The sequence below is a fragment of the Drosophila subobscura genome, chromosome O, assembly GCF_008121235.1.
Source record: "Drosophila subobscura isolate 14011-0131.10 chromosome O, UCBerk_Dsub_1.0, whole genome shotgun sequence".
NCBI lineage: Eukaryota > Metazoa > Arthropoda > Insecta > Diptera > Drosophilidae > Drosophila > Drosophila subobscura.
This window is the reverse complement of record NC_048533.1, coordinates 280,426-341,672: the sequence shown is the minus strand read 5'-3', so window position 1 is coordinate 341,672 and position 61,247 is coordinate 280,426. Positions and strand designations below refer to the sequence as shown.

The 61,247-nt window shown below is 43.3% G+C and overlaps 15 protein-coding genes and 1 long non-coding RNA gene across 19 annotated transcripts; 7 read left to right on the top strand and 9 right to left on the bottom strand.

Annotated features, from left to right (window-relative positions):
- Positions 1–5,903: 5,903 nt before the first annotated feature.
- LOC117896945 (enhancer of split m5 protein) lies at positions 5,904–6,844 on the bottom strand. Its single transcript, XM_034805488.1, has one exon. It carries the CDS (start codon positions 6,743–6,745, stop codon positions 6,215–6,217), a length of 531 nt encoding a protein of 176 aa, XP_034661379.1. The 5' UTR covers positions 6,746–6,844; the 3' UTR covers positions 5,904–6,214.
- A 5,356-nt stretch (positions 6,845–12,200) lies between these two features.
- Positions 12,201–13,411, top strand: LOC117898757 (enhancer of split m6 protein). The gene has a single exon (XM_034808382.1). The coding sequence runs from the start codon at positions 12,414–12,416 to the stop codon at positions 12,633–12,635; it is 222 nt and encodes a 73-aa protein (XP_034664273.1). The 5' UTR covers positions 12,201–12,413; the 3' UTR covers positions 12,636–13,411.
- A 2,778-nt stretch (positions 13,412–16,189) lies between these two features.
- Positions 16,190–17,028, top strand: LOC117898754 (enhancer of split m7 protein). The gene has a single exon (XM_034808380.1). It carries the CDS (start codon positions 16,329–16,331, stop codon positions 16,965–16,967), a length of 639 nt encoding a protein of 212 aa, XP_034664271.1. The 5' UTR covers positions 16,190–16,328; the 3' UTR covers positions 16,968–17,028.
- Positions 17,029–19,628: 2,600 nt separating this feature from the next.
- Positions 19,629–20,362, top strand: LOC117898755 (enhancer of split m8 protein). The gene has a single exon (XM_034808381.1). The coding sequence runs from the start codon at positions 19,709–19,711 to the stop codon at positions 20,270–20,272; it is 564 nt and encodes a 187-aa protein (XP_034664272.1). The 5' UTR covers positions 19,629–19,708; the 3' UTR covers positions 20,273–20,362.
- An 883-nt stretch (positions 20,363–21,245) lies between these two features.
- LOC117898753 (protein groucho) lies at positions 21,246–28,796 on the top strand. 4 transcript variants are annotated; one of them, XM_034808376.1, is made up of 14 exons: positions 21,246–21,262; positions 22,466–22,979; positions 23,176–23,270; positions 23,731–23,794; positions 23,884–24,066; positions 24,329–24,361; positions 24,743–24,937; positions 25,006–25,110; positions 25,603–25,659; positions 25,804–25,974; positions 26,042–26,316; positions 27,274–27,947; positions 28,012–28,211; positions 28,277–28,796. In XM_034808376.1, exons 2-14 carry the CDS (start codon positions 22,944–22,946, stop codon positions 28,382–28,384), a joined length of 2,196 nt encoding a protein of 731 aa, XP_034664267.1. In that variant the 5' UTR covers positions 21,246–21,262; positions 22,466–22,943; the 3' UTR covers positions 28,385–28,796. The 4 variants fall into 4 exon arrangements, with proteins under 4 accessions (XP_034664267.1, XP_034664266.1, XP_034664270.1 ...); XM_034808375.1 differs by lacking the exon at positions 21,246–21,262 and adding an exon at positions 21,328–21,693; XM_034808379.1 differs by lacking the exons at positions 21,246–21,262; positions 24,329–24,361 and adding an exon at positions 21,329–21,693.
- Positions 28,797–29,533: 737 nt separating this feature from the next.
- On the bottom strand, positions 29,534–32,219 carry LOC117898750 (exocyst complex component 8). Its single transcript, XM_034808371.1, is given in 7 exon segments — positions 29,534–29,995; positions 30,059–30,588; positions 30,653–31,375; positions 31,378–31,436; positions 31,496–31,826; positions 31,883–32,038; positions 32,099–32,219. Coding segments are annotated over 7 exon segments (2,052 nt in total). The 5' UTR covers positions 32,166–32,219; the 3' UTR covers positions 29,534–29,809.
- A 22-nt stretch (positions 32,220–32,241) lies between these two features.
- On the top strand, positions 32,242–33,312 carry LOC117898751 (charged multivesicular body protein 2a). The gene is made up of 2 exons (XM_034808373.1): positions 32,242–32,645; positions 32,710–33,312. The coding sequence occupies exons 1-2, from the start codon at positions 32,333–32,335 to the stop codon at positions 33,159–33,161; spliced, it is 765 nt and encodes a 254-aa protein (XP_034664264.1). The 5' UTR covers positions 32,242–32,332; the 3' UTR covers positions 33,162–33,312.
- Positions 33,313–33,320: 8 nt separating this feature from the next.
- LOC117898752 (UMP-CMP kinase) lies at positions 33,321–34,302 on the bottom strand. The gene has a single exon (XM_034808374.1). It carries the CDS (start codon positions 34,221–34,223, stop codon positions 33,471–33,473), a length of 753 nt encoding a protein of 250 aa, XP_034664265.1. The 5' UTR covers positions 34,224–34,302; the 3' UTR covers positions 33,321–33,470.
- A 152-nt stretch (positions 34,303–34,454) lies between these two features.
- Positions 34,455–35,386, bottom strand: LOC117898745 (DNA replication complex GINS protein SLD5). The gene is made up of 3 exons (XM_034808367.1): positions 35,177–35,386; positions 34,670–35,123; positions 34,455–34,610 (listed from the first exon to the last, which is right to left on the bottom strand). Exons 1-3 carry the CDS (start codon positions 35,294–35,296, stop codon positions 34,489–34,491), a joined length of 696 nt encoding a protein of 231 aa, XP_034664258.1. The 5' UTR covers positions 35,297–35,386; the 3' UTR covers positions 34,455–34,488.
- Positions 35,387–35,391: 5 nt separating this feature from the next.
- On the top strand, positions 35,392–36,129 carry LOC117898744. Its single transcript, XM_034808366.1, has 2 exons — positions 35,392–35,558; positions 35,620–36,129. Exons 1-2 carry the CDS (start codon positions 35,430–35,432, stop codon positions 36,079–36,081), a joined length of 591 nt encoding a protein of 196 aa, XP_034664257.1. The 5' UTR covers positions 35,392–35,429; the 3' UTR covers positions 36,082–36,129.
- LOC117898748 (phosphatidylinositol N-acetylglucosaminyltransferase subunit P) lies at positions 36,110–36,629 on the bottom strand. Its single transcript, XM_034808369.1, has one exon. It carries the CDS (start codon positions 36,591–36,593, stop codon positions 36,120–36,122), a length of 474 nt encoding a protein of 157 aa, XP_034664260.1. The 5' UTR covers positions 36,594–36,629; the 3' UTR covers positions 36,110–36,119.
- LOC117898749 lies at positions 36,526–37,071 on the bottom strand. Its single transcript, XM_034808370.1, has 2 exons — positions 36,922–37,071; positions 36,526–36,862 (listed from the first exon to the last, which is right to left on the bottom strand). The coding sequence occupies exons 1-2, from the start codon at positions 36,951–36,953 to the stop codon at positions 36,559–36,561; spliced, it is 336 nt and encodes a 111-aa protein (XP_034664261.1). The 5' UTR covers positions 36,954–37,071; the 3' UTR covers positions 36,526–36,558.
- Positions 37,072–37,297: 226 nt separating this feature from the next.
- Positions 37,298–37,928, bottom strand: LOC117898746 (60S ribosomal protein L34). The gene is made up of 2 exons (XM_034808368.1): positions 37,857–37,928; positions 37,298–37,792 (listed from the first exon to the last, which is right to left on the bottom strand). Exons 1-2 carry the CDS (start codon positions 37,919–37,921, stop codon positions 37,378–37,380), a joined length of 480 nt encoding a protein of 159 aa, XP_034664259.1. The 5' UTR covers positions 37,922–37,928; the 3' UTR covers positions 37,298–37,377.
- A 550-nt stretch (positions 37,929–38,478) lies between these two features.
- Positions 38,479–39,994, top strand: LOC117897970 (tRNA (adenine(58)-N(1))-methyltransferase catalytic subunit TRMT61A). Its single transcript, XM_034807081.1, has 3 exons — positions 38,479–38,726; positions 38,798–39,256; positions 39,644–39,994. The coding sequence occupies exons 1-3, from the start codon at positions 38,558–38,560 to the stop codon at positions 39,964–39,966; spliced, it is 951 nt and encodes a 316-aa protein (XP_034662972.1). The 5' UTR covers positions 38,479–38,557; the 3' UTR covers positions 39,967–39,994.
- LOC117897971 lies at positions 39,836–41,126 on the bottom strand. The gene is made up of 2 exons (XM_034807082.1): positions 40,405–41,126; positions 39,836–40,342 (listed from the first exon to the last, which is right to left on the bottom strand). Exons 1-2 carry the CDS (start codon positions 40,671–40,673, stop codon positions 40,012–40,014), a joined length of 600 nt encoding a protein of 199 aa, XP_034662973.1. The 5' UTR covers positions 40,674–41,126; the 3' UTR covers positions 39,836–40,011.
- A 10,158-nt stretch (positions 41,127–51,284) lies between these two features.
- Positions 51,285–57,760, bottom strand: LOC117896983. Its single transcript, XR_004649059.1, has 3 exons — positions 57,735–57,760; positions 55,033–55,034; positions 51,285–51,377 (listed from the first exon to the last, which is right to left on the bottom strand). It is a non-coding gene; the product is annotated as an uncharacterized LOC117896983 (long non-coding RNA).
- Positions 57,761–61,247: the final 3,487 nt, after the last annotated feature.

The following is a 61,247-nucleotide window of genomic DNA, read 5'->3' as shown; positions in this document are numbered from 1 at the left end:
TTGTGTTTGTGGATTCAGTTGAACAGATCTAAGATGTGTGGGGGGAATCGGATGGAATAAGAGAAATAATTATAGTTAAATTTTTTTTGGATAACTGGTAGTTTGTATAGCTGGTAAATACTTCAAAATTCAATTATTATTTTTAGTGTTAGTAATTCAGCTATTGGAATTCCTTTATCATACTAACTTCAGTACAACAGTCCCTCCGCCGAGCATATGTAAGTAGTGATCTGCTGTTTTTCTAGATTAGTAATTAGTAATTAGCAATGTATGTACATACATACATACATATGTACATATTAAGATTTCAGAAAGGACTAAGGAAAAAGAAGATACATATATGACATATATACATATGACATTCCATCTCACTTGTTGAGTATCCTCCAAGTTCCTTTGGTGGTAGGAATACCAATTAAGGGAGCGCCTCATCCTGCATATTATTAGCGGCATTAATTGCGGGGTACAATAGTATTGAAAACAAATAAATAAAGTTGCTAAACCATAAAAGCCACAATTTCTATGTTTCTATAACTGGAACTCCAATAGATCAGCGCATAAAAATATATCTAGGAATATATCAAATACATATCTGCAATAGATCAAATAGCCAACATCACATCGAACTCAATTCAATTCCATAATTGGATAATATAGAATATCTAATCCATAAATATGCCAGAGGACTGGCATCTATCATGGACCCTATCATTTCACCTCTCACATCTTCCATCTATCGACTATTAAGATATCTAAACAATATTTTTGAGATTGAGACTTTGACGCATAAAAGATGTATTGTCTTTTATTACAGTCAGATTTGGCTTCAATCTATTAAATGTTTTTTTCTGGATAAACTCTACCAAATTGTGGAATTGCTTCCAGGAATTTTTACCTCTGTATGGCCATAGCCACGACTCTGTTCTTCTGCCCATTTTTTCGGTCGACTCATTCTATCGCATTATGCGGACCGAATGCATGGATTGTGTTGATCTAATTGTGTTTTTGGTCCTTTTTTCTATCGACTCATTGCCCCTAGTTTTTCCTTTTGATGGATACTTTTTTTTGTTTTTTTTCCTCGGGTTTTTTGTGTGCCCACGTGCAGGGCCCAAAACAAACAAAAATTGGTAACCATTTTCAATGGGAAACCAAAGGCACCCTGGGGTTCCAATTCGAGACGGTGATAGTGTCGGCCTCTAGCTCTGCAGTGGTTTTGGCTGGATACTACTGTGGCGACCCTCTTCTGCGAAATGACCCCCTGCTCTCTCTCGCGCTTTCTGGTTGAGCACGTGCACGTGATTTCTTATCGCCTTCCGATCATTTAAGGTTCAAAAATAGTAGATTAGCTTGCAACCAACACACACACACACACAAACAAAATAAACAAAATCAACCTGACCATGGCAATCCATTATCTGTCTTCCAGCCAAAATGTACGAGACAAGTGTTCAGCGCGGGTGGAATGGGATGGCATGGAATGGAACGGGTGGAAAAAGCATGGAATGGGACTGGTTATGGTATGGGAACGTAGACGTTCATGTTTTTGCAGGTGACGACCTCGTTTTGGTCACAGCGGGGTGTTGTTTCGAAACTTCCCTGCACCGACACGTCGTCCCTCCCAGATACAGTTATCTGCCTAGCCATCCCATTTCATAACATCCTTGCCAATAGTAGCCGCAGCCCGAAGCGAAAACGAAAACGTGAGCTACTTGCCAAACGTGAAATTTTCACACATGTGCAGCGTGGATATGGATATGGAAATGCCCACCAAATATTGTAATTCCGTTCTCAGACTCGCTGTGAATTCTGCGCACAGTTTGTTAAGCGGGCCCAGTTACAGTCCGACTAAGAGCCGATGTGTTAAACACCCCGAAATCTGTTATGGTATTTCCGTTAACATTTTGCTTAAGATCGCAGGACCGTAAACTTCAAACGAGGAGTGCGCGAAAATTCCAACGAACGTAAGACGAGCTGCACTTAAGCGCTACATTCGTGCCTCACCAGGGCACGTACACGGCCATGTGTACTGCAGTTGCATATGATAACAACAGAACAGAGATTTATCTTTTCAGATGTACATATGTACATATGTACATACATATGTATGTACATACATATGTATATTTGCTGGAGGAGGAACGCTGTTGAGTGGGCACTAAAGGCGAAGTAGAGATACTCTTTATCGTGAGAAGAGATAGAAATTTCTTGGCTATATTGGCCGAGCCGTTTAAATAAAGTGTGGTGGAAGGTTCTTAAAGGTTTTCTATTCATAGTGCTGTTTTTGCTTTACAAATATCATACCATATCCATTTTTTAATCAAGAAACTTCTTTTTAAATCGACAAATAGTACATATATTAACAAAAAACGAGGAGGGACGTGTGAGACGCTCTTACGCGTCACAAATGAGCGGTTTTTATCATATTTTAAAATTTTTCTTCATCTGTCATCTACATCTACAACATTCCTCTCGCTCCTTTAGCTCGCCACCCTCCCCTAGAGCCACACACTGCAGAGTCATGGCAGAGGCAGAGGCCGCACACTGCGCGAAGCAGAGTGTGAATGAGAGAATGTGCAAAAAACAAATATAAGCTGCGGGACAAACAAGACGGACAGACGGACGGACAGACAGACATGGCTCTATCGACTCGGCTATTGACGCTGATCAAGAATATATGTATATACTTTATGGGGTCGGAAACGTTCCCTACTCTGCGTTACATACATCAACTTTGTGCACAAACTGCATGGTTCCTCTTTCCAAAACGGTCCTCTTCTTGAGCTTTCCTCTCCTTGAGCTCCTTTTAAATATTTTAAAATATACTTTATTAATCGTATATTCGGTTTTTTTTCAGGTCACGAATAACACCAATTGAACAACAACGAGAAGGGACGTGTGAGACGCTTCTTACGCGTCACAACTTTTATACCCGGCACTCAGTACTACATCTGCAACTTAGCGGTTATTTGTCAAATTTTACATTTTTTCTTCATCTGTCATCTACATCAACAACACTACTCACGCCAACACGCTCCTTTAGCTCGCCACCCTCCCCTAGAGACACACTATGCAGAGTCAGGGCAGAGTCAGGGCATAGTCGCGACAGAAGCAGCGGCAGAGACGTGTCAGGGGCAGAGGCCATAAACTGCGATAAGCAGAGTGAGCTGCTATTAGCTGCGGGACGGGGTGGGTTTGGCCACTGAAAATTATTTTCTTCAAATAAATTTCTTCATTGTCGCTATAATAATGATCCAATCGGATCCCAATTTGGTGCTCTGATAGATATGGTCATTCCCTACGGAATGGCGTTTTTAGTTTTAGTTATCTTCAAAATTGTAGATTTGGGAGGTTTTCGCCCTTTTGCGGGGGCGGAAGGGGGCGGGGCTCATTTTTGAAATACACTGGTTTCAGTGTGAGCATACATCAGTCTGGTGCCAAAATGGTGGCTCTAGCTCTTATAGTCTCTGAGAACTAGCCGACAAACAAGACGGACAGACGGACGGACGGACAGACGTACAGACAGACATGGCTCAATCGACTCGGCTATTGATGCTGATCAAGAATATATATACTTTATGGGGTCGGAAACGTTTCCTTCTGTGCGTTACATACAACCGTCATCCGCACAAATACAATATACCCTATTTACTCTTCGAGTACCGGGTATAAAAATATCCCCCACTCCCAAATGATCTACAAAAAACCCCACGACCCCTATCCTGTCTACAGAGTATAAGGCCTCGTGTTTTAGTAAAGTTAAATATAAACTCTGGGACCTCATGGCGGTTTCTTTGGTTTTGTAATGAAAAAATAACACAGACAATAATCTGTGTGTTGTGTGTGGTGATACAACAGAGACATGTGGGGTCCTTTTTGTCGTCGGGTTACAGCGACACTCGCGTGGTCTGGAAACAATGGGAGAGACCAGACTTGGACCGAGACCCACGCACTTGACACGAGACAGCGCAACACATGTTGGGCCATAGCTTTAAGTTGTTGTATTTTTCTTATTTTTTAATCTTTTTATACCCGGTACTCGAAGAGTAAATAGGGTATATTGTATTTTTGCGAATAACGGTTGTATGTAACGCTCAGAAGGAAACGTTTCCGACGCCATAAAGTATATATATTCTTGATCAGCATCAATAGCCGAGTCGATTGAGCCATGTCTGTCTGTCCGTCCGTCCGTCCGTCCGTCTTGTTTGTCGGCTAGTTCTCAGAGACTATAAGAGCTAGAGCCATCAAATTTTGCATCCAGACTGCTGTATGCTCACACTGAAACCAGTGTATTTCAAAAATGAGCCCCGACCCCTTCCGCCCCCGCAAAAGGGCGAAAACCTCCAAAATCTACAATTTTGAAGATATCTAAAACTAAAAACGCCATTCAGTAGGCAATGACCATATCTATCAGAGCACCAAATTGGGATCCGATTGGATCATTATTATAGCCACAATGAAGAAATTAATTTGCAGAGGCCAAACCCACCCCGTCCCGCAGCTTATATTTGTTATACACATTCTCTTATTCACAGTTTATGGCCTCTGCCCCTGACACGTCTCCGCTGCCTCTGCCACGACTCTGTCCTGACTCTGCAAAGCGTGTCTCTAGGGGAGGGTGGCGAGCTAAAGGAGCGTGTTGGCGTGAGTAGTGTTGTTGATGTAGATGACAGATGAAGAAAATATTTAAAATTTGACAAATAACCGCTAAGGTGCAGATGTAGTACTGAGTGCCGGGTATAAAATTTGTGACGCGTAAGAAGCGTCTCACACGTCCCTTCTCGTTTTGGTTTACAAATTAGTAGTATGTGTGTGTGTGTCGCAGATACAGGAGGCAGGTTCCAGGAATCCCCGAACTGGGCATTGTCAGTGCTGGTTTAGGACATCAAGAGTCCCGTTTGCAGCTCACTCAACACTTGCACGTGCACTGCACAAAAGGGGTTGTAATTGACGGTTTAACTCGATGGGATTGATGGATGGGCACAGAACCTCCCTAATCGACAACGATATATGATGCCTAGCCAGGGGTTCTAGTATGCAGATTCGGTAACACCATCCAGCCGGGCAGGCAACCGAGCTGTTGATCAGGGCGTAAACAGCTCTCGGTTTTTGGTTCGGCACTCTCAGGGGGCGTCGCCTGGCCAGTGTCTTCGCTTCTGTTATCTTCTCTTGTCTTGTTTTATGCTTATGGCCCTACTTGAAGGAAGGATAAACTAATGCGTGTGTAATTCACACGTTTTTTTAATTTATTGAGCAACTAGCAAAGGAATATACTATAGGTACTTACATAATCTTTGAAATTTTAAAAGTAAAGAATTCACGAAACTATTTCGAAATATATTCTTAGTAAATACAAAATGATATTTTGAATTGAATTGGATTTTAATTCATTAGATTATTATCTGTTAACTATGAATTAATAATAGTAAAGTTCATGCAAGTAATTTTTGTGGGAACGGACTATGACAATGGTTTCTATAAATGTGACACATTGGATTCTTCAAAATTTAAAGTTTGAACGTTTCCGACCCCCTAAAATATATATGTACATATACATATGTATTATTGATGAGCATCAATAGCCGAGTCGATAGAGCCATGTCTGTCTGTCTGTCCGTCCGTCCGTCTGTCCGTCCGTCTTGTTTAGCGCCTGTTGAGCGCCGGATATAAAAATATGGTAACCAAATTCATAAAATTAATACGCACATTCCTCCAACCACAAATACAACATACTCTATTTACTCTTAGAGTACCGGCCATAATATCAAAAATATCAGAATATTAGTATTCAAACAATATATTAAACAAATATATTTATTTTTTTCCCAAAAACTGTTGCCCAGTATGACTCATAAATAGTACCAATTAGTGCTCTGATTTTTTGTGGTTTCAATAATGCAGTAACCTTGAGTTTTTTTGTTTATTATATAACTTTTAAAGCTGTTGTTGTGGTTGTCTTATGAACTAAGTCTTCGCTGATTGTTTCTTTTTTCTTATCAATAGTAAAGCTTGCTGTTTATTTAATTTATAAGTAAAGCTTGGGTGTGTGCTTAAGTACTAAATAAAGCTTTTATCACAGTTTGAACACAACATTTGGAAGACATGATTCGTTGTTGTCGTTGTTTGGAAGACTCAGGATTCGTAGTCGTAGTCAAAGTCGTCGATGGGAAACCACAGGATTTGAAGTCGTAAACCTTAATGGGAAGTCGCTGCTGCTTTACCAGGGCCGCCACATGCTGTCTGTCTTGGGGCTGGCAGCCGCCTCGGACTCCTCCACATCGCTGTGATAACCCGAAGAGGCTGGGCTGGCAGGACGTATAGAGGATTCCAATTGGGTCTCATGATGCTGATCGGACTGCAGCATGCGCTGGAACTCAACGCCCAGATGTGTCATCACCGTCTTTCCAATGTCCACACTCATAGTCGAGTTGCAGGCCATAACACGGGAGATCTCACTGACGGCGTTCATGTAGCCATTCCGAAAGCTATTCATTGGTAGTGGTGACACGGGCGCCTGTTGCTGTACCACCTGTTTGCGCATGAAGACAAGTGCCGCCTCCAGCATCTCGGCCTTGTCCAGGCGCAGTATGGCATCGTCGCCCTGGAACTCGGCCACCAAAGTCTTAAGCGTGTCCAGGCACTTGTTCATGCGGGCACGACGCTGACGTTCCAGCAGTGGCTTCTTCACCTTCAGATAGTGTTGGGTCTTTGAGACGATTGTGGGTTCGATGTTTGCCTGTGGAGACATCTTTTGAGATCGCTTTTAGGTTTGCAGTCGAAGAGAAAAATGTGTGGCAGAGATGTGCAGCTGAGATGTGCTGTCTGTTCCGTGTGTGTTGCAGTATGCTGGTTGAATGATGCTGTTGTCGGCTTTTACACTGCCTTTTATACCCGCAGCTCGAGGTCCAGGTCCTGCGGAGAGGACCTGCCATTGCAGGTAGCCAGAAATCTCTAGAAACCTTTTTGCTGTGCTTGCGTGCGTGGGAAAGGAAATCTAAAGAAGGTTTCTTGGTTCCCTCTGTCTTTCTTTCATTCTTTCACGCTGCTCCGGCATTGTTTAGCAAAGGAGTGTTTGTCCTGAGGAACCCATAGTAACTGCAATTAAAACCGTAAAATTCTGACCAAGACGTGAGAACCGAGCGAACATAGCACAATTGTTTGCATCTAACTAATTTGGCTTTGGGGCGGCGCAATTGAAAATCAAACTCGGTAACATGGTAACATGTCCTTCTTTGGCTTATTGATTGCCCGTTCTGATACGAAGTGTGTACTGTGTAAGGGTCTTGGTCATAGATTCGTGTTTGAGCTATGGCATGCTTCAAAGTGCGTTCTTTCCTTAAGTGTAAATGCCATTCGAATAAGTAGCACCTCTGGATGAGATCGTTCTCCGTTTAAAATCTTCTTTAAGATCCTCTAAATATGATCTCCAACTCAATAATCTTCCCAAGTCTTCCTCAGTCATAAATCATTTTTATACCCGGTTCTCGAACGTGACAGGTTCTCGTGGTGACCTCTGTAACAGGCAGAAATAAACGTTTTCGACACTATAAAACACATTTATTATTGATCAGTATCAATAGCCGAGTCGATATAGCTATGTCTGTCTGTGCGTCTGTCTATCCTGATGAGCACCTAGTACTCAGAGACCATAAGAGATAGGGCATCCAAGTTTGATCCAGTCTTCTGTATGCTCACACTGTTCAAGTGAAGTTAAAAATTTCGACCCGCCCCCTTCCGCCACCTCAAAGGGCGAAAATCTCCCACATCCACAATTTTGAAGATAATCAAAGACTAACAAGAAGGGACGTGTGAGACGCTTCCTATAGTCACAACTTTTATACCCGGAACTCAGTACTACATCTGCACCTTAGCGGTTATTTGTGAAATTTTAAATTTTTTCTTCATCTGTCATCTACATCAACAACACTGCTCACGCCAACACGCTCCTTTAGCTCGCCACCCTCCCCTAGAGGGACACACTTTGCAGAGTCATGGCAGAGACGCGGCAGAGACAGAGGCAGAGACGTGCAGAGGTGAATGAGAGAATGTGCAAAAAACAAATATAAGCTGCGGGACGGGGTGGGTTTGGCCACTGCTAATTAATTTCTTCATTGTGGCTATAATAATAATCCAATCGGATCCCAATTTGGTGATCTGATAGATATGGTCATTCCATACGGAATGGGGTTTTTAGTTTTCTTTTATCTTCAAAATTGTAGATTTGGGAGGTTTTCGCCCTTTTGCGGGGGCGGAAGGGGGCCGGGCTCATTTTTTAAATACACTTGTAACAGTGTGAGCATACAGAAGTCTGGATGCAAAATTTGGTGGCTCTAGCTTTTATAGTCTCTGAGATCCAGGCGCTCAACAAGACGGTCTGACAGACGGACGGACGGACAGACAAACATGGCTCAATTGACTCGGCTATTAATGCTGATCAAGAATAGATATACTTTATAGGGTCGGAAACGTTTCCTTCTGTGCGTTACATACAACCATTATTCGCCCAAATACAATATACCCTATTTACTCTTCGAGTACCGGGTAAAAAAACGCAGTTCCGTAGGCAGTGGCCATATTTATCAGATCCTTGAATTAAGATCTGCTCAGATCGTTATTATAGCCAAAATGAAGAAACTCATTTACAGTGGCTTCACTCCACCCCTTCCAACAGCTTCGCTTATGTTTGTCTGTTGTTGTCATTCTTTCTCTCTCGCACACCCTGCCTCATTTAAAATCTAAAATGTAAAATGTTAAAAACCCCCAAAGGTTACATATGTACATATGAATGTACATAAATACAAATAAATATACTGACTGAGTAATGGGTATAGGAATTTCGTAGACTCACAAACGTTCCTACTCGTTTTAGTTGTGCTCCCCCAGAAAATCGTATACCATACTTTTGAGCACTTTAATGGCATCAAGGGACTAAAAGTGATTGTGGATTTTGTGTGTTCACAGTTCTCATCAAAATTCTCACTCTTAAAAAATTGTTTTCTTTATTTGTGGCTTATCTACACATTGGCGCTATTAATGGGGTCTCACTGTGCTACATGCCACAAGCAACCCTTAAGATGTATCCCCATCCCTTCGTTTCAAAATCAAATTCGAGTGCCTTGAAAGTGGCGAATGGTTGGCAGGTTGTATCCCGCTACCCCCTGCTCTTCATTTTAGTTTGCTCGATTTTCATATCGTGAGAACCGCTCGGGGCGCGTCGTGTGTTTCCCACGCGATGTGCACACCTGCCATTTAAGACGCTTATATGGTTACGATTACAGACACACACACATACACAAAGGCAGTGAAATACTTATACACAGAAGCGGAGCAGCAACAACACAAGCCTCAAAGATGAGGGTACTCTCCGCCGGCACACATTTATTGCGCCGGCGCGACGCTTATTATCGGCGTCCCTAGTCTCAAGTAGTCGCCCGTCGTTCGTGTGACTGACTGACTGACTGACAGACAGATGGAACTGACTAACTGCCAGGGAGACTAACTGAGGGATAGACTGGCCTGACAGACAGTCTCGACTGATTGCTGGATGCTTTACTTTAGTTTTTCACTCTTGTCGCCGTCATTGACGATTGTTTAATTTAAATTACCCGTCGAGGCAGCCAGCTACCAGCAATACCTTCCCCGTCCTGTCCCGTCTTGATTTGAGTTAATGATTATGGCCAAGTTCTTCGCTTGTTTTCCAAGGAACTGTACGCAATAGTTATTTGTACTTTACGACATGAGAGCTAATTGAACGCGCGGTCAGTTTCGAGCGCACCAGCAGACCCAGCGGAAGTTTAATGAGGGCCTCGAGTTGGCATTGATTAGACCTCAGCACCCGCTCCGTCTCGTGGGGAAGGTGAGGCGGAATCATCGACTGACTGACTGGATTGTCCATGGCGTTGACAGTCTGGGGCGCACCACATCAATGGGCCATCAAATCATTAACGGATCCACGCAGAAGACAGATCCAGCAGGCGGTGAGTGAGAGCCCACAGTAGTCGTGCTGACAGTTTGGATTGGTAAGTAGCTGGTCTAGTAGATCAATGATCCATTCGGCTGAATAGTTGCACTAGATCGGTGATCCATTCTACTTAGTGTGGACCTGGGCAATCCTTTGAGCCAATTATGGCTGACCACCTCGTAGCCAGTCCACTACCATGCGTTTGTTTTTTTGACAGCTTCAAAATTTTGTGTAAATATTTGCCCACCATTTATTTGACAAACGATAAGTGGAGGGCAATTGTTGTCGGACAGTAGCACCATGAGATGCATTTATGGGATTTGCAGAATAGTTTAGTTCTCTTGGAAAAATAGACTGAGACGGTGAAGTTGTATGTTTTTATACCCGGTACTCGAAGAGTAAATAGGGTATATTGTGTTTGTGCGGAAAAGATGTAACACATAGAAGGAAACGTTTCCGACCCCATAAAGTAGATATTTTTCTTCTTGATCAGCATCAATAGCCAAGTCGATTTAGCCAATGTCTGTCTGACTGTCCGTCTGGCCGTCCGACCGTCTGTCCGTCCTGATGAGCGCCTAGTACTTGGTTGCTAGAGCAACTTTTGTATAAAATTCGAAAAAATCATAAGGTTGCATGTACATACATATGTACATATTTACATACATATGTATGTACATATTTACATACATATGTATGTATGTACATATATAGTGAATGACATATAGACATAAAATCAATTATAATTGAACAATTTTAATGGTTGGTAGCTTATTTACTTAAGAATATAACCCATTAACAAGTTAACTTCTAACGAGGAGGAACGTTGTGAGACGCTTAGTACGCGTCACAACTTTTATACCTGGTACTCAGACATCTGTATGGAAGTACACATTTACAAATGTACATACATATGTATGTACATATGTGTGTATGCATGTACACTTAGTGTGGTACATACATACATATGTATGTATGAGATTTCTATAAATTTCAAGTAGCTTTTATAGTTCGTGTATTCTTTATTTCCTTCTTTTTATTATCTGCTTAGAACATAATCGTGTTGTAAAATACAGCAAAACTTTTAACAAACGTTTCCCATTTCCCTAAACACTTAAACAAAAACACTGTAACTTAATTAGTTACAACCCCGCCTAGCCACTTGTCTGACTACCCTCCCAAATTGAACCCAAATGCTTCACTCAATTGAAAGCTCCCCCAAAAAGTATCATTGTCTCTCTCCTCAAAAACAAAACTCAAAGCAAACTCAAATTAACCAAAGCCCAGCTTGTGCCTTTTTCACACCCACCCCCAAAACTGACCACCACCGCATAACACAAAACACTCCAAATTGTCATCGCAGCTAAATTCAATGAAAGAACTAACAGAAAGTACATTACAAAATGGAATGCACCTTGCACGCGGAAATGGCCCACACGTGGCCGACCCACGCTCAATCAAATGAGGAGCACGCGGAGGTGCACTTGTCCGCCACACGACGAGCGCAACGCTAAGCTTTCCAAGCGATATACCACTGAGACAATCAATCAGGAGGAAAGTGCCTGAGAAGCGACTGTGTAAGCAAATGGGAAGCATCTGGGAAGCGGCGAACGCGTGACCCGCGGGGCGAGTGATGCAATTAACCAAAGTTAAAGCAACTCTGCTTTCGCTTCGGCACGTCAGCAAGTGCAATATGTGTCAGGGAAGAGGCAGCAACAACCACCACTACTGGTAGTTCCACTGCCTCAGCCTCCGCACCATCCTCCACTACAAGGCAACGAAATGAGCGGGGCTGTGGCCTAAATTGCAAACAGCTGCCACTCGAACCGTGGGATTCTTTTTCCCCTATCCTGAAAAACGAGCGAGATACGAGATACGCCAGGATAGGGGAAGGGCCTTTACGTCTGTCCTCGGTTGCTGGCAAAACCTTATCCATGGGAACCACAACTGCTCGACGCTCTCAATATTTATTTAGTGCATTCGTTATATTGAAAAAAAAACAACAAAAAGGGAAGGAGACTAAATATAAAAAAAAAATGGGCCGGGCCGTGCCTTGTAGGGCGACACGCTTATCCTGCACGTGTTGAGCTTGCTTCGGGGGTCCCTCACGCTGAAAGCGTGGCAGGCGAACGTTGGGCTGCTGTTTGCTGATGAGGCTGCCACTGTTGCGCCACTGCTGCTGTTGCGCAGGGTTTTTGCACATGTGTCGGGCACATGTGGCACTTGTTGTTTTGGGTGGGTGCTACAGTTTTTGGTGGTGCTTTTCTTCTGCCCGCTATAAAACCACGGCACTTGTCAGCAGGCAACAACAGTTACAATTTGGCAGCCCACGCGACTAGAACAAAAAGTCTAGAAAGTGAAAATTCTACGTAGATATCTTAAAAGATAAAATTTAACGCAAAAATTTGACAGTACAACTTCAAAGTACAAATCTGCTTGCATTAATTTAACGCAAAAAATGTCGATAGTTAAGAATTTATTCGCCAAAATGCTGCAACGCTTTGGCAGGGGCAATAGCAGCAGCAACAACGACAGCCAGCTGTACGACAGTTTGGAGGAGATTGCCCAGAATCAGGCCAATGAGCTTATGTTGCTGGAGACGCTCAGTCACTACGAGCAGGAGCATTTGGTGATTTGCCTGGAGACGGAAGCGGGCAGCTTCTATTGGTGGTCACAGTAGCAGCAAAAGATGGAGACAATACGGCAGCAAGGAGCAAAAGAAGTAGATAAAGATGAAACTACATCAGGAGGTAAGGAAGTCGCTTAATCAGCAGACAAATCTCAGAGAGAAGTTCTGCAACAGCTGCAGGTGGAACAGAAGAAGCTACAGAAGCAGCATAAACAACAACAAACAGCAGCATCTGCTTGAGCAACATTAGCACGTACAACAGCAACATAAGAAGCGGCACCAATTAGAGCATCAACAGAAGCTTCAAAAGAAGGATCAGCCTCTGCCAAAACATCTCAAAGAACTTAAAACTCATCAGTAGAAGCTTTAACATTGTCAGCAATATCTGCAACAGTTGCCTCAACAACATTAGCATCTCCACATCCACAATAGTTTTATCGCCAACAGCAACCATAAACAAATGTAACAAAATGGCCATCAGCAGCAGCAGAAGCTTCTGATAAACAGCAGCAACATCTGGTAAGGCTAAAAGCCGTAACACATCGTACATTTGAGGAAGCATATAGATTCTAGAGACACAACAAAAGCAGCAGCAAAATCAACAACCATAACAGCAGCAGCAACAACATCTTAAGCAACAACAGACACTCCGACAGCAACATTATCAGTACCAGCATCAACCATTCGACGTGTGCGCAAATAAAACCGGTACTTAGAAGCTAAAATGAATGAATGAATGAGTAATACAAACACCGATAACAACCAAAAGCGCATTCCGTTCCATGAATGAATGAATGAATGAAGCTGTCGCAACATGCATATGTATCTACATATGTATGTATGTATTGTATGTATGTACATACGTTCGTGTGAAACAAGTTGAGTGATAGCAACAGCAATAATGCGCCACACCAAGAAGGGCACATAAGCAAACAGTCTCTCTATCTTACAGTTGGGGTGCTGCGATGGATATTAATTCTCAAGAACACTTCATAAATTTGTGATAATAATTCTCTTTAGCCATAAGAGTAGCATATATGTTATTAAATAATAAGAATAAAAAAATACTCAAACATTTCAATGAAATAATTGTGTGTTATTTTTTATGGTGGTGTTAATTACAGAGCTTCGATATTTACAGATCATTTACAGATATTTAAGCGTAAAACAGTCAATTGTTTTTTTGAAAAAAAGAAAGACACTTAAGAGTTTTAGTAAAGAAAGTAATTTACAATCGATTGTTTGTGGTTTATTTTATTTAATTGAATTTTATCTGTTGTTGAGCTTTGAAAAGTACCAGGAGATTGGCAATATATAGTTTTGGGTGTCAGTATATGCGCAGGGTAATCAACCCTCATCCTTATGGATACCAAAATCACGTCCCTAAAACTCACTTCAACTTTCTTTCGTCAGACCTTTGCATTCCGCACCAAAAACCAATTGGAATTGGATCTTCAGCATGCCCAACTAAATCTCCAATAGCTGATCCACTCTCTCTGTAACAAATTCGCAAAACACTTCACACAAATGACAATTTCCTGCTTACAAATTCAATTGTGTTGTTTTTTTAATTTCTTTCTGATGTTTGTTTTTATACCCGGTACTCGAAAAGTAAATATGGTATATAGTATTTGTGCTCGAAAGTGAATGTACCACCGAGTTGGGATTATTATTATGGGATTATTATTGGATCATTTGCAGTGGCTACCCCTACCCCGTCCAGCAGCTTTGCTTATGCATGCTAAGTGTAGTCATTCTCTCTCATTCTCTCTCTCTCTCTCTCTCTCTCTCTCTCTCTCTCTCTCTCTCTCTCTCTCTCTCTCTCTCTCTTCCTGTCAAGAGTTTTTAAACCGACCACGTATATTGTTTATATATGTATGTATGTATGTACATAAGTAGGTAACGAATGCTATACATTTCATCTTTAGTGTGTGTCAATTTGCCGTACAGTCATTTAGTTTGCATGTCCCTCGATTCATCCCTATCTGTATCCCTTTCCCACTGGGTCCCACGATGATGATGTCCCGACGTGCCCAGGCATGCCACTTAGCGTTCCCTACGCTGTGTTGTTGCCCCTGGGCCAAGCCGTTTGCCCAAGTCTTCAACAGAAGCTACAAATCCAGCATTAATAATTGACAGGTACCGACCTGCAGGAGCAGAGAGATGGCGGGACAGAGGCTCACGTCTGACAAAAAAAAAATTAAGTTGAATAAAGGGCAGGTGATAGTTTTTTTTTTCTCCTTCGCCACTTTCCATGACTCGCTCTCGGAGCACGGTCAGATTTACAGTGGTGCAAGGGAGGATAAACACGAAGCCAATTGTGGATGTAGCGAAATTGTAGCAATACAAAATATGGAGTAAATAAACTAAAATTTAAAATTATATTCATCCATTGAAGTTGACTAACCTTTTAAAAGAACAAGTCAAGACACAAATTCTGACACCATCCCGCCCAAACATCATTCCCGTTCAAATTCCTAAGCAACATATTTTATGGAAATAACGGAGTTCCTCAGAGAACACCCTTAGAGAACCTGCAAGGGGCACACAAAAATCCCACAAAACTCCCTAAACGTTGCCCAGAAAGTCCCTAAAACAGTGTCCGCGGCTTCAACCTTCCCAGACGCACCTTATATCCGCTACTCGCATTCCCACGCACCGTCACAGACTACGGAAATAAACGAAAGCAAGTAGATCTAACCGTCAAGGACTCCTTAAAATGTGTAGAATAAAATTCTAAATTATTCACAGGTCCCAAACAACACGTACATATGTACATACATATGTACCTATGTACATACATACATACATACATATGTACATATATATGTACATGAAATAGAAAAAAATCATTCAGTTGGTCATGGTGATCCAGAAATTCCGGCATGTGTGCAAAAACCTTCCAAGACCCAACAGAGTCAGGAGTTTAGGCAAAAGCAAGTAGGAAATCCGTAAAATACGTTGCCTGAAATATTCACAGGTCCACCAAAAAAAAAAACAAGCATAGGAAAACCTTCCATTCAGTCGGTTATAGAGTTCCGGAGACTCCCCGCATGTGTGCAATGGTTTGACCCACTATGCCATGTGCATAAGGGCTCGGACCTCGGGGACACGGATCAGACACGGACGCGGGGTACGTTTGCGCCCTACCCCCGATTAAAACTTATAACACCAACGAGCGAGAAAAATCTTGTGGGAAACTTGAGGGCAAAGTGTTTCCCACGATTCGAATGTCAGGCTAAAAGAAAACAGAGAAGAGCACACACAAACGTACACACGTGCAGCAGCCGCATGTGCAACCACCAACAGCAGCAGCAACAGCAGCAAGCAAGCAACAGACACAGGAGTCGAGGAGACACACCATCTTCATCCCCTGCCAAGACGACTTGTTTGTCGAGAAAAACCCACCACCGAAAAGCAGGCGAGGATCGAGGCCGAGTAACGATTCGTAACGACACTACCGAACCACTCGGCTCGACCCGACCCAGTGACTGACGGCAGGTGGTCGGTCGGTCGCTCGCTGTCTCTCTCGCGTTTTCGTTCTCTGCACATGCGCGCGTTGAGCACGAGACGACGCTGCCGGCACGTGCAGCTATAAAACCAGAGGTAACTGGAGACGAGAGCAACATTCTCAACAAAATCGACGTGCAGAACACACAACCGGAATCCAGAGCCGTGTCTGCCATCAAGTTTTCCACATTCACATTTTTACGCCAAGAAAACGCTCCAGCAACATACACGCAAATGGCCACCAAATACGAAGTTTCCAAGACGTACCAGTACCGCAAGGTGATGAAGCCACTGCTGGAACGCAGACGTCGTGCTCGCATCAACATGTGCCTAGACGAGCTTAAAGCTCTGATGGCCCAGTGCACAGTCCAGAGCGGCGATGGCAAGTTCGACCGCGCTGACATTCTGGAGGTCACTGTGGAGCATTTGCGCAAACTGAAGCAAGCGAGGATTCAGGCCGTCGCTGCCACAGCCAAAGTCACCAGCAACACCAAGGCCACGCAGAGTTTCCGCCACGGTTTTATCCGCGCTGCCGATGAAGTCTCTCGGGCGCTGGCTTCCTTGCCCAATGTGGATGTCGTCTTTGGCACCCATCTGATGACACATCTCGGCATGCGACTCAACCAATTGGAAATGCCCGTGGCAGCTCCAAGGCCAATGAATTTCCCGCTCTCCATAATCTGCGGAAAAAACAGCAACAACAGCATCGGCAGCAACGGCAACAGCAGCTCCTCTATGGCACCCAGCCGGGATTTCTGCAGCAGTCCCGTGTCCAGTGGCTACTGCAGCGACAGTGAGTGCAGCGTCAGCTCCATGCAAGAATCCCAGCTTCTGCTGCAGATCAGCACCGCTCAAATTTGGCGCCCCTGGTAAATACATTGATTGGCCAGACCATACTCAACGGGCAATCGCGCAATGGCACCTGCAGCTCTGTGCTTTACAATGATTATCTTAATCATCCTCAATAAGTGTTAAAAACTATTACCACGTTTTAGGGTTTTAAATTAATTCTGTGATAGGACAGCTTTATTAACTTTTGTGAAGATCAGTTGATCAGAAGATTGTTTTTTTTACCATATACCATTTAAACATTTATTTTGTTTACTATATAAGCGATCTCAACAATGCGCAAAACAAAAGATACAAAAACAAAAAATACAAAAAACAAAATAAGAACTGAAAATTTTTAAAATCTTTTTATTTTGGTCTTGAACATTTCTTATTCCGCATCTGGCAATAAGAAATTGAAGAGCGGAGGTTTTTAATATGGTATTTTCGTTCTGTGGAACATTTTTCTAATAGAAAAGTGACAAGACAATTGAAAGTCTATGGCCAATGGACTTAGAGATTTATTCTTAATGGAGTTCCCGGATAAGAGATAGGAGTCGCTAAATTAAAAAAAAAAAAAAAATATTTTAGTGACATGTTACATATTCCAATGGTTTTGGATACATACAATCGGGGGCAGTTGGTGATTATTATAATTATGGTATCAATTCAATCTATACAAAAGCGAGAAGATTCCAGGAAAAATAGAAGACGAGAATAGAGATAGAAGAAGAAATATAGATCTCTCAAACCTAGCGACTGAGAAACGTCGACATACGACGCTCGACACGTGCCGACAGATTGGTTACATTAAGGAATATATGAAATTAATTACGGAATAAATACATAGCTTTGGTTGAGTGCCTCAAAAAGATTAAAAATATTACATTTGTATACAATTTAATATTTATGTATGCATAAAATACAGTCTGCTATAAACATTAAAAAATTAATGAAGAAACGGTGGACAAATGTACAACATATAGAACCATTAATTTCTTAGGAGCGTTGTAAACAAGAATTAGTATAAATTTATTATTGAAAGAACACTTTAAAGACCTTTGAGGGGAAGTGACAATTTGCATTAGTAATTCATTCAGAATTGCATTGAATAATGAGCCTATTAGAAGGTTTCTTGAGCTGAATTCTTCTACCAGAGTGATTGGAATTTGACTACTGTTATTATTCTTTCCTTGAAGATACACAAAGTCTTTCGGAACTTTAATATAAAATGCATATTTTAAATTAATATTTAATACATTTGACTTAAGGTAGGCATAATCCATGCATACATACATATGTATGTGTGTACTCAAATATGTTTTTTAATCCCAAGAAAAAGCTCAACTGTGCTGTGGGCCTCAGCTCACAAGCTTGACTCTCCTTATATGCTACAGGGCTATACAAAAGGTGCTCCCAGAAACAATATGTTCGCTGTGCCTCAAGCTCATGTATCGAATTGGAGTACTGTCATACATCGCCATAAAACGCCCCAAAATACCCTCCCACCAATACCTCCCTCCTTCACCCATTAAAATTGAATACTGTCATTTATCAACAACCTCCCCTAGCCTCTCGACATATGTACATATGTATGTACGTACATGTGTACACACATACATACATATGTATGTATATGTACCCTCCTCACTCACAGGCCCGTGCCATCGATCGATCGATCATTAAATCCACTTATTACAGACCAATTAGTAGGGGGTTGCGGGTAGGGTTCGGCATGGGGAGGTACATACATACATATGGCAGCACATGCATCACCTCAGGTCAAAGTCTCACCTTATGCGGCGGCAGGAAGCACACTTCCAGCGCCCGTTTTGTCTGGCCTCCTCCCATCTGATGGATGAAACTCCCAACTGCTCAACCCGCGACCAGCACGACCCGACACGACCTGACATGCAGCCAATCTGCCACATCCCTAATTGTGTCCAATAAACACTCATCGGCCCAGAGGGCAGTGGCAGGGGCAGTGACAGTGTGGGAACGGAAAGCGGTGAGAGATCGTGAAAGCAACGGAAGGGGACAGGGGTATTATGCCATCATCATCTGCATGCATTGACGAAACAATAAGCAGAGCGGAGATGGCTAGTCAGGATAAAAGTGAGAGAGAGCGGTGCCCACGCACAACCTACAGCCAGATGCCCCGCGACTACAGTCTTCGACTACGGCTCTCGGATACGAACGACACAGCCGACAGGATGAGGCACTGAAGTATGCATTAAGGATAACAACAGTGGAGTAAAGAGCAATACAAGAGGCAGGGGGCAAAAAAAACAACAAGCGCAAGCCAAAAACAGCGACAGCTGCAAAAATGTGCCCTGATCCTTAAAAACGAACAACACAAAAAATGAAACAAGACGAGAGAAGCATAGCGAAGCATGTGGCCAAAAGGGAAAACAAACGAGAAAAAATTGTGTGAGAAACTTACTTTCAGCTCGGTTCCCACGCCACGAGCCACAAGGATTGAGTCTGCCGATTGTCCTCGGAGCATGTTGCAGCTGTTCCAAAAACACACCGCCTGAAACTCCACAATCCCGCTACATGTACCAGTGCGCCAGAGTGCGTGCGAGCGGGACGTAGCGAGCAGCGCATGCGTGCCAAGGGTGGATGATGATTCTCTGTTCGGGTGACAGCAGGGGTGTATCCAGGGTATAAAAGCGCATCGCTGTCGAGGGAACAACATCATTCACGATACAGCGATCCACAAAGCAATATCGGAAGAAAAAGCGAACGAAAAATTGTCGTTTGCTACACACAACTACACGTAAAAAATGGAATACACCAGCAAGACACAGATCTACCAGAAGGTGAAGAAGCCACTGCTGGAACGGAAGCGTCGTGCACGCATCAACAAGTGCCTGGACAACCTGAAGACACTTGTCGCCGAGATGCGTGGCGATGATGGAATCCTCCGTATGGACAAGGCGGAAATGCTCGAATCAGCTGTGATCTTTATGCGTCAGCAAAACTCAAACAAAACATCCGCCGCCGCCTCTGCACCAGCACCAGCACAGTCCCCCCAGTCACTGGATAGCTTCCGTAATGGCTACATGAATGCCGTCAATGAGGTGTCACGTGTCATGGCCTCCACATCTGGCATGAGCGTTGATCTCGGCAAGTCGGTGATGACGCATCTCGGCCGCATCTACAAGAACCTGCAGCAGTTCCACGAGGCTCAGACAACAATGGTCGACAGTGAGAGAGAAATGGACTGCTGCTCCTCATCGAGTGCAGCGCCCCTCAGTCCCGCCTCATCTGGTTATCACAGCGATTGCGAGAGTCCAGCACCGTCGCCAATGCCAGAGGAGTCCGAGAAATTGTGGCGCCCTTGGTAAAGTGACAGACGAGCAGGATAGCAGCAACAAATGGAGGGAAAGAGAATGGAAACGCAACTGTGATAACCAAACTGTGATGGCAACAACAACGAAGAAAATTAAAACAAGAAGAAAACAATCAGCAAAACAATTAAAACAAAATACATATATAACAAATTAGCAAAGAAATATAAATATTTTATTACTGTGGGCTTTGGGATTTATTTTTCAGAATTTCAGTTAGACAATTGACTCCCAACAGATAGAAATTTGGAAAATTCTATAATCAACTTTTTAATATAAACACAAGTTTAGGTTTAAATAAACTATAAATTAAATATAAATTTTTGATATTATATATGTACATATTTTATAATTTCCTTATTGATTTTAGTTAACTAAGATTTTTTATTCAAATTACGCGCCCAAAACTCTTTTACCGATATGCTGCGATGCAGCCCTTAGAGGTGCGTAGCTTCAAAACGGAGTATATTTTGATAGTTTTCATTTAATAATTTTATTTTTATCGTGAAAATGTATACATTAAATGAATCCAATCCAATTAAATGGGAGTTCTTATAAATAGCCAGTCGTGAGAATGATACAAGTATTTTGTCTGTGCTGTGGGTCCTATTAAACTAGTAATAATACGTCAAATATCAAAAGCGAAGAATATGATTTGGATAACAGACAGAGAACTATTTACCTATTGTCGAACTGTTGGGTATTTAAGCAGGTCAAAGATATGTTGGTACTTTTAGGTTTTAAGTAGTACGAAAGATTTGATCCACGAGAAGAATTCAACAAATTATTTTATTTATTACAATCTAACTCAAGTTGTTTAACTGTCCAAATAGAAGGGGGTTTAGTGGGTTAAGTTCGTTCGCACACTGATGAATTTCGGTATATCGGTATTATTATGGTATTGCATAAATTAGTTGGTATATTTAGTATATCAGACGCGCTAAATCCGCGGCAACACGCGGATAATAAAAATAGGAGAAATACATAGTAAGAAGCAGTGCAAATGATTTCAAAATTATTGATATATGAAAGTAAAGTTCCGTGTACCATAAACAGAGAAATAAAGGTTGAAACTCCATGCAAATTTGTTGCAAAATCATAAAGACGAGAACGCCATTTACAAGCCGCGGCCAGCGAGTGCGCGTGTAGAACTCTGTGTCGGACAGACGGTGAGAGGAAGAGTGTGCGTGTGTACGAGAGCGAGAGAGCGCCGCCGCCAAAGCTGAACAACACATACACGACTCCTTGGCCTGTCAGACACTTCGCGGTCGGTCGGTCGGTTGAAACAAGCAGTTTCGGGCGAAAATCCACAAAAGAGTGACAATTTTTGCATTAAACAATTTGGAGAGCGCAAGATACTTTTTAGTGTTCACGCACTAGGCGTTCAGTAAAATTTCGAAATTCAACGCATAAAATCGGTACCACCATTATCTCGTTTTTTTTTAATTGCTTTTGTTTATTTTTTGTATAGGACGGTATAAATTTTCTTTTGCCCTGTGCTCGTGTCAGTGTGATTTTGTGTGTGTGTGATCGGTCACTCGCTGGTTTCTACGTGCCCGTATCTTCTCGCAGATACTAGTGTTGCCGCCTGGTGCCCGCAGTACAATTGGTTTTTGGTATATTTTATTACGATTGGAAATTGTTCATCCTAGCACCTGCCAACAATGGCAATCCAAACCACTAATTTCCCAATCAATTAAAAGCTAACGGTTAAAGTACAAATATGCCCATTCTGTGATTTGGCCAGCATGGCAACCCTGTTTAATTACAGTCTGTCTGTATTCGTTCATATATTGTTTGTGCGGAGCTGCTGTTTTAATACAAAAAGTGAAACAATTCCGGTGGATAATAATCAAATTGCCCAACATAGTAGATTGGCATATCCCCGCAAATCCCCGCCAAAGTCGAACTGTGATTTTGCGTAACAATTTGAGTTTTGCCCAGGCCACATGCAACTGTGCGCTTGATTTTTCGGCGGTAAACACTCACACTCGTACCCCCGTCATAAAAGTCGTCTCTCGCTGTTTATTGGTGTGCGAGTGTCTCGCTGGCTCGGCCATTGCTACGTGAGAGTGTGAGCCCCGTATGTATGTGATTATATATGTGTGCGTGCGTATGTGCGAACGTATCGAAAAAAATGGTGCAAATATAAAAAAAATAACTAAAAAAATTGTACAATTCCATTCCCAGGATATCAAAAAAATGAAGCATAGCATGGAATCGACGAAGTTCCATTAAGTTTCCGGGTAGTTCGGAATCGTATCTGCTGGGAGCAGAACAAAAAATTAATAATAAAATAAAATAAAAGAGATTTAGAATATATAAAAAAAAAAAAATAACGTAACAAGAGCAATAAAAACGCTTGCAAAAAAAAATTTGCTACGCTGCCTGCCTGCCGCACGTTTTTGTTCGGGCTCGCCTCGCCGCTAACGGCAAGGACGGTAGGAAACGCTGTGCCGGGACGAGGGCGAAGACTACGAGGACTACTCATCCCGCTCCTCCGCCTCCCCCATTTCGCTGTCATCCGGAAAACAAGAACTGCTTGCGCTGGCTCCCATAGCACATCCAAAGCTGTCGCTGTCGAAACCAGGAATTATTCATCTTTACATTATTGGAAGTGTTTTAGCCGGCACACAATCATTGCTGCCCCACAAGCATAAATAACAATATGTATCCCCAACCGGTGCGTCACCCCGCGGCCGGGGTAAGTACCTCCAATCCTCACACACAGCCCGCCAGTGCAGACGAGAGCCGAGCCGAGCCACATGTTGTCCACTCCACTCTCTCGCTCTCCACCCACCCCCACCCTACACCGCTTTGCTAATTCTGTTTCTTCCTTTACTCACACTCTTTCTATGTATCTTACTGTTTATGCCCCCCTCTTACTTGGCACACCTCAGGGACCACCACCTCAGGGCCCTATCAAATTTACCATCGCCGATACACTGGAACGCATCAAGGAGGAGTTCAATTTTTTGCAGGCACAATACCATAGGCAAGTATTAGTATCCTTGGGATATCTCTCTTCTTGGGAATTAGGATACAGCGTGCGTGTGTGGATCCAACCATAGCTGGTGCTGCTGACTTGCGTGTGTGCCCGTCCAGTACAGTGGATAGTCCTCAACTCTCTTGGAGCCTCCACTGTATACGACTGCTTGGCACACTTGTATATTCCTGCTGCGCCTGTCTCTGTGTTGGTGCGCGGCCTGTGGATGCTGCTGCGTCTGCGTTTTTTGCAAAAAAGCCAAGTAAACCGGTTTTGGCGCGCCATATGCGCTGCCGTCATAGGATTAACCTGCGCCGCCGCTGCCACCACACCACCGAACCACCGATGACGTCCGCTTGCTGGTTGCCTTTCCATTGCTTCCTTTGGCAGGGCCAGGGCCTATCAAGCGGACTTCGCTTCCGTCGCCTAAACTAATTTACACGTTGATTATTTTTCCTGCGAATTCCAGCATAAAATTGGAGTGCGAGAAGCTGGCGAACGAGAAGACGGAGATGCAGCGCCATTATGTTATGGTAAGAGTCCCACTTCTCACACATACAACAGCCATCGTTTAGCTAATAAAAATGCGCTTCGCTTTTCACCTATACCCCTTAAATTATAGTATTATGAGATGTCCTATGGCCTTAATGTGGAGATGCACAAGCAAACGGAGATAGCCAAGCGCCTCAATACACTGATCAATCAGTTACTTCCATTCCTACAGGCTGATCATCAGCAACAAGTGCTGCAGGCGGTGGAGCGTGCGAAGCAAGTCACCATGCAGGAGCTCAACTTGATCATTGGGGTAAGTATTAGTCCACCCGACATTAGAAGCAGCAGCACAAAAGAGAAACATATTTAATGGGCTACAGCTAATCTTAGGGGGATAGCGGAATTAGTGGTCATGTAGCTAGCAGCAGGGATTGTTCAATTCTTCTTTGGCGCTCTCTACTTGATTTTGTTTTTTTCTTCCTTCCTCTTGATTTTTATTGAATCATATGATTTGACCCAACAACCCAAAAAACTACAACAATTAAAAACCATCCAAAAACCGCCGCGTTGCATAGCATCAGCAGCAACATGGAATACAACAACTTTTAGTAAGTTTTTTTTTCGTTTTCTGCCTGCCAAGAGTTTAATTTAACTTTCTGTTGTTAATGTTTTTTCTGTTTGTTTGTCTGCCAACCGCATACGACACTGCCACTTGCCACTTACCACACACACAGCTAGCTACAAGCGAAATGCTACTGCCATCGACGCCGCCCCTGTTTCTGCGACTCTTCATATTTTATTTGTTTTTTTTTTTCCTTCTGTTGTTCACTTCACTAAAATAATGCTTACAAAAATGCCTTCAAATTGTTGTTGTTTTAGTTGCTGTTCTTCTTCTACCCACCCAAGCTTTACTGTTGCACGATAAAAATTACTAAACCTAGAGGCGGTTATAATTAAAACTCTTGCTTCCTTTCGATCTAAATTTGCAGCAGCAAATACACGCACAGCAGGTGCCAGGCGGACCGCCACAGCCGATGGGAGCTTTGAATCCGTTTGGCGCATTGGGTGCCACCATGGGACTGCCGCATGGACCACAGGGTTTGCCCAAAGCGCCGCCAGATCATCATAGACCGGACATAAAGCCCACAGGGTTGGAGGGACCAGCAGGCGCCGAAGAGCGTTTGGTAAACGTTTTTGCCATGCCATACATATTTTTTTTTGTATATTGACTTTCGAATATTTTTGGTTGCAGCGCAATTCAGTTTCGCCAGCGGATCGTGAAAAATATCGCACACGCTCGCCGTTGGACATCGAGAATGACTCTAAGCGTCGGAAAGATGAGAAGCAACAACTGCAAGTGAGTATCGGGAATTAGATTTAAAATCGTCAATATACCATACATACATATGTAGGTATAATAACGAACCATTCTCATTCGTAAAATATAAACGAATTAAATGTCATATAAACTCAGCTGCTGAGCTGCTGCCTGCTGCTGTCTCTCAACTCACCGAACAAACCCAGAATCAAAAGAAAATATATATATAAAACCTGTAGTCTATACTATCATTTCGTAGTTGTTATTATAATCGTTGTTGTTGCTGTTCTAACATAAATAAAAATATTCATAATTTATAAGACACGCGCAGCAAGAAAAAGAAAAACAATAACTAGAAAAAAGGAAGGAAAGAAAATAATGATTTTTGTTTTATTAATCTACCAATATATATGTGTATATTTGATTGCTGGCTGCTGTTATTGTTGTTCTTTTTGTGGTTGGAGGATTGTTGTTATTTTGTATGAACTTTTTATTTATATTGTTTTTGTATTTTTTCAAAATTATTTCCAGGACGATGAAGGCGAGAAAAGCGATCAAGATTTAGTCGTAGATGTTGCAAATGAAATGGTGAGTTGAGTGTCGGCCCCAGATTCAATGCAACCATAAATCCCAAACACCCAAAAAAAAAAAAACACCTACAAAGAAAAACACCTCCCGCTCACAGAGCATTTTCCCTTGATTAATGTTCCTCTTTTTGTGTATGCCTTGCAGGAATCCCACTCTCCACGTCCCAATGGCGAACATGTGGAGGTACGCGATCGAGAAAGCCTGAATGGCGAACGTCTGGAGAAGCCCAGTAGTAGTGGCATCAAACAGGAACGCCCGCCCTCACGTTCTGGCTCCAGCTCATCACGTTCCACACCCAGCCTCAAGACAAAAGATGTGAGATCTTAGCTACCTAACAATTTATAAGGAAAACTAAAATAAAACATTTGTTTTATAATTTTAGATGGAAAAGCCGGGCACACCGGGCGCCAAGGCACGAACACCGACACCAAACGCTGCCGCACCAGCACCGGGTGGTGTTAATCCTAAACAAATGATGCCGCAGGGACCACCGCCAGCCGGATATCCGGGGGCACCCTATCAGAGACCAGCAGATCCCTACCAGCGTCCACCATCGGATCCAGCCTATGGACGACCGCCACCAATGCCGTACGATCCGCATTCGCATGTGCGAACAAATGGCATTCCACATCCCTCAGCCCTGACGGGTGGAAAGCCGTAAGTTGCGAAACCTACCTGGGAATTTAGCTAATCTTTGAAATGACAAACTTTTCTTTATTGGGATGTGCAGAGCACTAGACTCTTAGTGGTTTATTGTGGTAAAAGAACCAAATGAATCTCTGAATTTTAGAAACATTTTCTTGAGATAGTCAGTACCTGTACCGTAAACAGTTGTTTATATTTATATCAAGCGGATCTTTACTTATATTATAATTCCATTGAAAGGATGATGTTGCTTCCACCAGGAAATCCCAGTTAAAGAAGTATATTATTCCTCCCTAAGATGTTAATCTTTAAACTAATTGTATTCCTTTTATAAGATTGGTTATAAAACATAGAATCAACGAATCAAAAAAATAGTCAAAACACTATCAAATGTCTCAAACCAAAGACAATAATACCAAGATGAATAACGCCATACGATTTATTTGCACACAATTTTTTCTGCCTGGGTCTAGCATATTCTAGATCTGCTTGCATGTATAGGTTTTTTATACCCGGTACTCGAAGAGTAAATAGGGTTTATTGTATTTGTGCGAATAACGGTTGTATGTAACGCACAGAAGGAAACGTTTCCGACCCCATAAAGCATATATATTCTTGATCAGCATCAGTAGCCGAGTCGATTGAGCCATGTCTGTCCGTCCGTCCGTCCGTCTGTCCGTCTTGTTTGTCGGCTAGTTCTCAGAGATTATAAGAGCTAAAGCCACAAAATTTTGGCTCAAGACTGCTGTATGCTCACACTGAAACCAGTGTATTTAAAAAATTAGCCCCGCCCCCGCAAAAGGGCGAAAACCTCCCAAACCTACAATTTTGAAGATTCATATTGAAATTCAATTGTTTTTAGTGAGGCTTTCTATTAACGATTCAAATTAAAGCTCTCAACTTTAAGAGATTGTAATTTCTGTACAATTCTGGCCAATTTTTAACCGACTATTTTACATCTTCCCACAGTGCATACTCTTTTCATATGAACGGTGAGGGTAGCCTACAGCCGGTACCATTCCCGCCGGATGCGCTGGTAGGTGTTGGTATACCTCGGCACGCCCGTCAGATCAACACGTTATCGCATGGCGAAGTCGTCTGCGCCGTGACAATTTCAAATCCGACAAAATACGTCTATACGGGCGGCAAGGGGTGCGTCAAGGTCTGGGACATCTCACAGCCGGGCAACAAGAACCCCGTAAGTCAGTTGGATTGCCTGCAACGAGACAATTATATACGCTCGGTGAAGCTACTGCCCGATGGTCGGACGCTGATTGTCGGCGGCGAGGCATCGAATCTGTCGATTTGGGATCTAGCCAGCCCAACGCCCCGCATTAAGGCCGAACTAACCTCAGCGGCGCCCGCCTGCTATGCGCTAGCCATCAGCCCCGATTCGAAGGTGTGCTTCTCGTGCTGCAGCGATGGCAACATTGCCGTATGGGATCTGCACAACGAGATATTGGTTCGCCAGTTCCAGGGACACACCGATGGTGCCTCGTGCATTGACATCAGTCCGGATGGTTCGCGACTATGGACAGGCGGTCTCGACAATACAGTTCGCTCGTGGGACCTGCGCGAGGGACGCCAACTGCAGCAGCACGATTTCAGTTCTCAAATATTCTCGCTTGGCTACTGTCCCACAGGTGATTTTTTTAAAAATCCCTTGTCTTGGCTATGCTTAACAATGTTATGTTTTTGATTGTACAGGTGATTGGTTGGCTGTGGGCATGGAGAACTCACATGTGGAAGTATTGCATGCATCGAAACCGGACAAGTATCAACTGCATCTCCACGAGAGTTGTGTACTGTCACTACGATTTGCCGCCTGCGGCAAATGGTTCGTTTCAACCGGCAAAGACAACCTGCTTAACGCATGGCGAACACCATACGGTGCCAGCATATTCCAGGTGTGTTTTAAGATTGGATAGAAGCCCTAACCATGTTTTAATTTATTTTATTATGTATTTTACAGTCGAAAGAAACATCATCCGTACTTAGCTGCGACATATCAACTGACGACAAATACATTGTTACGGGCTCGGGCGATAAGAAAGCTACTGTCTATGAGGTTATTTATTAGAAGATCCTACACCTTCACCACCACCACAACACCCACACCACACATCTAGCGGTTTTTTTCATTTTGTAATAAGCGCGTATAGTTTTATTACATTAAAAAAAACAACACACCACAAACAAACACAAAATGTTCGAAATCATGCAAATAGGAAAAGAAAAGAACGCATCAGCAACCCCGCAACAACAGCAGCAACAACATCAACAACAACAGAAGAAGACGAATAAAGGCAGCAAACGCAGAAGCAGAAAAGTAACAAGAGAAAGCGTGAAATATTATAATATATATATATAAATAAAGAAAAGAAAAACGAAAAAAACTAAAAATTTAAGCGTACTTGTAGCTACTACTAAGTCCAATAAAAAACAGCAACCCACACAAATTGCAAGTAAAACAACAACAAAGAAAACAAGAGAAAATTAATTGATGAGCAACATAAATGAAAACTATAAAAAAGAAAATGCAAGTAATAACTAAATTAGAAAACTGAACAGAAGTCGGCGTTACCTAACCCCCAAGACAAGACAACCGAAACCCTAATGAGCGGTTGATTGTTTGCATGGATTAGTCATTTGCCAGTGCAGGAGCAGGAAGCGTTGAGATTATATTGAATTAAACCACAGGGGCTGACAAAAGCAGAAAGGATTCTGGCAGAAATTTGGTGAAGTGCTTTTAGTGTTTTCGTTGGTTTTTAAATGTGATTGTTTTTTGTAATTTAGCTGAGAATCAGAGCCCACAGGACAGTAAAAATATAAAACAATAAAATGTAAAACAAAATTACTGCAGTTTTTAATTTGCCAACCCACCCCAAACCCCACCCCACCCACCACCACACACACACACGAACACCCATTTGCGCAAAAACAAAGTATATATAAATATAAATGAATATAACTAGTAAGGATTTTAGTTAAGAATTTTTACATTATACATTTTAAAAACAAAAAAACTAGATTTTGAAACAGACACATTTACTCATTGTGGGGCGGTTACTCTTATAAGGGTTAAAAGGGAACATTAATTTGTGTGTGTGAAGCGCCTGTTTTTTATTATTCCCCCCTCAGAACCAAACTGTAAAATCAATCCTAAATTGAGCCACTACCGAAATATAAATTAGAAGAAAAAGCAAACAAACATCTAAATTGTTTAGTGTTTAGAAAGTGTGAAGAATCGATTTATACAATATATATACAAAACAAAATCTATATATATATATAATACATACGAGTATATATAGAGAGTGGGCACGCACCTCGCGCCCCCAGTTTAGAGTGCAGCACATGCTTAGATTTTTAATTTTACAAAATATTATTGTGGTTATATATGTATATAATTATATTATAAATAATTGAAGCAAAACGACAAAAAATAAAAAAACCTTATATGTAATCAAAAAAGTAAAGCAAACAAAAGAGTTCCCCACATCTTTTAAAAGACATCTGTGGTGTACACGCTGCGCTGGCGGGGTAATGGTGCACCGTGCTGTCGCGACATTTTTGTGTGCAGCTCCCTTAGGATTTCGCACTGGCGACCCGAAATCTGACGAAACTTGTCAATGGCTATGGGCAGCAGATTGTCCACCAGAAAGATTTTATTCTTCATCACAAAGTTGGGCTGAAACAAAAAGGGAAATTAATAAGTGCAGCAGCTACAAATTAATATAAACGCCCAACTTACATCCACAGCCATATCGCTGGGCGGCTTCTGTGAGTGATGGGCCATGAATAGCTCTTTTAGCAACAGTTCAAGCTTCTGCAGCAGCGTCTCACACTTGGCCAGGCCGCCGCAGTGTTCGGTTAGCTGCAAAAAGTGTCGTATAAACACCACCGTGGACTGTGTCAGGTTCATCCAAGTGTCGCCCGTTGCCTGGGCGCGCACATCGATGCCCAGCACATCCAGCTCGAGCAGCAAACGCTTCAGATGTGATTTCGTTTGAAGATTGTAGGGCTGCCAGCTTTCCTCAGAGCGCCCCACAGAGTCCAACAGACGCTCCTTGGAATCTTCGATCAGTGATTCCAGAGTGGTGCGCAGGAGACCTTCCATATGGTAGCTTATGTCCAGGCCAATCTCGGTTAGCTTCGTAGAGGGCTTACGCACACGCTCCACACATTTAGCGACTGTCTCCAGTGAGGTGCCTTTGGTCAGATAATGTTTGATGAGCTGGCTGGCAAAGTATTGCAGCTCGGCATTGCACCAAACGACAAGAGCTGCGAGATCAAGTGAAAGAGTAAATTAAGGTACGTATTTTGAGGCAGAGCTTTTCCCACTTACCACTCACGCACGCTGGCTGTTGCTCAAATGCCGTGAGATAATCACACGCCACCTGCGTCAGATCACAAAAGAATAGCTCCGATATATCTGCATTATTCCTACGCGCCTCGCGCTGCGACACCCGCAGACTGACGGCGCACACCTTCAGCAGGGTGGCACTCGCCTGCCGATAGCGGCCCATCTCCACGAGTATCTTTAGCGGCCGCTGGGCGGCCCTCAAGGCAATTTGCAAATTGCGATTATGGCTATTCGAGAGCTCCTTGAGCAGCACATTGATCAGCTTGAGCTCCTGCTGCTTCACCTTGCTCTCAATGCTCTCCGCCTGGGACAGTTTCTTGGGGTTCTCGCCCTTTACGTACTCCTGTGTGCGCTTGATCAGGTCTTGGGCATCCTCAAAGTGTCGCTGAGCCACCAATGTTTGAATCTCCTCGCTGGCCGTGCTTAGCCACTCGGGTGTCTCATTCTCCAGCGACTTGGGCTCTGGGGGCGACTGGACTGAGGGAGTGCTGATAATCTTCTCCGGTGTGGATGACTTGGACGACTGCTGCTTGGCTCGCGTAGGTGGCTGCGGTGCCTGTCCTTTTTTCGTTTTTTTTTGCTGATCGAAACGAAAGGCCTCCTCGAGTTTTTCAATCCATTCGGACTTGCCGGCTGCTGTGATGCTTTGATATATCTTTGAGCCATCTGGTGTGATGATATTAATGGCATTTTTAACGCCATCAAATCCTTGATATTGATCACGGCTATTTTCTTGGGATCGTATTCCTTGAGAAAGTCCAAACGTCTGCAAGGGAGAGCCTGGGTTAATTTCTGTGCTTGTTTTTAACTAAATAAAACTTCTACTTGTCATGCTTCACTTTGCACACAATGAGCACATCGTTGAACAGAAAAAAGAACACCCGCTGTATGGGCCTGTAATCGTTTGCATCCAATTCGATGAGGGCGCCCTCATTAAGAAATGTCTTGCCCTCCAGATTGCCATTGAATCCTTGAACCATTTCCTTAACCGCACGTGTGGCATGGCTGTTTTGCACATCATCGGCAGCGGTGCTACTCTCAGCCTCCACGCTGTCTGCCTTCAGGCGGGAGGCGGTCTTGCCATCGGTCATGGTGGCCAAAATGTTGCGTTGCTCAATGAGAATATGTGACAGCTGATACATTTCTGACTCGAGATCTAATATAGAATAATAATGACAACATTTATGGGGCGTTTACTTTTATAAAACTCACGCGATATCTCTTTGGCCGTCTGGATAAACTCCATGTAGTTATTTTTGCATGTTTGCTTGAGAGTCGCTGCCGTCGTTTCATTGTAGGCCTCGATTTCCTTTTTTCGCTGCTGCAAATCGCTGCCGCCCACACATTCACGGGTCAGCTCTTTGGTGTCTGCATTAGGAATAAACTTTTAGATTCTGTATAAGTAACAAATTAGTTAAATTAACTTACATTTGTGTACACTAAAGTTGAAATCGTCGAATTCTTTCATGTTTGGGTAAACTGAAGTAGTAGCCATTCACAACGAAACGCAATCACACGGCGCCGTGTGCTGCTTCTACATAACTGCATTCGCAGGGCTGCGTCTTTGTTTATTGTGTTTCATGATGAGTAATCTTTCAATTCCGTCATTTGCCTCTTTGTATCAGTCGTAATTAGAGTTTGCAGTTGAGACATACAGACGAAATGGATTGGCTCTTTGGCAAAAAGATCAGCCCTGATGAGATGCTTCGCAAGAACCAGCGCGCCCTGAACAAGGCAATGCGGGACCTGGATCGCGAGCGCATGAAAATGGAACAACAGGAGAAGAAAATCATTGCGGACATCAAGAAAATGGCCAAGGAGGGCCAAATGGATGCGGTGAAGATCATGGCCAAGGATTTGGTGCGCACCCGTCGCTATGCAAAGAAATTCATGCTCATGAAGGCAAACATTCAAGCCGTTTCCCTCAAGATACAGACGCTTAAGTCACAGAACACAATGGCTCAGGCTATGAAAGGTGTGGGGTTGGGTGTGTGTGGGCTGATGCACCTTCTCTAATCTTGGAAATTTCCCTTTTACAGGTGTCACAAAGGCCATGCAAAACATGAACCGCCAGCTGAATCTCCCGCAAATACAAAAGATCCTGCAAGACTTTGAGAAGCAATCGGAAATGATGGACATGAAGGAGGAGATGATAAACGACGCCATCGACGATGCCATGGAGGACGAGGGCGATGAGGAGGAGACCGATGCTGTCGTTTCACAAGTGCTTGACGAATTGGGCCTGCAGTTGGGCGAACAATTGGGCGACTTGCCCAATGCCTCCGGTTCGCTGTCCATCGCCGGCGGTGCTAGCGCACAGAAGACGCTGGCTGCTGTGTCTGCCGGTGGTGTGGGAGGCGGTGGTGGTGCCGGCGGCGGCGGCACTGGGAATTCTGGCAGTGGTGCAGCCGGTGGCAGCGGTGGCACCTCCCCAATGTCCGATGCGGATGCTGACCTCCAGGCGCGACTCGACAAACTACGAAAGGACTAAGTCCGAGAGAATCTTCTGTCTGCCTGCCGTTTCCACGCGTATTTTTATATAAGAGTTTCCCCACCCGGTTTCGTCTCGCTTCGTGTCTTTCCTAAGTGCAAATTGTTACTAAATTGACCCTCCCGGCTGCGCCTTCGACACGCAGCGTTCGTTTTTAAATTACCATAACAAGCTTATATATTTGACAGGGGGGGATAGGGGAATAGTTAGCATTGCTACAATAAAGATAAGGCTACACACACTCAAAATACAATTAAAGAATCAGCTGAAGAGATACAATTTCAGTTGGAGGAGGTCTGCGTTTCGCATCTAGAAACCGCTGGAGAGGAACGTGCGTTCGACCTCACTGAAGACCTTATCTGCATCTGGACTAGCATCGATCTTCTTCACCTGGCCAGCGCCCTCAAAGTGCTTGATAATGGGCAACGAATCGTTGTTGTAAGTCTGTATGCGCTTCTTCAGACTTTCCAGATTATCGTCAGAGCGTCCAGAGCCATCCTGGCCTCGGTTCAAACAGCGCTTTACACACACCTCCTCGTCGCAGTCGAAGAAGAGCACAAATTGCATGTCTACCTTCTCTGACATTTGACGATTCCAGCCATCCAGATTGTCCTGGTTGCGGGGGAAGCCATCGATGAGGAATAGCGATTTACCCGAGTTTTTCATGGCGTTTTCCAGAAGCGAACACGTGACGTCAACGGGCACGATTTTCCCATTACGTATGTAATCCTCGATTAGCGTTCCGAACTCTGAGCCCTCACGCGAACGCTCCTCCCGCAGTAAGTCGCCCGCGGAAAGGTGCGTGAAGAGGAAACGGTCCACGATTTTGGAGCATTGTGTGCCCTTGCCAGCACCGGGGCCTCCGAGAACAAACACAACCTTTGGCTTCGCACTGCTGGTCATGATGATGGGTTGGAGGTTGTATTTGTTACGGTAATACGTTCTGCAGAAATTTCTCACGTTGGAATGTGGTGGCAAATGCTGCGTCAGCGTTAGTTGTTGTTGCACCACTTCTGGCCCACACTCTAATGCTCTAGGTAGTCGCGCAAAAGCCCGCCACATTGACAAATGAAGCTAATTGGCTGCGTGGTATGTGTATTTAGTAGGCAAAAACACCACCATTTTCCAGTGGACAATTCCATGCGCTGCTGTTAATAGCTGAAACGTTTGCCAGCACTGGCTACGCCCACGCCGCAGTTTGAATGGCAACAGCCTATTGCATTTAGTAAAATTAATAAATGTACATATGTTGAAAATTAATGGTGTAATGTATGAATTGTACGAAAAATTATGTTTTTTAATTTATTTTATTCACTATTCTTATCTGTTAAATGAGCTGCGCCTGGTTGTTTTGTATCAAGTCAGCCACTAGTTGATATGGAATAATATGCTGGGAGCCGGGCGCCATGTCGACCTCCTCATCGTCAACGCCGACAATGACAGCAGGCACTAAAAAGTTAAGAAGATTATGCATTACATTCCTTTTGCGGGTGCTTTAAATTATTCACCTGCCACATTTGCCTTGAGGAACACATGACTCATCAGGTTGGGTGCAACGATTCTTTGCTCCAGCTCTCCGCGCTGCTGGTTGGGCATGTATTGGGTGGCCACCTTGTGGAAGTATTCATCCACATGGCTGGAGTATTCCCTGGCAAATTTCGTCTCCTCCGGCGACAGGCGCTTGTCGTCCGGCTCGCGAACATCCTCCTGGTTGAGTATGTGCTGGGTGAAGGTCTCGATTTTCTGCAGACGACATCTCAGGTAGCTGGCCATGATGTAGCGCACACGTTCCAGCTCCATGCTGTGCACCACAGCACGGAAATCATTCTTGTCCAGGTCCTTCATTTGCTCCTCCATGTGCGACACCTGGGAGACCATTAGCTCCAGCATATCCGTCTGATCGGGCAGTATTTCGGGGGCACACATTTCATTGATCCAAGCTGTCTCCAGAATCTCGAGAACCTGTTGATTCAGGATTGAAAAATTATTCCAGGGCATGTGAAAGTGAGGCATACCTTTTGCGCCGTTATTTGTTCCATATCGTCATCATCCTCCTCTTCGTCTTTTCCCAAGGCAGCCTTAGTGCTCAAATCATTATTCTCTTGAAGATCGACAATATGTTCGTCATCCGACATGGTTTTGTGTATTTTGTTTTTTTGTCTTCCAATTTCCAATTTCTGGCGCAAAGTTAACAACTTGTTTACGTTTCCTGCGAATGGCGAACTGTGTAACCCTGCAGCCTTGTGCAGCACTAGAACAGCACACGAGATGGCCGCCGCCACACAACAAAAGGAATTTCAAAAGAATTTTCGATTAATTGTTGAGAAGATCTTCAACAATTGGCAGAACCTTAGGCTCGCCGTGGAGCATGGAATGGGCGGACGCAATGGCCAGCAGGTTAGACCATTTCTACATTTATTTTTAGCGAGAAATCTAACCTAAAATAACTTCGTTGCAGGTGGCCATTCAAATCATGGACTACACATATCAATATTGTGTAGGCAACGAAAAAATCACGCAGGGCGAGCTGCAGGAGGTGATTGAAGAGCTAATGGACCAGGAATTCAATACGCTGTGCGACGATAATTCCATACCAGAGATCTGCCGCAATCTTCTGCGCTATAAGCAAATGGCCCAGCAGAATCAGTATCCCGGTATTGAAGAGGAGCTCAGCAAATTGCCACCCGGCAAGGAGTGGTTGCGTCCCGATGTCAAAGTAACGTACACACCCGTATACGGCGACTCGTCCTCCGACGATAACATGGACGAAGACGTGGATGATGATGACGAAATGTATGAGAGCGAGGAGGAGGATGCACCCATCGTCAGTGGACGCGTAACCCGCTCCCAGACACGCATGCAAAATGCTGAGAAATTTGTTGAGCCAGAAGATGGCTGGACAACGGTCCGAAGAAAATGAATTTTTTTCACGGAATAAAGGAAATTAGTTAGCTTTTGTTAGTTGTAATATGCTGTATTCACTTCTTGGAGGTCGAGAAATCTTAAGGGGGCTATGGGCGCTCGCGTTACCGGCTTGTGCGATTTTCTGCACAGCCTGCAGTTGATTGGTGGCTTCTTGTGCTTTGATGACGAGTCTTCCTGCGGGCTTTTCAGCTGTGACCAAGATGAAAATTCTGTGCGCCTGGGTAGCGCTAGTTTGGGGTTTACAACGGAATGTATTGAATCTACGTTGACAGTCAGCGACATATTGATGGCCGGATAGATTAGGAATGCGAAAAACCAGGCGAACATCAGCACCAAAAATGGAACAAAAACTGCAAAGTATTTATCCGGCAAGTAAGGTTGCAGGCCAAATTCGAAGGGGAGGAGCGCCCATGCCAGATAGACAATAAAAAGAACCGTAAACAGCATATAGAACGCAAAGCCATAGATGGCTCTATGCGGAGTCGGTGCTGGACTGTGCTCCGGCATTGTTTTCCTCCTGTGCTTCCGCCGGTTCGACTGCTGCGGCGTTCCCAAACTGCTTGATGGTGTCTTGGCAGAGCAGAAGGGCCTCGAAAAACGAACTGATGGCCGTGCGCAGATTCTTCACTTGGTCCGCATAGAAATGTACTACGAGGACATCCAGCTCCAGGCTCAATGTTTTCTGCACGAAATTTCGGCGAGGCTCCTTGTCAACACTTAAGACACGGTAGGCGATTTCGGCCAGTCCTGGCGTATCAAACGGCAATCTTAGGGTTCTGTGGGGTAAATCAACAAATATAGTGAATGTTCCGTGTTTAAATATTTGCTAACTTACGATTCATATGGTTTTGCGGAAATTTGTGGCATGGTAAAGTTATAAATTATGGCAATGTCAGCGAAAAATATGAATGGCACATAATCAAGAAGTAGCAGCACCAGCACCAAACGACAAGCGCAAGGTTCTGTTTTAGCAAAACATCCAATTCTCGTATGTCGAAGGTGTTAAGACATCAACAGCTTACGATTAATATGGTTTTGCAGCAATTTAGTAATTATAAAGTTATTAATTATTACAATGTCAGCGAACAAATGTGAATGGCAATTATCAAAGCGGCGGCAAACTTGTTTACCTCTTTCACAGCTGGTTTAACCACACTGCACTCATGTATGTAGTGTGCATTCAAAATTTCGCTAACTAGCCAAATAAACGATTCCAGTTTGTATTTTCTTTATTACAAAATGTTTTCACGTCCAAAATAAGTGTTTCACACAAGTTCCCAAAAGTATCAATCTACTTCTTGGGCTTGACGGCGGCTTTGGGAGTGGGTTTCTTGCCGGCGGCCTTCACGCCAGATTTGCCTGCGGTCTTGCCAACGGGCTTCTTTGTGGCGGCAGCCTTTGTGGGCTTCTTGACCTCGACCTTCTTGACTGGCTTGACAAGTGCCTCGCGCTGACTCTTCAGGGCCTTGACAATCTTCTGCTCCTCGATGAGAAAGGCGCGCACAATGCGCTCGCGCAGGCAGCCATGGCACAGGACACCGCCGTAGGTGCGGGCCACGGTCTTGAGGCGCTTGGACATGCGTGGGCGCTCGCTGGGCCGGGATGGGGTGATGCCCTTAAGTTTCTCCTTGCACTGACCGCAGCGTGGAACGGTCTTGTTCTTCTTCACATACTGGTAAACCAGACGGCCGCCGGGAGTGCGCACACTGTAAACAAACAAAATATCAGAATTCGATTAGATCTTTGGGTATAATCTCAGCATCTACTTACATGCGCCTCTTGTTTGAGCGCGTGTTGTAGGACAGACGCCTCCTCAAAGTCAATCTCTGCACCATTTTGCGGCTGCCACCGGAACAAAGTCATGTTCGCAAACATATTCACAGGGAATAACGGGACAACAAATTATCATAGAATAAAGGGAAAATACAAGGTAATTGCACATAAGTAAACTGTGAAAACATGGCCGGCATATTTGTACATCGTCTTCTAGCACAATTGGCCATATTTCGACGTTCAATCGCAGGATGTCGGCGGATTATACAGAAATTCGGGCATACATACTTTGTAAAAAAACCAAAAGAGAGGGAAATAGAGATGAGCAGTTTGACCGCGGAATTATCGATAAAATATACTGTCAGACCCTCAAAAATATACCATCTCATTTTAAAAATATACCATAATATACCGTAGTCTTAAAATATTTTCCTCGATGTTGATGTTCTATTTGATATTACTAGATTGCAGAGACTTTTAACACCAAAACAATAATTTAATCCGTTTGAAGAATTCATCGTGGAACAAAGCGTGCATTCTCACATCCATGGAAGCTCTACGTAAGTCCGACTCATCGTCTATTACATGATAGTATCGTGTTGCCAAATATGTCGATAGTGGCTGGGCCGCCACTAAGTAGTCAACACGCGCACATTTTGTAAATAAAACGCGACTTGTACGAATTTCTAATTGAAAATATGAGTTTCCTTAAACCCAAGACCCACATTGAGCAGGGGGACATTGTAATCCTATACCTGAGTGTCAATTCCATGCATGCCATTGAGGCAGTGCCCACAATAGTGAACAAAAAGGGCGAAACCATACAACACATCTTCCAGACCAATTATGGCTCGCTCAAGGTGGAAAGTCAGTGAAACATTTGCCTTTAGTGCTTCGTTAAACTTGTTGCTGATAACCTGAGAACCTCTCGTTTGCAGGCATCATTGGCGTGGAATACGGCAGCCGCGTGGAACTCTCAAAGGGCTGGGCCAATGTTCTGCAGCCCACCCCAGAGCTATGGACACAAACACTCCCGCATCGCACTCAAATCATTTACACTCCAGATATAAGTATGATTCTGCACCAGCTGGAGGTGCGACCCGGTGCCGTAGTCATTGAATCGGGAACAGGTTCCGGCTCGCTGTCGCACTACATTCTGCGCGCGCTGAAGCCCACCGGTCATCTGCATACATTCGATTTTCATGAGGCTCGCGCCGACCAGGCCCGCGATGAGTTCAAGCGACACGGATTCGCCACATACGTAAGCGTCTATCACAGGGATGTGTGCAATTTGGGTTTCAGCACCCAACTGGATGGGGCCGCCGATGCGGTATTCTTGGATCTACCCGCACCGGATTTGGCTGTACCGCATGCATTCAAGGCGTTAAAGTTGTCGGGTAAGTGAATCGAAGCGCTCGCGTTGACAAGAAGTTGTCAGTGGCGGCACAGGCTGAGGCGGAGTCCAAGGCTTGGCCTGGTCTGCAATCAAGAATCCCAGACGAAGCGGACAGTCAGTCAGTCAGGCTGCCATTTCATTGAGCCTGACATTGAATGAGGCCGATTTTGACACTTGATGTGGCCACGGCAGGACGGCTGGCTGTACTGGCTACCTGGTTGGCTGGCTCGCTGGCTGGCTGCGAAACGTTTGTCATTAGGGGAAGTGGAATTTCGATTGTTCGTCAGGCGGTATCCAAAGCTAGTGGAAAGCCCTTATATTAAGCAACTCAAATTCAACTCAAACTCAATCCTAAGCCTTGTATTTTCGTTTCGATTCTTCCTTCTAGGCGGCCGTTTTTGCTCATTCTCACCTTGCATTGAGCAGTCACAGCGCTGCATTCAAGAGCTCACCAAACTGGGATTTAACGAGATCTGTTCGATGGAGGTTCTGCAGCAGGAGAGCGTCATCAAGACGCGTTCGCTGCCCGTCATCGATTTGGAGTTTCTTAAATTGCCCAAAAGTAACGAATCATCCACGCCTAACGCTGAGGAGACCAAAACACCCAAGGAGCTGAAGAAGTATCTCACCTCGAGCAATCCTCAAACGTTGCCCGGACACACAGGCTTTCTCACCTTTGCCACGCTGCCGCCCAACATACCAAAGCCTTGATTAATAAATGTGTATTTTATTTTCGTAACTTACACGTCGCTTTCATCAGCCATCAAAGGAGTAGGCATAGTCCTCAGACAATTTGCGCTCGCTGCTTTTATACGAGCCGCAGTGGTAGCAACGTTGCTGCTGCAGCGGCTGTTGTGTCTTGCGATTCCATGACTTTCGGGCCGGGGCCCAGGGTGTACGCTGCTCGGGAATGGCCACCTCGGTGCGTTCCGGATTGCCGCTGCACGTGGGACAGCGACCCACCACTGTGGGCTTGGGCAGCATACCATAGATGAGCGTACCCGGCGGCTGCTGACCATAAATGGTGACAATTTCCGGCAAACTGGAGTACGGACGTGTGGGAAATTGCTTTTCGCGATTGAGGAAACTGCAAGAGAAACCAAAATGAATGCTCCTGGCAAATGGCATACAAAATGCTACGCTACCCACTTGGGTCGCGGCTCCAGCCAAACATTGTTGATTCGCTTCGTTCTCATGATGTCGCCCAGCTTCTGCAGAAGCCGTAGATTTTCACGCTCAATCTGCTGCTGACGCTCGAGCTCGTTCTGTTGCTTTTTCCATTTGCGTTGCACGTGCTCGTGGCAGCGCGGCGTATGCGTATCGATGGCTGGGCGTGCGGACAATACCTTCTCCCGATGCTGTGCATAACGGAGCTGCTCCCAGGGCTGTAGCAGCAATTTGTCGCGGCGTGAGATCATTCTCGCAGGCAACTCCAAACTGAACTCAAGGGTAGAAAATGAGGTGTTTGTGCTGCAAACATGTTTATATGCACAAACAGCGTGCGTCCATAACAACCTTGCCAGGACAACGGATACTTCACAAATATTGCACAATCATTCTCAGATTAAGTCCAACGGACCGGTCCGACCTAAAACGATGCACAGCGACCGCGGCGGCAGCTTTGCTCAGCTGTCCCGAGTGTCCATTCGTGTGGAGTGACATCTCCAGTGACTTGACTTGCAAATTTGCGGCCAGTGCCAGTGCAACTGCAGTTGTTACATAATTCTGGGTCTGCTCTCTCTCTCTCTCTCCAGTCTGCTGCTGCTGCTTGTTAGGTCAAAAAAAGTTCTGTGTAGTAGCCGCTCCCTGTACTCTGGCGGTACTTGGTGTAGCGGCAAAAGTTCCTTTCTTCTTTGAGCTGAAGAATCAGCCTGCTGTTCGGGACAGCAACTGCTTGGTAACTCCTGGGTCTGTTGGGTCTGCTGTTGCGGTTGTTGCTCCCGTTGCTGCTCATATGTCAACCGGCCACTGGCAACTTGTTGCTGCTGCCGTTCTAAATACCCCACGTTTAGTGTTTTGATGGATGTTAAGTACCCTGCCAAAAAATAGCCTTTTCCCATTAGATTCAATCATTTTGCATCAATCAAAACTGTGAAGGAAAATGGGATTGAGAAAGAAGCGAACTTCTGGCTAAATCTTTACTGCCATCCCAATGCCTTTTTCCGAGCTGCTTCAGCTGTCAAGAAGTACTATAATAAGTATTCCGAAACAATTGTTCGCCTCTTGAAGTGGATTAGCCCCCCGTTGTCGCTTACAAAAAGGCGTCTATTGTTGCAAGCAGCTAGGCCAATAGGCGTACTTGTTACCACAATTCCATTGATCCGTTTGGGGGCGCGTGAGTCTGCACTATTTCACAAATTTAAAAGAACTCGAAAGCCGCTATTTATTGGTCAGTTAATTGGAAGATTCGTATACTGAAACAGCGCATAGTTGGTTACCGCTGGCAAACGTGTTGCTTATCAAAGTCTCACCTCTTGTTATGCTCTCCCCCTTTGTCTTTAGCTTTTGTGTATAGAAAAATTATCTTGTTTGTTGAATCGACAACTGTAACGAATTTTCACTTGGGGTGCACCGCGGCTCTGCGCCACGGGGGAGTCGCCAGTCGCTGAATTTCACCTTTAAATAACAACAACAAAAATAGCCATTGCCACAGCTGTTTGACTCGTCACTAAACACCTGCTTAGTTGTGCATAAATTTCCATTTGGAAATGATTATTTTTATTGAAAATTATTTTCCATCAAATGGCATATAATTGTGCCGGTCTCGGGCTCTCTGGCTATGTAGTCTCCGGTCTGTAGCCTGCCTGGGTGTATGCCAGTTTGGGGTAGGGTGCAGCCTTAGCCTTTTGCCCGCCAGCAATATGGCCAGTTTCTCACCTTTAGCAGCCGGCCCCAAAGTCTGAGATATGTTTACGCTGTGGAGAGACGAGCTAAAAACGAAAAAAAAATTGATGGCAGTTAGTGCGGCAGTGTGGATTACTGAGTTGGGCTTGGATTGTGGTGATTATGTGAATACCCTTAAAATGGGAAGGAAGGGCTAGATTTTAAGATTTAATTTAATGTTATTACAATAAATACGCTCTCTGGGAAGACTTGTTAAATGTTGGATCTTAACTTAAAATTTGTAAGACCACTTTTTCGGGACTATTTTCTCTATATTAAGTCAGATCTAGTTTTTCTTATTTATTTCTTCACTTTTTTATGACAGTTTCCATATTTGTATAATATTTTAGCCCTTTAGTCAGGACATACATACATATGTACATACATATGTACATACATAATACATACATGTGCGAAGCAATGCTTTGCGGCAGTACCGCGCGCGTGGGGCGCCCACTCCCAATACTTCCCGCATCATATTATATACCCGCTAGTGTAAGAACGTAGTAGTAAAGTAAGAAAATTCAGAGAATAAATGAAGGAATATAAAAAACATAATACATACATACATTAATACAAACTTAATAAAAAGTTTCTCACATTATGTCTAACATAATTATCAATAAGCATAGGAATCATTTATTAATTTATGTTATATTTTCTGGAATTTTACATTTACATGTGCTCAGATTTTCCTTTTAAATACTTTCTCTGGTCTCCAAAATACCCCACATTATTTAGCGCTCAAAGAGCTAAATATACATTCTTATATAAATAAGTATATATTTTTCATATTTTTTTTAGCTTACTCGCATATAATACAAAGTGTACAACATATGTATGCCATGCTCTCCTGTCCATTTATTACAACATGAGCCGGCCAAAAACAGCCGACAACATCAGCTGCAACACACAAAAAAAGAGTTAGTAGAATGCTGCGATTTGCTGTCAGCTAATAATAATAATTTCGATATTGAAAATACGTTTTCTTAGTTAGATACGACACTAAACGATTTCGCCCAGTCGAAGTCGTTGCTATTGTTGGATCTTCGACACTGCTAAAGTCAGGCAACGTCCAACGTTCAACAGGCAACGGGCAACCCACCAACAGTTCGAGCGCGCCACTGAAGGAAAAAATCGACCCAAAAGTGGACCGTTGGTGGGGGCGGTGCTTTATGACTGCTGCCTGACTGCCTCGCTGCTTCTTCTTCCACACTCAGTTGCGGACAGGTGGTGTGTGGTGTCGATGTTCGGTTCTTTAGCAACGTTTTCCCGCTGCCCGTTGGTGTTCAATATGATCCACAATTGAGGCATTTAATCGAGCATCTCTTAACACGCCTTGGAATGTTCACTTATTATTGGCCCAAGTCAGGCCGGGCCAGCAAGGCAGAAAAGAAGGCAGACAGCGGACAGCTGGGCAGTAATTTTTACTGACTCCCTCTACAGGCAGTCCCAGCTATACTTCCATACCACAACCCCCCTCCCTCCTCCTCCTCATCCAACCCCTATCACTTCCTCAGTCTCAGCCCCTGTCCCAGCTCCATCCACAGCCCCTGCCCTAGCCCCTACTCCTGTCCCATCTGTACTGAGTCTTTCTCTCTGCGTCGGTGTCAGGAGTCTGTGGTTACCTTACAGTAAAAGCGTTTATCATCATTAGACTCAATCTAAAGACGTTTCTGGTCGGGGGTTATCATGTTGATTATGTTGTGTGAAAACAAATTACATTTTTTCGTTCGCTCTCTCTTTTTCTCTCGTCCTCTTACTCTATATCTATCTCTCTTTCCTATATTTCGCCTCTCTTCTGCTGTCTGTTGGATGTGCTAATTATGAAGATGATCGCCGAGTTCCATTGTGATTATTGACAAACCAATTGCTTGTCCCGCGAGACAGGAGAATGGAAATGGAATGGAATTTCCTGAAAGGCTTTTCCTCAGCAAAGCACCTCCGTGAGAAGTGCCGTGAGAAAATTGTGCAAACAGCACAACAATATTTTCCAATTCGCTAATGGCAATAATTGTTTCTAGATTTTGTTGTGTTACACAGAACTTTGGCTATCATTTTTTTATTTTAATTTTTGGAGTTGCACAGCTTTGTTCTATATTTTTGTTGTTGCAGTTTTTTCTGATGCAAGTGGCATTGCCTGCAGCTGCAACAACAGCAGCGGCAACATCAGCAGTACAACGTAGCAAGAATAACTGCTTTGGCAAGGTTAAGTCGGGCCCTGACTGCCTTATACGAGCACTGAACAACACAAATTCCAGCCAATTTCGATTTTTATACCCGGTACTCGAAGAGTAAATAGGGTATATTGTATTTGTGCGAATAGCGGTTGTATTTATCGCACAGAAGGAAACGTTTCCGGCCCCATAAATGTATATATGCTTGATCAGCAGCAATAGCCGAGTTGATAGAGCCAGGTCTGTCTGTCCGTCTGTCCGTCCGTCTTGTTGAGCGCCTGGATCTTAGAGACTATAAAAGCTAGTGCCACCAAATCTTGCATCCAGAATTCGGTATGCTCACACTGTTACAAGTGTATTTCAAAAATGAGCCCCGCTTCCTTCCGCACCCGCAAAAAGACGAAAACCTCCCAATCCTACAATTTTGAAGATAAAAGAAAACTAACGCCGTAGGGAAGGACCATATCTATCAGATCACCAAATTGGGATCCGATTGGATCATTATTATAGCCACAATGAAGAAATTAATTTGCAGTGGCTAAACCCACCCTGCCCCGCAGCTTTTGTTGTTTTTTCACATTCTCTCATTCACACTCTGCTTCAGCACTGTGCGGCCTCTGCCTCTGCCGCGTCTCTGCCACTGCCATGACTCTGCAGTGTGTGGCTCTAGGGAAGGGGGGCGAGCTAAAGGAACGTGTTGGCGTAAGAAGTAAAGAAGAAGAAATGTGAAGAAAAAATGAAAAATTTGACAAAAACCCGCTAAGGTACAGATGTAGTACTGAGTGCAGGGTATGAAAGTTGTGACGCGTAAGAAGCGTCTCACACGTCCCTTCTCGTTAATTCTAAGTTCAATAACATTGTAAGCTTTTTGAAGCCTTGTAAGGCTCTGCTCTGTACTCTGGTAAGTAAAATATGTTTTGGCTGTGTTAAAAATGATGATTTCCAGAGCTGAATTCAACAGAGAAGACGAAAAGTAGACCCATAGAAGAGTAATCAGAGTCCTATATTTTGATATGAAGCTTTATTAAGAGGAGAGAAAATCCTATACTGCTAGCAATATAAATGACACAGGTCTCTAGAAGTGCTTTAAAATATATGGAATTGAAGAAAATATCCAATAGATTTTATTACTGATTTTCAAGTTGTAGACTTTAATATCAATCCTCTGCAGGACTTTCTTTTGTAGAAACGATCGCTCAACAAAAGTTACTGTTGAAACGGTTTTTTTTAATAAATAAAAATATAATTATAAGGAACTAATTATTAAATAAAAATAATAATTTTCTGAAAGTATTTCAAAACAAGCAAAAAAAACCTACTGGCTATATTTTTTGTTTCATTCTATATCTAGTGTTCGTTCGGCAAACAACTCTTTTTTGAGTTCAAAATTTTTAGTAACATTTGTACCTGGTCAATGCGAACTCATCGTCTGCGACAAACCAATTTCGCTGTAGCGTCGAAATTAAAAAAAAAAAAAATATTTCTTGTTTCCTAATTTATTTTGTTGTGTCTCTTGCTTACTTTTCCTTTGCAGCACAGCGTAATTATTTAGCGGTTTGGCATGGCAAAACTGAAAACTCCACTAACAATTTTTATGTACTCTTAAATGCAATGTTTTATTATGTTTGCAACAATATCGTGCTACGAGTACTCGTACCTTTATACTGTATTTTATACTGTACACACACACACACACACTCACACACACACACAAACACACACACACACAGACACACACAGAGACACGCGGTGGTGCTTGGCTACTTGCAGCAGGGTCATTGTCGCACCTTGACGCTGCAGTTGCAGCCAGCATATAGATTTTGTGGCAGTTACTTTATTTTTTTATACCCGGTACTCGAAGAGTAAATAGGGTATATTGTATTTGTGCGAATAACGGTTGTATGTAACGCACAGAAGGAAACGTTTCCGACCCCATACAGTATACATATTCTTGATCAGCATCAATAGGCGAGTCGATTGAGCCATGTCTGTCTGTCCGTCCGTCCGTCCGTCCGTCTGTCCGTCTTGTTTTTCGGCTAGTTCTCAGAGACTATAAGAGCAAGAGCCACCAAATTTTGGCTACAGACTGCTGTATGCTCACACTGAAACCAGTGTATTTCAAAAATTAGCCCCGCCCCCTTCCGCCCCCGCAAAAGGCCGAAAACCTGCCAATCCTACAATTTGAAGATAAAAGAAAACTAAAAACGCCATTCCTTCCGTAGGGAATGACCATATCTATCAGATCATCAAATTGGGATCCGATTTGAGCATTATTATGGCCATAATGAAGAAATTAATTTGCAGTGGCAAAACCCACCCCGTCCCGCAGCTTATAGCAACACATTCTGCTTTGCGCAGTTTATGGCCTTTGCCCCTGACACGTCTCTGCCGCTGCCTCTGCCGCGACTCTGCCCTGACTCTGCAAAGTGTGTCTCTAGGGGAGGGTGGCGAGCTTAAGGAGCGTGTTGGCGTGAGTAGTGTTGTTGATGTAGATGACAGATGAAGAAAAAATGTAAAATTTGACAAATAACCGCTAAGTTGCAGATGTAGTACTGAGTGCCTGGTATAAAAGTTGTGACGCGTAAGAAGCGTCTCACACGTCCCTTCTCGTTTTTTGTGCCCCTGTGTGGCTTGCCCATTTTATCTTGTCAACGCAATCGTCTATGTGTATTTTTTGTTGATATTTTTAATTAATTAACAACAATCGCACGGGTCTCAATGGCATGGCACGGTGTGGCATAGTTTAAGCGCTGGATATTGGCTACTTATTGGCCAAATTGAGTGTTAAAACTGAGTGGGGAGAACACCAACAGTTTTTGGTTACAGCTGAGAGTTATGCCGGCAACAACTCAACAGCTATGGAAATGCCAATCAATAAAAATTTCGGCAGAGAGTATCCGCCAGGAGAGGACAGGAGGAGCCATGGAAACAAATTTACCCAAATTTACCCTTCACAGTACAAAAACTCTTTCTTGACTGTATCACCTCGAATGTGCAATACAAATTAAAGTTTTGTTTATGATTGGAATTACAACGTCGACATTTAGATGGGCCAAAGAGCAGGCTGCCAGGCAAAACGCAGCTGGAAATCGAGTTGGAACCCATCTCAGATTCACAGACACTTCATCTAAATGTCAGGCCACACTCTAGCGACACTCGGATTCGCACTAGCCAGTCGAGGAGTGGACCACTTGGACAATGTCTCTCGCATAGTCAGAGTCGGAGTTGGAGTCGTCTCTTGTTGGCGGCTCTCTTTTGTCGGCTATGTGGCTTTGGCCAAATCAATTGAGCCGCCTCTCCCCATAAACGAGCTGAAAACAAATGGCTTGGCTCGGATGCAAGATGCTGTGGCCGAGGATCGACTCTGGTACCCGGGGCAGGCTTCAAGATCATTAGTATAATTTAAGTAAATTAAACGCAGCGATTAGGTGTAGGATGCAGAAAAAAAGAAGGAACAAGGAAAAACATCAAAAAGCTGCTATAAAACGGCACCATGTTGTCGACAAAATAAAAGGTCTGTGTTTAAATATAAATTTATTGTAACATTTTTCGCATGGCGATTTCAATTTGTAAAACAAACGAGCAAACAAGCTGTTAAAATATAATGATTTGCAACAGCTACAGCAGTTCCAGTCAGCATCGAAAGACTCCTTCGATTTACACCGAGATGTGGGCTAAACTAGCCGCATATGCATATCGGATGTACATACATATACCAAAAAAGACTCTGTCGAATTTATGCGGCGTTTAGGCATTGTCCGGCGAACATGCATTTTCCGTTTATGATTGCCATTCGAAATGCATGAACCATTTGGCATTGAAAACTATCGACTCAGCCATACATTTTGCACATTTGTAGCCGGTACTGGTCTGGTCTGGTCGAGCTCGCTTTTTTCCCACACAGACAATGGGCCCAAAACGGCGACAACTGGCTGTGTCTGGGCTCCGACTGGGAGCCCTCTCTCTCTCTCTTTTTCTCTGTGTGCAATGTGAGCGGAGCGTTGCAACTGCAACAAAAGCTCGTGCAAGGAGCATTCCCCCAGACAAACTTGTAAGAGTACGAACAGTGGAGCTGCAAAGCATTGCAGAATGTAGCCTGTTAAATTGCATACAGTGGGCGCAAAAGTAAGGGAAATTGGGAATTAAGTCGAGGGTGCCCAACTTGTATTACATAAATGAATTCTGGGGAAATCATTTTTGGTTTATTTTAATGTCTTATCTCAGACATTAAAATAAACCAAAAATGATTTTGAGACTTAAAGTCTGTTTCTGGCTAACTCTGTGGCAACAATTGGCCAAATATTTCACTGAGGCCAGGGCAGCAACTAAGGTTTTCTTCTTTTTGTTAATTTCTACTATTCTTCCTAGCTCTTCTACGCCTGTTAATAATTTTTTCCATAAAATTTCCCTTTTTATTTATTTTAATTTTCTCCTCCGGCTAATCCTGTGTGCCCTAAAGTTTCCTTCTATTTATAACTTTTATGTTATAATTATGTTTATTCCTCTCTCTTCCAATCCTCTTAAACCATTCCACTGTGCCATGGCAATTGACAAAAGGCACAACTAGAACAAGCTGCAATAGCAGCAAAAGCAAGCAGCGACCAGCAAGCAGCACTAAAGCAGCAACTAAAAAACGCCAAAAACAAACTACAACAACGACCCCAAGCCAACAAACAAACAAACAAACAGTCAGTAGACAAAGAGTAGGACACACAAAACACCAATTCATATTTGCTCTGATTTATATGGCGTCTAGAAGTTTTCCATTTTTATTATGTATCATTATTATTTTGATTTTTTCCCAGGCCAACGAGGACTGCTTGCTGCTCCTTCTCCTTTGTTGTTATTGTGTGCTCTGCTCGGCTAGTGTAATCAATCAGCAGGAGCCGGGACTATAGTCTGTACTCTGTTCTGGTTTGTGTTTGTGTGTTTGGGTGCTTATCTCTAGCTCAAGTTGGGCCGAAAATTAATGTTCTTTAATTTGCAAGTTTGTGTCCTAAGTCTTTCGTTTTGTCTGCCACACAGAGCGAATCTGGCACTGGAACTGGCATTGGCACCGGGCAGCACCACAGACCCTGCTGCCTGGGTAGGCTGATGTTGTTTCCCCAGAAATGTCATTAAAGAGCCACACACACAGTTCTTCGGTGCTTCGTGTAGAAGGGTGTGCGAGAGCAGATCTCCTCCGCCTGAGGCAATGTCAATTGCTGGCTGGCATCTTGCTGGAGATCTGCATAGCTTGATATTATAATTGCTGAAATTGCTTAGCCCTGTGTGTGTGTGCTGTGATTGGCATGCCCAATGAATAATCATCGAAATTCGTACGTTGACAAAAGCCAAAACCCAACATTGGGAATAAAGGTACAGCGAGCCTGCCCTGTCTCCTGCCCTCTTGGTGGTCCCTATGCCCCATTGGCATCAACCTCCACTCTCATTGTGTCGCCCTGCGATCCAAATCGCATCAAATTTTTGTGCGCTGCACTCGTTTTTCGGTTCAACCTCCCTTCTTTCCCTCTCTGCGTCTGTTTTTGTGACTGAGTCGCTGTTGAGGCTCTCGGCCTGGCTCCGACTTTTCAATCTGATATGAAAGCTGGAGCGTGTCTTCGCGGTTGTTGTCGCAACGCAGCGTATTTCGTTGCTGTTGTTTTTTTTTGGCTTTTTATTTATTTTTTAGCTTGATTTTTATACCCGGTACTCGAAGAAAAAACAGGGTGTATTGTATTTGTGGGGAAAAATGTAACACACAGAAGGAATCGTTTCCGACCCCATAAAGTATATATAATCTTCATCAACATGCATTTCAAAGTGTATTTCAAAATTTCACCACGACCCCTTCCGCCACTGCAAAAACGAAAATCTGCTGTATCCACAATTTTGAAGATGCGAGAAAACTAAAAACTCCATTCCGTAGGAAATTTTTATTTTTTTTTTATTTTCAACTTTTTTTATTTTTTTTTATTTAAGATGTGTCTTTTGCAGACAATTATTAAATTTCCTCTCTTTGTGGGTACTTGGCAATCTTATTTCAGTTATCTTTATCGGTTGTTGAGTCCGAAAATCCTAAGCAGGCTGCAGGATATGCTGTTATGTAATTATCATTACGAGCATTTGAACCACTGACGTTTGTTCGGTTCGGTTGTGGCAGCCAGATGAGAGTTTTAACGCTCAGCACCATGGCTTGTGCCCCGTAGGAAATAACCATATACATCAGATCACAGAATTTGGATCAGATTGGATCATTATTATAGCCAGAATAAAGAAATTAATTCGCAGTCGCTAAAACCACCCCGCCCAGCATCTTTTTATATTTTTTGCACATTCTCTCATTCCACACTTTGCTTCGTGTAGTGTGTGGCTCTAGGGGAGGAAAGCGAGCTAAAAGAGCGTGTTGGATGACATATGTACATATGTAGAGAAAATGTAAAATGTCAAATGTAAAAGTTGAGAAAAAAAATCAATAAGGTTCAGATATACTAACTGAGTACCGGGTATAAAAGTTACGACGCGTAAGAAGCGTCTCACACGTCCCTTCTCGTTTTAATTAAATGTTTTGCTACGCCGCTGCCAAGGCTATTCCCAAAGGGCTGAGAGCTCCTGCTCTTGCTCCTGCCTCTCCCGTTGCGCCTGCTCCTTACGCTGCTCCCTCTGCTCCTGCTGATGATGATGAGGGTGGCGAGTAGGTTCTGGAGACTGTGTCTGCTCTTGATGTGTGTTTTATAACTCGTCTGTTGTTGGCTCCGTCACTGATTTGAGGCCTTTGATAGGCTCTACCTTTGGTTGGTGCTGTTAACACACTCCCACAACTTACACTACCTGACACGACTTTTCCTCAAGGAACGAAACCCACTTTAGCCACTGCAAATTAATTTCTTCATTCTGGCTATAACAATGATCCAATCGGAAACCAATTCGGTGATCTGATAAAATTCAAAATTGTGACTGTGGGAGATTTTTGGATGTATTTGCATTTTGGATGCAAAATTTGGAGACTCTAGCTTTTATAGTCTCTGAGATCCAGTCGCTCAACAAGACGAACGGACGTACAGACAGACGTGGCTCAATCGACTTGGCTATTGATGCTGATCAAGAATATATAAACATTATGGGGTCGGAAACGTTTCCTTCTGTACTCTTCGAGTACCGGGACAAAAAAAAGTTGCTTTGGATCCTTGAGGAAAAAAAAGTTCCATTTTGTTGAGTAGTGTTATAGGTGGCTGTGAAAATGATGCAAAAAAGTTAAAAAAATTTAGCCCTCAAAAATAAAAACTAAAGCCAATTTTAATAGCTATTATTAAGTGCAGCAGAGAACTTGAACCTCATTAACACAGCAAGCAGCACACAAAAAAAAAAAGTTTAACCCGCGCTCATCTGGAACGTACAGCAGCGCCCCCGCAGTCCCCGCAACTCCCACAAACCGGAGCCAAAACCAGCTGAAGATCATTTTTGATCTTTTGCCAACATCATCATTCACAATAAAATAAAAGTGCATACGCCCACTTAAAGGGCCCCATAAATTGTATAGAATAATCAGTTTCAACATAATTTATTGTAATTTACGAGTGTCGGAATTGGCCGGGCCTGTGCCTGCACAATGGCAAAAGCCCAACAAATGTCTGCCAACATTCACACATTACTGGCACTACATTTGCCATATATATATATATACATATATAAATATATATATATATATAAATATGTATGTATGTATATATATATATATTTATTTATTATTTATAGCATTTATATATATATGTATATTTATAGCACATAGAGCAGTCGGAGCCGCAGCGCTAAATGCCTACAAATGAAAATCCTAAACGAAACATTGAAAGCATCTTGATAAGAGCCCCCGAACAAACGGCAGGCGAAGTCTTGCTTTTATATATGGACCTGAACTTAGGCTGAGGTTGGAGCTGAAGTTGAAGCTGAACTTCGATTATGTTAAAGTTTAAATTGACGTCAAATCTGAAGTTGAAGTTAAAGCCAAAGCTGCAAACATTTAGATCAACCCACAGAGGTCTCTCCCCACTTAAAGGTACTCCAGTTGTAGCCTTTATAATTTAAACTATTGTTTCGTGAATACTCTAGCCGGCCCCTACTGTCTACCGCCTTTTGCCATCATTTTATATCAATCACTCAGTACAAATACAACGATCAATCAATATCAGCCATCAGCCAGCAGAGATCCCAATCGATGCTTCGGGCTTTTGTTTACGTATCAAACTGGAACTGGGAATCATCCCAATCAGAATTGACATGTCATTGTATAATAAACTTCAAGTGTCCGTGAAGAAACTCTCCGCTTGACGAACGGCCGACACAGACTGTGCACTGCAGTGCATATCCTTATTTTACTTTGACTTTATTTTATTTTATTCCTCATTATCTCCATTTTGCAATCATTCAATCGTTTCAAAGTCGGTCCTATCCTGTCTCTATCTTCACTTTAGTGTTTCCCGATTTGATCTGCAGATTTTCTGAAGTTTGTCTGTTGTTTTTGACTATAAAGCTCACTATAGATCGAGTATTTTTACGGCGGCGGCACAAAACAAAAACCTTCAATTTTGACTGGTAACCCTTTGTCTTCATTGGTTTAAATATCGAGCAGAAAATTTAACTTTGTTTGTGTGTGTAATAACCTCAAATTTGCCCTGTGTCATTCGTAGGGGGGACACCAATTAAAAACTATATTTTGGAAATGGATGTGGAGTTGAAGGGGGGTGCATTAAACAGGCGGTAATATATTTTATAAAACGAGAAGGGACGTGTGAGACGCTTCTTACGCGTCACAACTTTTATACCCGGCACTCAATACTACATCTGTACATTAGCGGTTATTTGTCAAATTTTTAATTTTTTCTTCATCTGTCATCTACATCTACAACACTTCTCACACCAACACGCTCCTTTAGCTCGCCCCCCTTCCCTAGACCCACACACTGCAGACTCACGGCAGAGGCAGAGCCAGCGGCAGAGGCAGAGACGTGTCAGGGGCAAAGGCCATAAACTGCGCTAAGCAGAGTGTGCTGCTATAAGCTGCGGGACGGGGTGGGTTTGGCCACTGCAAATTAATTTCTTCATTGTGGCTATAATAATGATCCAATCGGATCCCAATTTGGTGATCTGATAGATATGGTCATTCCCTACGGAAGGAATGGCGTTTTTAGTTTTCTTTTATCTTCAAATTGTAGGATTGGCAGGTTTTCGGCCTTTTGCGGGGGCGGAAGGGGGCGGGGCTAATTTTTGAAATACACTGGTTTCAGTGTGAGCATACAGCAGTCTGGAGCCAAAATTTGGTGGCTCTAGCTCTTATAGTCTCTGAGAACTAGCCGACAAACAAGACGGACGGACGGACAGACGGACAGACGGACAGACAGACAGACAGACAGACAGACATAGACTCGGCTATTGATGCTGATCAAGAATATATATACTTTATGGGGTCGGAAACGTTTCCTTCTGTGCGTTACATACATTCACTTTGTGCACAAATACAATATACCCTATTTACTCTTCGAGTACCGGGTATAACGAGAAACGTTTTTGGGAGAGAAAAAACTTTAGATTGGCGTCAATAAATTAAAAAAATTATAATAGTTTATTTAACTTTTGCAACCCTATTTGATGTATGAATATATGTTCAAATGTACATACATATGTATGTACATATGTATACGGGTTTTATATTTAATTCAAAGAGTATATAAGGGGATATGTTTAATCAACTAAGTAAAGTCTTTGTGAGAGAAAAGACTTGACATTGCTGTCAATAATTTCATATAAAAATCTAATTAAATAAATATCTTAACCCTATTTTACCCTAAAATACTTATGGCTCTTTTATCACATTTACAGAAGATTTTAGCTGCTTTTTGGAACATTAAAATAAATTCAAATCAATCGATTTAATCAATCCATCATAAAATTGCAATCAATTTGTATCGCAAAACCATCGCAGCCGTATAATATTTATTATTGGTGTAGATATAGATCGCTGACTTTAACCGACATTCAGGCATCCATTTTACAGCAATCTTCATCCGCACCTGATGGATTTCAACTATTAATAATAATAATCCTGGAATTACCTAAACTAACGCTTATAATATATTATGTTATGCTACCAAAACTAAATTTCGAGCCATTTCTAAACTGTTTTAATAACTTATCCTACCAATTTGAGATGAACAGTCGACTTAAACTTTAGTTAAAATTCACGCAAATGGCTAGCAATTTGTCTGGGCCAGCATCAGCCGCAAAAGAATGGAAAGCAAAACATTTTCCCCTCTCCTATCTGGTCTGAGTGATCACCCGAGTTGAGCTTTTGGCAATTTTTGTTTGTCTACATTGATTAAATTTCGGCGTACAGAGAATTTTCATAACTACTTCAACTACTCAGCGGAGTGGAGCGTAGCTGTAGTTGGCCATGATTTCTGCCTCAGTTCGAAGTACCCCGACAGCGCAGAGGTCGAGCACTGAACCAGAGTCCGCAGTGACCTGAACCTGAGTCCGCTTATTTGCCTCTGGAGAGCAGGAGGCGGTGAAATTGACTTAGAGTAGGAACTTTTGTTGACCAGGTCGCTGCGCAACTTCCCAGTGTAATTTTAACTAAATCAGTTGGTTCGGTTGCTGGCCAAGCTGCGTAGAGTATAGTTAACTGACTGGCTAACCCTGACGCAGCATCAAACACACAAAATGTACCTTAAGGAGGGGGGCAGACGTCTGTGGGCCTCCCCATTGCATGTGCAAAAAACAAAGTCGGTCTCCCGTCTTTGGGTCGCTCCACGCTCGGTCTCCCGTCACTGGGCCACTCTCCGCTCGCTCCGCCGTCTCTGTCTACTCGTAATAATCAATTATTTCTGTGTAATTTATGGTAATGTTCAGTCATGATGGATTGACTGCTCTAATGTCGCTCTAAATCTTTGTAGCTCGCTGCAGTGGAGGAGCACAGAGCACTATGGAGCGTATCAGTGCAGAGGCATAGGCAGCCCAGATCAGGCCAGGACAGGTGCAATTTCTACAGTGTAGAGAGACTCTTGCGTCTGTGCAGCTCTCCCACTAAAGCCTGGCGGCCTTACGGGCTGGCCCGTCTACCAAACAGCCGAATCAACAACCAGAGCAGGCAGGTCGATGTACAATGGCAGGTACAATGGCAGAAATTACACAAAAATTGTACTTAAATATTTGTTTTAAGATGCGAATAAATTACGGAAAATACTAGGATAAGCAGATATATAGGTGGACGTAATTATTGCGATATATTTTGGAACCTAAAATATAGCATTCAAAATGAGGAGCGACGTGTGAGACTCTTTTTACGCGTCACAACTTTTATACCCGGTACTCAGTAGGACATCTGGACCTTAGCGTTTTTTTTTGCAAACAGCAAACTGAGGCAATCAAGTTGCCTTTAAGTGAGCTGTCAGTTTTTGACATCAAATAATATTCGTCTGTGGGTATATTTTATTTATTTCTTTCTTAATTGTTAAAATTTGATGTATTTGTTTGTTGAAACATTTCCAGCAAGATGCGGTCGAAGAAGATATCATAAATGTGCATATGGGCATGTCGATTTTTCGTGAATATCAGCTACAAGAGCTGCAAAATTATCGAAATCAACATTCAAAATTGAAAAGGAGATAACCGCGACTGCTTCATTTATTAGTATGTTTTGTGAAAATTATATACAAATGAGTTTGAATTGCTCTCAGTGTGGCTTTGTTTTGTCTCGAAATCATCTAATATTTGTCTCCCACAGCCACAATTTTAAAGACAAACGAAAAGTAAAATCTAAAAAAAACTGTAGGGAAGGATTGGGATCCGTTTGTATCAGTACTATAGCCTGAATGAAGAAACTAAATTGCAGTGGCTAAACCCACCCCGTTCGGCATTTTTTTTATTTTTTGCACATTTTCTCTCACTCTGCTTCGTGTAGTGTGTGGCTCTAGGGGAGTGGGGCGAGCTAAAAGAGCATGTTGGCGTATGAAGTGATGTAGCACAGGCTTGCCCCTGCAAATCCATAAAATTCTCCAATTGATTTATTTCCTCCCAAACGCCATTCCCTTCCATGGTGCAGGCTTTGCTGCTTTACTTCCGTCACTGGGCGACTGCGACTGCCAGCTACCCCGCCTCAGCCTTGTGCTCCAGAGTCTAGCCCACCTCAGCCCACAGCTGAGGAGTTATAGGAGCACACCCCTCCCTCCCTCTCTCTCTCTCTCTCTCTCTCTCTCTCTCTGCCTCTGTTTGTCTTTCTCCCCCGTCAGCGGTAATATGTAGCACATGTTTTCGTAAGTTTTTTCTTGCATTTTTTTTAATGGCAGCTTAGATTACACGCGGGACTCACCCAGAAAGGTGTGGAAGAGGAGCGAGGCAGAGAAACTTTCGCATGTGGATCAACTCCTCCCCATTCCCAATTTTTATACCCGGTACTCGAAGAGTAAATAGGGTATATTGTATTTTTGCGAATAACGGTTGTATGTAACACACAGAAGGAAACGTTTCCGACCCCATAAAGTATATATATTCTTGATCACCATCAATAGCCGAGTCGATAGAGCCATGTCTGTCTGTCCGTCTGTCCGTTCTGATGAGCGCCTAGTACTCAGAGACTATAAGAGCTAGAGCCACCAAATTTTGCATCCAGACTTCTGTATGCTCACACTGTTACAAGTGTATTTAAAAAATGAGCCACGCCCCCTTCCGCCCCCGCAAAAGGGCGAAAACCTCCCAAATTCAATTTTTAAGATAAAAGAAAACAAACGAGAAGGGACGTGTGAGACGCTTCTTACGCGTTACAACTTTTATACCCGGCACTCAGTACTACATCTGCAACTTAGCGGTTATTTGTCAAATTTTACATTTTTTCTTCATCTGTCATCTACATCAACAACACTACTCACGCCAACACGCTCCTTAAGCTCGCCACCCTCCCCTAGAGACACACTTTGCAGAGTCAGGGCTGAGTCGCGGCAGAGGCAGCGGCAGAGACGTGTCAGGGGCAAAGGCCATAAACTGCGCTAAGCAGAGTGTGCTGCTATAAGCTGCGGGACGGGTTGGGTTTGGCCACTGCAAATTAATTTCTTCATTGTGGCTATAATAATGATCCAATCGGATCCCAATTTGGTGATCTGATAGATATGGTCATTCCCTACGGAAGGAATGGCGTTTTTAGTTTTCTTTTATCTTCAAATTGTAGGATTGGCAGGTTTTCGGCCTTTTGCGGGGGCGGAAGGGGGCGGGGCTAATTTTTGAAATACACTGGTTTCAGTGTGAGCATACAGCAGTCTGGAGCCAAAATTTGGTGGCTCTAGCTCTTATAGTCTCTGAGAACTAGCCGACAAACAAGACGGACAGACGGACGGACGGACAGACAGACATGGCTCAATCGACTCGGCTATTGATGGTAATCAAGAATATATATACTTTATGGGGTCGGAAACGTTTCCTTCTGTGCGTTACATACATTCACTTTGTGCACAAATAAAATATACCCTATTTACTCTTCGAGTACCGGGTATAAAAACGCCATTCCGTAGGGAATGACCATATCTATCAGATCACCAAATTGGGATGCGGTTGGATCATTATTATAGCCACAATGAAGAAATTAATTTGCAGAGGCCAAACCCACCCTGTCCTGCAGCTTATATTTGTTTTTACACATTCTCTCATTCACACTCTGCTTCGCGCAGTTTATGGCCTCTGCCCCTGACACGTCTTTTCCGCTGCCTCTGCCGCGACTCTGCCCTGACTCTGCAAAGTGTGTCTCTAGGGGAGGGTGGCGAGCTAAAGGAGCGTGTTGGCGTGAGTAGTGTTGTTGATGTAGATGACAGATGAAGAAAAAATGTAAAATTTGACAAATCACCGCTAAGGTGTAGTATTGAGTGCCGGGTATAAAAGTTGTGACGCGTAAGAAGCGTCTCACACGTCCCTTCTCGTTTTGGTTGTAACTGATGTTCAAAATTGCACTGTGATTTTCGTGGCGAAATTAATGTTAAATAAGCTTTTAGTTTATGTCCCGCCACAGCGTTGATCAATTTATCAGTCACCTTGTGCAGGGTTCCTGCTGCTCATCTTTGGCTTGCCGCTCCTGTTGCTCTTTTCTAAGGTTTGTTGCTACCTCTGCGGCCCCCAGTTTCCCAGATCTAGCTGCCTTGTTTATGTGTAAATTATGGTTGTACACATTTTAGCCCCAATTGTGCATAAATTATAGTTGTACTATTATGTTTGTTCTAACTTGTTATGCCGAGTATAGCATCAAAAGCCGCCTGCAAAACTGGTCGCATTGGAAAGTAAACCGATGGCAATATTCCCGGTACTCGAAAAGTAAATAGCGCCGTATTTTTTATACCCGGTACTCGAAGAGTAAATAGGGTATATTGTATGTGTGCGAATAACGGTTGTATGTAACGCACAAAAGGAAACGTTTCCGACCCCATAAAGTATATATATATTCTTGATCAGCATCAATAGCCGAGCCAATTGAGCCATGTCTGTCTGTCCGTCCGTCCGTCTGTCCGTCTTGTTTGTCGGCTAGTTCTCAGAGACTATAAGAGCTAGAGCCACCAAATTTTGCATCCAGACTGCTATATGCTCACACTGAAACCAGTGTATTTCAAAAATGAGCCCCGCCCCCTTCCGCCCCCGCCAAAGGGGGAAAGCCTCCCAAATCTACAATTTTGAAGATAACAGAAAACTAAAAACGCCATTCCGTAGGGAATGACCATATCTATCAGATCACCAAATTGGGATCATTATTATAGCCACAATGAAGAAATTAATTTGCAGTGGCCAAACCCACCCCGTCCCGCAGCTTATATTTGTTTTACACATTCTCTCATTCACACTCTGATTCGCGCAGTTTATGGCCTCTGCCCCTGACACGTCTCCGCGACTCTGCCATGACTCTGCAGTGTGTGTCTCTAGGGGAGGGTGGCGAGCTAAAGGAGCGTGTTGGCGTGAGTGGTGTTGTTGATGTAGATGATAGACGAAGAAAAAATTTAAAATTTGACAAATAACCGCTGAAGTGCAGATGTAGTACTGAGTGCCGGGTATAAAAGTTGTGACGCGTAAGAAGCGTCTCACACGTCCCTACTCGTTTTTTTTTTGCAAGAAGTAAATGGTTGAGATAAAACACTGATAGGGATAGGGATAGGAGGGCATCCTTGTTGGGGTTCTCCATGGTGTTATGCAAATGACGTTTTGCTTCATCATCGGCAGGAGGCAGTCACCACAATAAGCACAACCAAAAAGCATCATCACCATCACCCTGTATGCAGCACAATGGCTACCGTGCTGCGTGCAACTGCAACATCTTCAGCCTCAACACGTAAAAAACAGCAGCTGTTAAACATTTATTTGCCTATTTATTAATTTCATGTAACATTTTTTCCTAGGAAAAAATGTGCCACAATGCGAAATCAAAGCCAAAGGCAAAACAAGTCCAACGCATTCTCTTGACGCCAGGCAGTCGCCAGAAAGCCATAGCCACAGCTCGGGTTCGGGGCTCGGGTTCAGTTCCATGTCTCAGATCCCAGGTCCAGGCTTGGGCTCTTGTCTTTAAAAATGTCCCAGCTACAGCCGAGCCGCAGCCCAAAACAATAAGGCACCAACTGGTGTGGGGGATCGAGGCCGGACTTATGGCTACTTCTCCCACTATTTGAGTGAGTCTGCTCGCTGCCACTGACGCTGCCACTGCTGCTGCTCCTGCTGACTCTGTTGCCACAAAAAGTGTCGTGACCCCGTCCCAGGCAATGCATATGGTCTTGGTATTGTGGGAGGCAGGGAATGCTCCAAAGCCACAACAGACAGGCAGGGGTATGGCAGGGAATACTCCAGAGGTAATGGGCCGGGGGCAGACCAAGAGGCAGAAGTACAAAAATTACATGTAGTTCCTGTTGAAATGTTTTGTTTTCGGTTTTGTGTGTGTTCAGCGATCCCAATTGTCGTCGACGTTTATTTATAAATTTCTGAACGTTATTTATCTTTTTAAAATGCTCTGCACAACGCAAGGATGTTTCACTTTTTAAAGCAGACAAAAGGTTTCAGGTAAAGATATCATCGGTGAGAATAATAAAACTGAGACACAAAATATATTAACCTGTATTTAAACAGTATTCCCATATTATTATTTGCAAGACCTTTTTACATTTTCAAAAATATTCCTCTACATTTTTAAACATAACTTTCTGAGACTAAATACAATGAAATAAAATAAATAACAATTTTTTTAAACACAAACTAAAAACACAAAAGGCATACATATCTAATAAATACTTACTCTCTTTATATTTAATTATATTGGGAAGCTTTTCATCATTTCAAAAATATTTAACACAACATTTAAAATTTCGAATGCGAAAATGACTAATATTTGCATATAAGAAACTAAGAATAAACCTTTCCACCTATGTATGTACATACATATGTATGTACATACTTATATACATATGTACATATGTAAATATCAAAATAGTTATTACAACACATTTTGTAGTGCATTAAAACGTCGCTAGGTTTTCCTCCCATCAACCCCATTTTTTTGTTGGGCTTTTGGGCTAATATTAAAAGCTGAGAGGGGAAATATGTAACAATCCTCGTGCTACTCCAGGCAGCAGGAATCTTCGCCGTATGCGTTGTCGCTTACATAAGCGTCTCCTCTCCTGGCTGGGACAAAGGAAATGCAAAAATGCCTAATATCGCACAACTTAAAAAAAAAAAATTTTAAAAAAGGAAACAATAAACGAAACACACAGAAAATCCAGAAAAACGCAAATGCGAGTAACTTACACACAAAACGATTCTGGCACCCATGAATAGCAGTAGCAGCATGACAGCAGGCATGGGTAGCAGGGAGATGGGCAAATAAGCAGGGTGAGCCGAAGGAGCTGGCAACGGACTGGGCGGGTGGCTGCCCCGGCCTGCCTCGCGTTGATC

Coding starts and splice junctions, on each gene's coding strand:
- LOC117896945 (XM_034805488.1), bottom strand. CDS start 6,745: ATGTCTCCACAGGCAAACATCGAACCCACAATCGTCTCAAAGACCCAA.
- LOC117898757 (XM_034808382.1), top strand. CDS start 12,414: ATGTCGATAGTTAAGAATTTATTCGCCAAAATGCTGCAACGCTTTGGC.
- LOC117898754 (XM_034808380.1), top strand. CDS start 16,329: ATGGCCACCAAATACGAAGTTTCCAAGACGTACCAGTACCGCAAGGTG.
- LOC117898755 (XM_034808381.1), top strand. CDS start 19,709: ATGGAATACACCAGCAAGACACAGATCTACCAGAAGGTGAAGAAGCCA.
- LOC117898753 (XM_034808376.1), top strand. CDS start 22,944: ATGTATCCCCAACCGGTGCGTCACCCCGCGGCCGGG. Junction 25,660..25,803: donor TAGATGTTGCAAATGAAATG/GTGAGTTGAGTG, acceptor TATGCCTTGCAG/GAATCCCACTCTCCACGTCC. Junction 26,317..27,273: donor GCCCTGACGGGTGGAAAGCC/GTAAGTTGCGAA, acceptor ATCTTCCCACAG/TGCATACTCTTTTCATATGA.
- LOC117898751 (XM_034808373.1), top strand. CDS start 32,333: ATGGATTGGCTCTTTGGCAAAAAGATCAGCCCTGATGAGATGCTTCGC. Junction 32,646..32,709: donor AATGGCTCAGGCTATGAAAG/GTGTGGGGTTGG, acceptor TCCCTTTTACAG/GTGTCACAAAGGCCATGCAA.
- LOC117898752 (XM_034808374.1), bottom strand. CDS start 34,223: ATGTGGCGGGCTTTTGCGCGACTACCTAGAGCATTAGAGTGTGGGCCA.
- LOC117898745 (XM_034808367.1), bottom strand. CDS start 35,296: ATGTCGGATGACGAACATATTGTCGATCTTCAAGAGAATAATGATTTG. Junction 35,124..35,176: donor AACAAATAACGGCGCAAAAG/GTATGCCTCACT, acceptor CTGAATCAACAG/GTTCTCGAGATTCTGGAGAC. Junction 34,611..34,669: donor CCTCAAGGCAAATGTGGCAG/GTGAATAATTTA, acceptor TTAACTTTTTAG/TGCCTGCTGTCATTGTCGGC.
- LOC117898744 (XM_034808366.1), top strand. CDS start 35,430: ATGGCCGCCGCCACACAACAAAAGGAATTTCAAAAGAATTTTCGATTA. Junction 35,559..35,619: donor GCGGACGCAATGGCCAGCAG/GTTAGACCATTT, acceptor ACTTCGTTGCAG/GTGGCCATTCAAATCATGGA.
- LOC117898748 (XM_034808369.1), bottom strand. CDS start 36,593: ATGCCGGAGCACAGTCCAGCACCGACTCCGCATAGAGCCATCTATGGC.
- LOC117898749 (XM_034808370.1), bottom strand. CDS start 36,953: ATGCCACAAATTTCCGCAAAACCATATGAATC. Junction 36,863..36,921: donor TCCGCAAAACCATATGAATC/GTAAGTTAGCAA, acceptor TTTACCCCACAG/AACCCTAAGATTGCCGTTTG.
- LOC117898746 (XM_034808368.1), bottom strand. CDS start 37,921: ATGGTGCAGAGATTGACTTTGAGGAGGCGTCTGTCCTACAACACGCGC. Junction 37,793..37,856: donor CGCTCAAACAAGAGGCGCAT/GTAAGTAGATGC, acceptor GTTTGTTTACAG/TGTGCGCACTCCCGGCGGCC.
- LOC117897970 (XM_034807081.1), top strand. CDS start 38,558: ATGAGTTTCCTTAAACCCAAGACCCACATTGAGCAGGGGGACATTGTA. Junction 38,727..38,797: donor TGGCTCGCTCAAGGTGGAAA/GTCAGTGAAACA, acceptor TCTCGTTTGCAG/GCATCATTGGCGTGGAATAC. Junction 39,257..39,643: donor CAAGGCGTTAAAGTTGTCGG/GTAAGTGAATCG, acceptor TCTTCCTTCTAG/GCGGCCGTTTTTGCTCATTC.
- LOC117897971 (XM_034807082.1), bottom strand. CDS start 40,673: ATGATCTCACGCCGCGACAAATTGCTGCTACAGCCCTGGGAGCAGCTC. Junction 40,343..40,404: donor TGGCTGGAGCCGCGACCCAA/GTGGGTAGCGTA, acceptor TTTCTCTTGCAG/TTTCCTCAATCGCGAAAAGC.